This window comes from Phyllobates terribilis, unplaced genomic scaffold (assembly GCF_046119375.1).
Source record: "Phyllobates terribilis strain yellow unplaced genomic scaffold, ASM4611937v1 Scaffold_10__3_contigs__length_209671492, whole genome shotgun sequence".
In the NCBI taxonomy this organism is placed as follows: domain Eukaryota; kingdom Metazoa; phylum Chordata; class Amphibia; order Anura; family Dendrobatidae; genus Phyllobates; species Phyllobates terribilis.
This window is the reverse complement of record NW_027362770.1, coordinates 31812831-31884919: the sequence shown is the minus strand read 5'-3', so window position 1 is coordinate 31884919 and position 72089 is coordinate 31812831.

Below are 72089 nucleotides of genomic sequence, written 5' to 3'. Positions count from 1 at the left end.
ATGAGAAAATTGTAAAATATCTATTTTTTTTATAAAGATTGTGATATGAAGAAACAAAAACATTGGTAAGAATTTTTATAAAACACATTTAACACATAAGTCTGATTTTAACAATAGGTTAGTTTCTGATAATACATTCCCATTACATAGTGCAAAAGTAGTAAAAAAAAACGGACATCACTCGGACCAATGTTACTCAATGGGGTTGTGCAGATGAGCAATTTTTTTACTGACCGAATCTGCATGTGAAAAAAATCACAGCCTGCACTATTTTCTTCATATTAGACTCACCCAAATATGTCTACCGATCAGGAATAAAATCCAGCTTCGAAAATCCCATAAAATGAAGAAATTTATTTAAACATGTTAAAAAAATATGATAGATATAAGCATAATCGTCACAGCCCTGGGTGGGGAGAGTACTGGGCAGACGCATTTCAGACCGGACAGACTGAAACGCGTCTGCCCAGTTCTCTCCCCACCCAGGGCTGTGACGATTATGCTTATATCTATCATATTTTTTAAACATGATTAATGGGATTTCTGAGGCAGGATTTTTTTCCTGATCAATTGCTTTTCCTGCGTCTCTGCTGGTTTTCCGTGCATTGGTATCCTCCATGGGTGAGCTGACTTATTTTTTTATTTCACATTCAAGTCTACGGGTGCTAAAAAAATCTAATGCCATATGGAGAAACAGAATAGCATCTGATTTTTATGAATATTGTACATTGTAATTCTGTAATAAAGGAAACTGTAAATGGTCATGTAAATGAATAATACCCGTAACTGCTGCTGTAAAAAAAACAGATTGTATACGGACAGCACATGGATGACAAGTGAGAAAAAAATTGTCCCACTTTTCTGAATGATTTTTTAGATGCTCGTGTGAACCTACCCAAAGAGTAACAGAAGATGACATTACAAATACATGTCATTAGTAAATTATATGATTTGATACTGTAATTTCCCTCAGGATCAATAAATTGTATCGCTTCATACCGATTTCCCTCAATATTGCAAGGAGTAAAATATGGTGACGTATTTTTTTCTCTGGGAGATACCAACTGTGAGGGTGGCAAATTCTCTATAGCGCTAGATAGAGCATTGTGTTTAGATTTGGAATAATTTGGTGTAGACTACTGAAATTGTCTGATTCACTGCTTTGTAGAGTTACTGAGTCAAAGAATACCATAGGAGAAGCTAATTGCCTATTTTTCTGAAAAATTTGCCAAATGTATTTAATGTATCCCAGAAAGCACCAAAATTAGCAAAACAGAAATAAGAAGGTTCAGTTCCCATGACTTAACATTGCACTTCAAATAGGGGTGAAAAAAGCCCATGCTGGGCTTCATCAGATCCGGAGGTCCCGGCTTAGAGTGATAGTCTTGGGGTTTTCACCGTGAGCAGCAGTAATAATAAAATGATGGTAAGAAGTGGAGGGGCTGGAGAGATGAGCATAAGAGCGGAGGAGCTGGAAAGATGAGCATAAGAGTGGAGGGGCTGGAGAGATGATCCTAAGAGCGGAGGGGCTAGAGAGATGAGCAGTATATGCAGAGGAGCTGGAGAGATGAGCATAAGAGCGAAGGAGCTGGAGAGATGAGCATAAAATCGGAGGGGCTGGAGAGATGATCCTAAGAGCGGAGGGGCTAGAGAGATGAGCATAAGAGCGGAGGGGCTGGAGAGATGAACATAAGAGTGGAGGGGCTGGAGACATGAGCATAAGAGCGGAGTGGCTGGAGAGATGAGCATAAGAGTGAAGGGGCTGGAGAGATGAGCATAAGAGCGGAGGGGCTGGAGAGATGAGCATAAGAGCGGAGGGGCTGGAGAGATGAGCATAAGAGCGGAGGGGCTGGAGAGATGAGCATAAGAGCGGAGGGGCTGGAGAGATGAACATAAGAGCGGAGGGGCTAGAGAGATGAGTATAAGAGCAGAGGGGCTGGAGAGATGGACATAAGAGCGGAGGGGCTGGAGAGATGAACATAAGAGCGGAGGGGCTAGAGAGATGAGTATAAGAGCAGAGGGGCTGGAGAGATGAGTATAAGAGCGGAGGGGCTGGAGAGATGAGCATAAGAGTGGAGGGGCTGGAGAGATGAGCATAAGAGCGGAGGGGCTGGAGAGATGAGCATAAGAGTGGAGGGGCTGGAGAGATGAACATAAGAGTGGAGGGGCTAGAGAGATGAGCATAAGAGCGGAGGAGCTGGAGAGATGAACATAAGAGCGGAGGGGCTAGAGAGATGAGTATAAGAGCGGAGGGGCTGGAGAGATGAACATAAGAGCGGAGGGGCTAGAGAGATGAGTATAAGAGCAGAGGGGCTGGAGAGATGAGCATAAGAGTGGAGGGGCTGGAGAGATGAACATAAGAGCGGAGGGGCTAGAGAGATGAGCATAAGAGTGGAGGGGCTGGAGAGATGAACATAAGAGCGGAGGGGCTAGAGAGATGAGCATAAGAGCGGAGGAGCTGGAGAGATGAACATAAGAGCGGAGGGGCTAGAGAGATGAGTATAAGAGCGGAGGGGCTGGAGAGATGAACATAAGAGCGGAGGGGCTAGAGAGATGAGTATAAGAGCTCACCTGGCCTGCTCACCTCATGCACGTCACTGACAGCGTGGGAAAATTCTCCTGCACTCAGCGCTTCAGCGTGAGAATTTTCCCACGCTGTCAGTGACGTGCATGAGGTGAGCTGAGTTCATTGGACATGATCTCACCTCATTCACGTCACTGACACCGTGGGAAAATTCTCACGCTGAAGCGCTGAGTGCAGGAGAATTCTCCCACGCTGTCAGTGACGTGCATGAGGTGAGCCGAGTTCATTGGACATGAACTCGGCTCATCGGGATGCCGTCACAGAGAGACACTGAGGAGCGCAAGCATGCCTGCGCTTCTCAGTGTCTGCGGGATGACAGGATGGATTGCAGCTTTCTGCAGCGGTCCAGCCTGTCATCTCGATGTAGCAGAGCTGAAGCTGTCCTGGGAACCATGGAAAGGTAAGGATGAGGTTGCTTTATTATTTTTCTTTTATTGCAGGAGATCGTTGGCTTCAGCTGGAATGGGCGTGACGGTAAGTATGGTTTAATTTAGAGCAATAAAGAATTGTGTGTTTATTTCAATTAAAGGACTTTTTTCTGGGTGTTGTGTTTTTTTTAAATACTTTACTAGAAATTCATGGTGGTCATGTCTAATATTGGCGTGACCCCATGAATTTTGGGCTTAGGGCCAGCTGATAATGCCAAGCTGGCGTTAACCCCTTTATTACCCAGTGAGCCACCGCACCAGGGCCCTGGATGAGTTGGGTACAGCGCCAGAAGATGGCGCTTCTATGAACGCGCCATTTTCCGGGGCGGCTGCGGACTGCAATTTGCAGCGGGTGGGGCCCAGAAAGCTTGGGCCTCCCTGCGCTGCGGATTCCAGCCCCCAGCTGCCTAGTTGTACCTGGCTGGACACAAAAATAGGGCGAAGCCCCACGTATTTTTTTTTTAAATTATTTCATGAAATTCATGAAACAATTAAGAAAAAAAGGGCTTCCCTATATTGTTGTGTCCAACCAGGTACAAATAGGCAGCTGGTGGTTGGGGGCAGCCCGTTCCTGCCTGCTGTACCTGGCTGGACACAAATATAGTGCGAAGCCCCACGTCAATTTTTTTTAAATTATTTCATGAATTTCCTGAAATAATTTTAAAAAATTTGACGTGGGGCTTCGCACTATATTTGTGTCCAGCCAGGTACAGCAGGCAGGAATGGGCTGCGCCCAACCACCAGCTGCCTATTTGTACCTGGCCGGACACAACAATATAGGGAAGCCCTTTTTTTCTTTATTATTTCATGAATTTCATGAAATAATTAAAAAAAAATACGTGGGGCTTCTCCCTATTTGTGTGTCCTGCCAGGTACAACTAGGCAGCTGGGGGATGGAATCTGCAGCACAGGGAGGCCCAAGCTTTCTGCCCCCCCCCGGTGCAAATTGCAGTCCGCAGCCACCCCGGAAAATGGCGAGTTCATAGAAGCTGGATGCTGTACCTGGCTGGCATACAAAAATATGGCAAAGCCCACGTCAAAATTTTTGGGAAAAATTAATTAAAAAATAAATAATAATTTAGGGACTGCATCTTTATTAACTCCTCAAATGTCATTTAGTGTTAAAATAAAGGATTTATTTAAAAAAAAATTGGCGTGGGATTCCCCGTAATTTTAGTCTCTAGCGGAGGTTAAGCAGACGGCTGGGGCAGATGTTTGAAGCCTGGGAAGTGGGTAATACCCACGGAGCTTCCCAGACTACTAATATCAGCCCCCAGCTGAATACCTAGCCTTTACCAGCTATTAAAATGGGGGACCCCCCCAAAAAAATGACGTGGGGTACCCCCTATTTAATAGCTAGCAAAGGCTAGGCAGACAGCTGGGGGCTGATATTAATAGCCCAGGAAGGGTGCCATGAATATTGGCCCCCTCCCAGGCTAGAAACACCAGCCGTCAGCCGCCCCAGAAATGGCGCATCCATAGGATGCGCCAACTCTGGCACTTAGCCTCGCTCTTCCACACTGCCCTGGTGCGGTGGCAGGGGGTAATATGGTTGGGGTTCATGTCAGCGCCAGCTGCCATGAAGCCCAGGTTAGTAATGATGGGCGTCTATAAGACACCCCCATTACTAACCTACAAAGTGTTAAAAAGAAAAAACACACTACACCCAGAAAAAAATAATTTATTTGAAATTAAACACACAATTTTATTTAATTCTTAGTTTACTTAAAAAAAATAGTTACCTGTCCACATTCCTGCGCTGATCTCCCATGCACAGCTGTCACATCTGGAGATGGTGACAGCTGTGCATGGCTGCTGTAAGCTCACGCTGCCGGGAACACGTCCGCTCCCGGCAGCGGGAGCCACTGACTGAGGTCACCGGAGTGCATTCAGGCAGCGCAGCTCCGGAGACCTCCTTTATGGCACTGCTGTACCGTGGGAATTTCTCACGATACAGCAGGGCCGTAAAGGAGCTAACCAGAGCAGCGCTGCCTGAACTCCGGCGAACCCGCTTATGCAATGACAGGGCTGCTTTACGGCCCCATCATTCTAGCGGCGGCAGTGGTTCAGAGCGGTCACATTCTATGTGGCTGCTCTAAACTGGAGATCATCGTGGGACACTCGTGGACTACTACGGAGGGGTAAGGATAAGGTTGTGGTTTATTATTTTATATTTTATTACAGGAGATCGATGGCTTCAGGGAATTAGGTGTCTAGGTGAGTATAGGTGTAGTTTTTTATTTTTTACTTTATTTTAGGTGGCGATCAGCGGGGACAGGTAATGTATAAACTAATTTATTGTAGGTAACCACTGGCCACCAATGACATGTATTTAAAATTTATTGGGGACACAGTAGGGCAATTTAAATAGCAGGATCAGGCTGATGGGAACTACTGCTCCCATTGAGCTGATCCTGCTGGCACGAGTGGACGGGGGACAGACATAGGCCGATGGGAGTAGTAGTGTCACATCGGCCTATGTCTGCCTGCACGCACACACCCGCACACATCGCACAGACACCGCACACACCCGCAGACACACGCACAGACACCCCGCACACACCAATCATGATGGGTCTAATCGTCTGGGAGGTGAGGCTGACCTGTGCGGCCGTGGGAAAGTTCATGTGAGTTCATGCAATGCAGTCAAGCATGATCTCACATGAACCCTCTGAGGGCACCGCGGCTACTTCAAATGAACAGCTGATCGGCATCACCTGATACCTCAGCTGTTCATTTGAAATAACCGGCGGGAAAGCACAGCACAGAACGGGAAAGCCGGCGGTGAAGTCTTTTCACTGCCGGCTTCCCCGCCCGGGTCCTTCGCTCCCCGCTCCTTGGTGCTGCGCTCCCCGCCCGGTCCTAACTTACGATCGGGATGGGAGGTGGCGAGGGGAGCGGAGGATCGGGGTGGGAGGCTGCGGGGAAGCAGTATGGGGCTGTGCGATTGTTTAAAAGTCGGCGGCTTTTTCCGCCCGCCGGCATTTAAACGATCAGGAGAATTCTCCCACGCTGGGATGGCATTCTGATGACAGGCTGGATCTCAGCTGAGCGCTGCCATCCAGCTTGTCATCCTTCAGAGACACTGCAGAGCGCAGGCATTATGGGAACTTCCGATTCCGGTATTCGATATTGTAAAAGTATCGGAATTAAGTATCGGAATTCCGATACCGCAAATATCGGCCGATACCCGATATTTCAGTATCGGAATGCTCAACACTACTGACAACCTGACAGGATACCCGACAACACGCTGGCAGGCCCGTATCTGCTCTTCACAGCTGGTCCTGATGCATTGCTGCAATAGTACAATGCTCACGTAGTTGTGACTCACAAGTGACTCTAACACAATAAAGCACAGCTCTGTATATAGATTACGCTCCTCTCTATAATGCAGCACTGCTGCATCGCACTTCATTGCTGACCTGAGATTTTACCTTCCTTCCCTGTGCAGGTAGAGAGTAACCATCATCATTTTTAAAGGCACAGTGACCTGCAAATGAAACATTTTTATTAGCTTGACTACCCTTGAACAGCAAACATAACTTTGCCATAATACATATGATCAAAATAATTCAGTCTAATTTCAATGGTGGAACAGTAAGGATGTGTACTATGCCTACTTAGGTTTTTTGGACTTTTTGAATCAAGTCTGTTTAAATAATTTTTTTAAAGACTCCGTGTATTCATTTTAATTGTAAAATCACTTAGCTGTTCATAGTTACATAGTTAATACGGTTGAGAAAGGACTCACAGCCAAAGGATAGGAAAGGACACCAGAATGCCTGATTCAGTCTACCCCAAGAGAGCAAATCTTTTCCTCCATATGCCAGTTGTCGATCAACTGGCTCAAACATTCAGAAAATAACTTTACACATTGACAAACTGAAATATGTTAATTTTTTCTAAAAAATCATCTATACACTTTTTGAAAACAACAACAGTTCCCGCTATGACTAGGTCCTTAGTTAGACAATTCCACAGATTATTAGTTCTTATTGTAAAGACGGTTTGGCTCTTCTGGAGATTGAACCTTCTTGTCTCTAGGCAAAGGGAGTACCCCCTTTGCCTTTTGAAGTGGTTTTACATGAAACAGCTTTTGGCCATAATTTTGTGTGGGCCATTTATGTATTAATACAAGGCTAATAATCTCTTCTCAAGTTTTATTCAATTGAATTCTTTTAATTTTTCTTTACAACAAATATCCTCCAAATGTTCAGTCTTTTGAACATTTTTTTCTCCTTCAGGTTTTGACCCTTATAAGACTTTGGACATATGAGTACGTCCAAGGTAGCATCCCTCTCTTTGGCGAGAGCTCCGGCAATGAGCCTGAACCTTTCCAGGGACATGACAGCTGATCTGATCAGTTGTCATGTGCCCCTAACAGCCGCAGGTCGAATCCCAATCCACCCGAGGCTGTTAAACTCCGACAGCGGCATTTAATATGCACGTTTAGGAGAAGCATCATCCTGAAGCCCTGCTATGTGTAATACAAGTGATCAGGAGATTGCAGCTTCTAGTCTCCCGTGGTGACTATTTAAGCAAGTGAAAAGTAAAAAAAAAATATCTTTAAAAATAATATAAAATGTAAAAAATCTAAAAGTTTAAATCACCCCTCTTTTGCCACATTCAATATAACACAATTCAAAATCAATCAAAAATACATACAGTATGTTTGGTATTGTCGCATTCAGAATCGTCCAATCTATCAATATAAAAAAATAATTAATCCAATTATTAAACTGCATAACAAGAAAAATGCCAGAATTAGTTTTTTTGGTCGCTGCAACATTGCATTAAAATGCAATAACGGGTGATCTACTCCAAAATAGTATCAATAAAAATGTCAGCTTAGCGTGCAAAAAGTAGGCTCTCACCCAGCCCCAGATCATGAAAAATGAAGATGCTACGGGTCTCAAAAAATGGCGCCATTTTTTTTTTTTACAAACTTTTTTTGTTTTACAACACTTAAATAAAAAAGAACCTATACATGCTTTGTATCTACAAACTCATAATGACCTGGGGAATCATAATGGCAGGTCAGTTTTAGCGTTTAGTGAACATGGTAAAAAAAAACAATTGTGGAATTGCACTTTTTTTGCAATTTCATTGCACTTGAATTTTTTTCCCGTTTTCTAGTACACAATATGGTAAAACCAATGGTGTCGTTCAAAAGTGCAACTCGTCTTGCAAAAAAACAAGCCCTCACATGGGCATATTGACAGGAAAAAAAATGTTATGGGTCTGGGAAAAAGGGGATCAAAAAATTAAAACACAAAAATGGAAAAACCCAAGGAAGTAAAGGGGTTTAAAAATGCCTCTTTGGGAACAAAAACTCTTTCAAAATGATGCAAAAACTATTCAAAATCATTTAAAGAAATGCTTCTGGAAGCGATGACATTTTTACAAAAACTCCACAAAAGAAGGTGCATTTTCTGAAGCCGTTTCCATAAGAAAAGTCATTTTTGAGCACCTCAAAAAAACTTAATGTGCACAAACCATGCCTGTTTAGATGATCATATACATACTTGTGCTGTCCATGTAAAAAACAGAAAGTGCACTGACCAATGTAATTCAATTGGTCTGTTCAGATAAAGATTATTACAAGAACAGAGTATTCATGTCATAAATAGTAGCATGTACTTTTCTCCTCAATATATCACCAATTTAATTCTAAGTATATGCATAAAAAGTAATAACATCCGTATTGCATTAGATACATTGTCATTATTAATATGCATAAGTAATGGACACACAGATGACACAATACAGACCACAAAACAGATAAAAATCATCAACATTTTTTTAATGAAAAGTGCGGCGCGATTTGTCATACGCTCATCTGAACCCAGTCTTTTGGCCAGACTAAATCAGTTTAAGTTAATTAATGTGGGAAAATTGCCATCGGGTCCTAGGCATAAGAGTTTGGGAATCCGAGACTTTTTTCATAATATTCTTCTTGATAGTCATTAAACATTCACAATGCTGTAGGGTTCAGAGCAACAATTTACTACTACTCCTACGTTGTTCAAGATTTGGACAAACCGTTCACTGCTGCTTTGCCATCTTTTAAGTGCAGCTTATACCTGAAACACTGTTCAGTGGTCAGTTTCAGGAAAAATAAATCTTCTACATCATGTAGGGACATCAGTCTAAGACGTTAGAGGGTATCAATAACTAAACGTGTTGACTCTGGATGACAGTTTTCATAAAAAATCCCCACTTGACTACAGCTTAAAGACCAGCATTAACTTAAGATCTGTAAAAGATATGTAATGTAATAAAATTGTTACTCATCTTTTTTCTCTTTAATAATTGTAATCAAAGGTGGACATGTTCTTTAAAAATTAGGCCACTTTAAAATCATTTTTTGTCAGTCTTTGATGTTCAAAACTGTACATGCAAAGTTTCTTTTTAAGCGTTCCAGTAATTCTTTGCAAGTTTAGTTTTTTTGTTGTGCCAGATGGCAGTGGGCATGAGTATCACACCAAAAAGTACCTCTTTCAACTGCTTCCTAGCATTTACATTTTTCCATTTAGTTTTTCTTTTAATGCAACTTTTATGTATTTGTTCTCTTACTATAGACTTTGTATTCCCACAGTGCCTGTGCTGAGTTTAATTTTCGCCTTGGTTACTCCAGATGTCAGGTTTGTATCTCAGTGCAGGGTTGAGGAAAAAAAAAGATTTTTTTTATATTTTTTTTAAATTTAGGCACTATATAGTCTTAATGAAATTCACACATGACATTAGTAAAATGTTAATTCTAGATTTTATTCTTTTCCACAAAATGTTAAAAAGAAAAGAATATTGAGTTTACTACAGTGTGTGCAAAATTATTAGGCAAGGGAGTATTTTGACTATATATATATTGTGAGGTAGTGACCGGGATCGTATATGAGGGACGTTATATATCGCCCAGAATGTGCACAGAGACATATTAAATCCATTGGAGTGCATTGCAGTCACAGATACAGCTGCGGCTGCAATGCAGGAATGAAGGTGAGCATTGACCTGGTCAGGTTATCTGGCTAAGGCAGATTAGTAAAACCCGGCAGGGCCTTCATTTCTTGGGGGAGACTACAGGAAGGCAGTGGGGCGGCCTCCTCCCTCCAACCCGGGTTTTCCAGTGGCTCTTGCCACAGGTCCTTTAAAAACCCTGCACTAAGGATTAGTGTTGTTCAGTGTTGGGACCTGCTAGGAGCATAGCAGGAAAGGTGGGCAGGACTGTGTATAGCAGAACCCATGCCTGGGAAGGCTCTGAGGGGCCGGTCGCTGCCGTTGCCCACGACGACCATTGTGTATGGACTTCTGTTAACCCGGCTGCGAATCGGAGGACTTTCTGTTAACCCGTGAGCTGGGTCACTGCCTCTGTTACTGCACGGTGTGAATACCGTCGCCTTACAATATATACAGTACAGACCTAAAGTTTGGACACACCTCATTTAAAGATTTTTCTCCATTTTCATGGCTATAAAAATTGTACATTCACACTGAAGGCATCAAAACTATGAATTAACACATGTGGAATTATATACTTAACAAAAAAGTGTGAAACAGCTGAAAATATGTCTTATATTCTAGGTTCTTCAAAGTAGCCACCTTTTGCTTTGATGACTGCTTTGCACACTCTTGGCATTCTCTTGATAAGCTTCAAGAGGTAGTCACCGGAAATGGTTTTCACTTCACAGGTGTGCCCTCTCAGGTTTAATAAGTGGGATTTCTTGCCTTATAAATGGGGTTGGGACCATCAGTTGTGTTGTGCAGAAGTCAGGTTGATACACAGCTGATAGTCCTACTGAATAGACTGTTAGAATTTGTATTATGGCAAGAAAAAAGCAGCTAAGTAAAGAAAAACGAGTGGCCATCATTACCTTAAGAAATGAAGGTCAGTCAGTCCGAAAAATTGGGCAAACTTTGAAAGTGTCCCCAAGTGCAGTTGCAAAAACCATCAAGCGATACAAAGAAACTGGCTCACATGAGGACCGCCCCAGGAAAGGAAGACCAAGAGTCACATCTGCTTCTGAGGATAAGTTTATCCGAGTCACCAGCCTCAGAAATCGCAGGTTAACAGAAGCTCAGATTAGAGACCAGGTCAATGCCACACAGAGTTCTAGCAGCAGACACATCTCTTCAACAACTGTTAAGAGGAGACTTTGTGCAGCAGGCCTTCATGGTAGAATAGCTGCTAGGAAACCACTGCTAAGGACAGGCAACAAGCAGAATAGACTTGTTTGGGCTAAAGAACACAAGGAATGAACATAAGACCAGTGGAAATCTGTGCTTTGGTCTGATGAGTCCAAATTTGAGATCTTTGGTTCTAACCACTGTGTCTTTGTGCGATGCAGAAAAGGTGAACGGATGGACTCTACATGCCTGGTTCCCACCATGAAGCATGTAGGAGGAGGTGTGATGGTGTGGAGGTGCTTTGCTGGTGACACTGTTGGGGATTTATTCAAAATTGAAGGCATACTGAACCAGCAGGGCTACCACAGCATCTTTCAGCGGCTTGCTATTCCATCCGGTTAGCGTTTAGTTGGACCATCATTTATTTTTCATCAGGACAATGACCCCAAACACATCTCCAGGCTGTGTAAGGGCTATCTGACCAACAAGGAGAGTGATGGGGTGCTTCGCCAGATGACCTGGCCTCCACAGTCACCAGACCTGAACCCAATCGAGATGGTTTGGGGTGAGCTGGACCGCAGAGTGAAGGCAAAAGGGCCAACAAGTGTTAAGCATCTCTGGGAACTCCTTCAAGATTGTTGGAAGACCATTTCTGATGACTACTTCTTGAAGCTCATCAAGAGAATGCCAAGAGTGTGCAAAGCAGTCATCAAAGCAAAAGGTGGCTACTTTGAAGAACCTAGAATATAAGACATATTTTCAGTTGTTTCACAGTTTTTTGTTAAGTATATAATTCCACATGTGTTAATTCATAGTTTTGATGCCTTCAGTGTGAATGTACAATTTTCATAGTCATGAAAATACAGAAAAATCCTTAAATGAGAAGGTGTGTCCAAACTTTTGGTCTGTACTGTATATATATATATATATATATACTGCTCAAAAAAATAAAGGGAACACTCAAATAACACATCCTAGATCTGAATGAATGAAATATTCTCATTGAATACTTTGTTCTGTACAAAGTTGAATGTGCTGACAACAAAATCACACAAAAATCATCAATGGAAATCAAATTTATTAACCAATGGAGGCCTGGATTTGGAATCACCCCCCAAAATTAAAATGGAAAAACACACTACAGGCTGATCCAATTTTGATGTAATGTCCTTAAAACAAGTCAAAATGAGTATTGTGTGTGGCCTCCACGTGCTTGTATGACCTCCCCACAATGCCTGGGCATGCTCCTGATGAGGTTGCGGATGGTCTCCTGTGGGATCTCCTCCCAGACCTGGACTAAAGCATCCGCCAACTCCTGGACAGTCTGTAGTGCAACGTGACGTTGGTGGATGGAGCGAGACATGATGTCCCAGATGTGCTCAATCGGATTCAGGTCTGGGGAACAGGCGGGCCAGTCCATAGCTTCAATGCCTTCATCTTGCAGGAACTGCTGACACACTCCAGCCACATGAGGTCTGGCATTGTCCTGCATTTGGAGGAACCCAGGGTCAACCGCATCAGCATATGGTCTCACAAGGGTTCTGAGGATCTCATCTCAGTACCTAATGGCAGTCAGGTGACCTTTGGTGAGCACATGGAGGGCTGGCTGCCCTCCAAAGAAATGCCGCCCCACACCATTACTGACCCACTGCCAAACCGGTCATGCTGAAGGATGTTGCAGGCAGCAGATCGCTCTCCACGGCATCTCCACACTCTGTCACGTCTGTCACGTGTGCTCAGTGTGAACCTACTTTCATCTGTGAAGAGCACAGGGCGCCAGTGGCGACTTTGCCAATCCTGGTGTTCTGTGGCAAATGCTAAGTGTCCTGCATGATATTGGGCTATGAGCACAACCCCCATCTGTGGACGTCTGGCCCTCATACCACCCTCACGGAGTCGGTTTCTAACAGTTTGTGCAGACACATGCACATTTGTGGCATCCTGGAGTTCATTTTGCAGGGCTCTGGCAGTTCCTCCTTCCTCCGGTCCTGCTGCTGGGTTCTTGCCCTCCTATGGCTCCCTCCACGTCTCCTGGTATCTGCTCCATGCTCTGGACACTGTGCTGACAGACACAGCTACCCTTCTTGCCACAGCTCGCACTGATGTGCCATCCTGGATGAACTGCACTACCTGAGCAACTTCTGTGGGTTGTACTGTAGACACCGCCTCATGCTACTGTACCTCTAGGGGTGAGAGCGATGGCAAAATGAAAAAGTGACCAAAACAACAGCCCAAAATAATGAGAACAGAGAAATGGTCTGTGGTTACCACCTGCAGAACCACTCCTTTATAGGGGATATCTTGCTAATTGCCTATAATTTCTACCAGTTGTGTGTTCCATTTGCACAACAGCAGAAGAAATTGATTCACTATCAGTGTTGCTTCATAACTGGACAGGTAGATTTCATAGAAGTATTATTGACTTGCAGTTACATTGTGTTTTTTAAGTGTTCCCTTTATTTTTTTGAGCAGTGTATATATATATATATATTGTAAAATGGCCACCCAACATGTCCTTGAGGGGAGATATGTATCACTAAGGTTGGCAACTTCAGTGATGTAAAACCAGAAAAGCATGCTCCAGCAGTAGTGCTGAGAGGTAAGTAGTGAAAGTAGTGCTGAGAGGGTTAATTAGGTGTATCAGAGCTGTTTTTTTTGAGCAGCCATAAGAGATGGGGGGAATTTGCTTCTCACATATCCCCACCCCCAGGGCTTGTGTATAAAATGGAGACCAAGGGTCTCATTTAGTGTCTGTGGAGACCTCCATAGTGCTTGTGTCAAAAAGACACTGACCGTAACTGTGAGCGGGTGAGCCCGACAATATTGTATTGGACTGTTTATTTTATGTTTTTGTTACCCTGTGCCGGACAAGGCTTTCTTTTGTTTATTTCTGAAAGTGCGGTTTATGCAGCATAATAAACCTGCCTTGGACATTTTAAAGCGACAGTGTCCCGTGCCTACCTCTAATGCGGCTAAGTGAGCACTGAACCCTACAATTGGCTCTACAAGCATGGGCACGAATCCCAAAGAGCAGTGTGACTGCTATAAGAAACTGTTTATGTTCTGGGTGAAGGCTGCCAGCCAGCCAGGGACGTCCGGCAGCATGGAGGAGCTGATTAAGCATCTGGTGCAGGCTAACCTCCAGCAGCACCAACAGCTGAAGTGGCTACAGCAGCAGCAAGCGCAGCAGATGCAGTGGCAACAGCAGCAGATGCAGCAACTACAGCACAAGCAGCAGATGGAGCTCCTGGCTGAGGTGATCCGTGGCAGGGCAACCGCCCCACCCCCTACTACAGGTGATGACTCTCACGTGAGGAAGACGGTAAGGAGAGCATTGCAAAAGATGACCCCGGGTGATGATGTCGAGGCGTTCCTGATGGTCTTTGAGAGGGTGGCGGAACTTGAGAAATTGCCTCCGGAGCAGTGGGCGGAGGTGCTGGCACCATATTTAACAGGGGAGCCGCAGAAGGCCTAATATGACCTGGCCTTGCCGGACGCAAAGGAGTATGCCAAGTTGAAAAATGATATTTTGGCGCGCTTGGGAGTGACGCTGACTATCAAGGCGCAATGAGTGCACCACTGGGCCTATTGCAATGACAAACCTCCCCGGTCCCAGATATTTGATCTCCTACACCTGGTCCAAAAGTGGTTACAACCTGAATCTTCCTCCCCAGCACAAATGGTTGAGAAAGTTGTCGTGGAGAGGCTCATACACTCCCTTCTGAGGTTGGTGCAATCCAGGGTTGCCCAAGGAGATCCCTGCAATTCCGATGACTTGGTGGGGTAGGTGGAAAGGTACCAGGCGGTTGAGAGTTCCTTGGGGGAAACAAGGGGTCATAGCGTCTCCATACTGGGGTTCCCAAAAGGGGCGGACACCCAAAAGAGGGGAGTTAGAGCCACACCTGGGTGGCATCCTAGAGCTCAGGTGGGGTCTGAGTTGCTGCCCAAGGTTCCGCCCCATAACGTAGTATGTTGGAGGTGTCATACCCCAGGTAACATAGCCGCCCGGTGCCCCATGATAACTGAACCAATGAACTGCAGCGCAGGACAGCGTTGCTCATATTTTGCATATCCTGCCTGCAGTGCTGTCCCTCAACTAGGCGAGGGACCGCAGGCATGCCTCGTGTACATGATTGGTATGCAATTGACTTCTCTGTTAGACTCTGGGAGTTTAGTAACCTTAGTGAGAGCCACAGTTCCTCATCATCTGATTTCGGGGAAAAAGGTCAGCGTCCGTTGTATCCATGGGAATGCTAAGGACTACCCTGTCGCCCGAGTGGTCATAGACACAAACTGTGGTGCCAAGTCCCACGAGGTTGGCGTATTCAAGGACCTGTTGCATCCGGTAATAATAGGGCGGGACTTTGCCCTGTTTTGGGACTTGTGGGAGAATGGGAGGAAGCAGGGTTGTCAGGGCAACAGGCAACAACCACGTCACCCCTGAGGAAACCTCATCACAGGCCGCAGCCGACGGGTTTCCTTTTTGTGTGCTGGTTGGGGATGAGGATGAGGCTAACATCCAAGAACTGGAGGTGTCTGGGGGAAACTTTGGAACTGCCCAGCTCAGGGACTTAACTCTAAAAGGAGCATTGAATAATGTAACGGTTCTTAATGGTGTTGCTCAAGAGCCAGGGGCTGACACCCGATATCCGCACTTTGCTATAAATGGGAAGTTTCTATATTGGGTCACCAAGTTCAGAGGGGAAGTAATCGAGCAGTTACTAGTGACAGGGCCGCACAGATGCAGGGTTTTAGATATGGCCCATGCACATGTCCTGGGTGGACATCTGGGAGTAGAAAAACCCCAGAAAAGGATCCTCCAGAGGTTCTACTGGCCCAGGTGTCACCGAGAGATAGTGAATTATTGCAGGTTGTTTTCCACCTGTCAACTGACCTCCCCGGTGGCTCACTTCCGTAGCCCTTTAGTGCCTCTACCTGTCATTGACATCCCGTTTGAACGCATCGCAATGGATCTAGTGGGACCCATGGTCAAGTCCGCCAGAGGACATCAGTACATCCTGGTGGTACTGGATAATGCTATGCGGTATCCGGAGGCCATGCCCCTACGAAACTCCTCCTCTAAGTGTATAGCCCGGGAGTTGGTCCATATATTTTCCAGGATGGGGTTTCCTAAAGAGATTCTAACAGACCAAGGAACTCTGTTTATGTCAAAGGTGATGAGGGAGTTGTGCAAGATCCTGCAAATCACACAACTAAGGACCTCAGTTTAGCACCCGCAGACAGATGGCTTGGTGGAGCGGTTCAATAAAACCTTGAAGGCCATGTTGAAGAAGGTCATATAGAAAGACGGCCGGGACTGGAACTGCCTACTGCTGTACCTTCTGTTCCCCATCAGAGAAGTCCCACAGGCCTCTACTGGATTCCCCCCTTTCGAGCTGTTGTATGGCTGACACCCCCATGGACTCCTGGATGTAGCAAAGGAGATCCGGGAGGCTGAGTCTACACCCTACAGGAGTGTATATAATAACAGGAGAAACAGAGTACGTATAGGCATAAAAACAGTATAGCTTTATTAAATACCATATATAAAAAAAAAACAAAACGGCCACCAAGGGTGGCAATATGAAGTAGATAATAGGTTACAAAATGCAGCACATAGTAGTGTGTATACAGAATATATATACTTTGAGAAAAATTTCCTCAAGGAGAAAGAGGAAGGAAAGGCAAGCACAAAAAGTACAAAAATAGCACACACCATACATATGCACAGGTCCGCACAGATGAATATACAATGTCAATACAGATACAAATATCGCTTACCAATTACAATTATAGATAGGAGTAATGGACAGGCCAAGGGCCAGGAGAAATAGAGGTACCAGGTGGCCCCAATAGAGCCTTGACGCGCGTTTCGCCCCTTAGCTGAGGGCTTTCTCAAGAGGCATAGATGTGTAGGAGATCAGGACCTTTTTAAGGTCTGATACCCGGTCACGTGACCGCATCGTAGGTCACGTGACTGGAAATCAGGAAGTGATCAGTACCAAGCGGCGCATGCGCCGGACGCCCGAGTATTGTCGGCGCGGGCAGCGTCCGTCACCCGGCAACGCGCATAGCGGAAGCACATAGTATGTGCCCCGGAAGCGCGTGGCTAGGAACAAGACGGCCGTGCCCGGGCCGAGAACAGCGTACCTCCGGCGCATGCGCACCGCAAACTGAACACCAAAGCAGAGAGTTGCCACTAACAGAAGGAAAACACACCACGGGAGATGGACAGGGATCGGGATAGAGGGGACATCATTCATCTCACATATAATATAGTAAGGTACAACATGAAATAATTAGTAAAATGTAAAAGTTGTAAGAAAACAGACAATAGTGTCAAACATATAGCGGATATCCAAGTGTCCAATATGTAACATCAGTCCCATAAGATCCAGTCTAGTCAACGCGTGGGTCACAGGATGTTTTCCTTTGTATGTTGTATCTTGGCAACACAAGAAGAGAAAACAAAGAAATAGAGGAGATAAAAAATAAAGTAAATAAGATGAAAAACACACACCAAAATAAAAACAAATTACAAGAGTTAAAAACAAGGGGATCAAGGGCCACAAAAATAAAACATAGTAGCATAACATCTAAGGCGGAGAACGATCCGTGGAGGAAAAATCATCTCACAAAAAAGGAGCGAAGCTAAGTGTCTCGTTAAGGCCTAGGGGAGAGAAGGTTTTCAGACGTATGATCCATTTTGTTTCTTTTTGGCCAAGGATCTTAGTCCAATCACCACCACGGGAGCCAAGGTGTAGAACATCAATTCCACGCACCTTCAAAGATTTTGGGTCACAATTGTGTTTTTGTTGAAAGTGACGTGGGATAGTTTTTAGTTCCCGTGGATCGGCCACCGTTTTTGCCGCGCCAATGTCGCGCACATGCTCCCGTATCCTCACCCGTAGCTCTCTCGTGGTAAGTCCGATATAGATTAAATTACAAGCACAAGTTGCGTAGTAGATTACATTAGTTGAAGCACAACATATAAAATAACGGATTTGATAGTCACGGGAGCCATCGGATGAGGAAAAGGAGACAGAGCGCACGGCATTGGCGCAGGCCAGACAGCGTCCGCAGGGCAAAAACCCGAGTCTTGGTCCACGGGACACGAACGGGTTGGTTGGTGGGGGAATGTAATGACTCCGTGTCAACATGTCACCGAGGTTATTGGCTTTCCTGGGTGTCATGAGTGGATACTCCCCCACAAATTCGCGTAGGGAGGGCTCCGCACCAAGAACGCTCCAATGTTTGGAGAGGATCCGCCGCATCTCCCCCCACTCATGATTGAAGGTGGAAATGTAGCGGATCCTCCCCGTATCTCTCTTCCTACCACAAGGAGTTGAGTATAATAATTGAGGTCTTAGGGTTCAAATATTCCCTTTGATGTTGAGGAGGAAACATTTAAGAATAATTGGGAAACCCTGGCCAACAATTGTTCCCTAGGTTTTCTTAAACTCTTGAAGGAACATAGTGAAACCTCCCTCAAAGAAACAGAAATAGAATTAGAAAATTTGCAGACCCTAGTGCAAAAGGACCTGACAACAGAGGAACTTAGGCGGCTCAATGAGGACATAGATTTAGAACTACAGAAATGGGTGAAAGAGATCTGTGCCAACAAATCCAAGAAATTTGCACGTGATGTCAAGGATAAACAACTGGGATATTTATACAAATGGAGACTCCCACCCAACCGGGGTAGACAGGACATGAAGCGTACCCCTTCTCACTCTAGGTCCTCATCGGCCGCCTCTTCTACTACTGTGGGCGAGAGGAAACTCAGTGGAAATACCATATCTGGGTCCCTCTCTATCCCCCAGACCTCGTCAGGTATCCAGACGAGACCCAGTCATAGGAGAAGGCGACATGTGCCATTTCAGGTTGGTAACGTGTGGGGGGGGCCCCGCATCATCAACTTATCCACACATGTGCTAACTAGAGCACAGGTGGAGGTCCTTGAGTTGGGTTTGTCATTTGCACCTACCAATTCATTTGACTTTTTTACTGCACTCAAGGACCTCCACCTCTTTGCTCGCAAGCTAATTTTGCAAAAATTGCATTCCAGGCCCGGTGGTGACGATGGCCCGATGGCGGTGGCGGAGAGGGAGGCGGTACAGACTTTGGAAGCACTTCTACTGGAGCAGGAGAACTCACAAAGAGGTGGGTCATTAGAAAAAATGAGATCCAGATCTGCAAGGTTGCCCCTCCTGTCGATAAGCCCAGCTGTCGATATTTTTGTGCGGCTTGTGACAGAAGACTTGAAATGTCTATCTACTCGCAGAAAATTCGACAACTTGACATATTCACAGCGGCAAGCGATTAGCCAACTTCAGTCTTTAACAGACGTCGTAATAAAACCAGCCGACAAGGGGGGCAACATTGTAATCTGGCCCTGCTCACAGTACGAAAAAGAAGCCCTGAAACAATTACGGGATAGTAACACGTACTCCAAATTATCATTTAATCCTACCGCCTCCTTCTCCTCCACCCTCCAAGGCATTCTAGCCCGGGCGTGTGAAATGGATATTATTGATAAAAAAAACGGTGGAGGCGCTAACGGTACGCTTCCCTCGTACAGCTACATTTTATTTACTTCCTAAAATCCACAAGGACCCCCTCTACCCACCGGGACGTCCGATTGTGTCTGGTATAGGTGGACTGGTGGGCCCCATCTGCACCTTCATTGATAATCACCTTCGCCCACTAGTGGAGACCTTACCTTCCTATATTAAAGACACATCGGAGGTCCTGAGACGGGTCGACGGGGTCCTTGTGGATAATCAGACCTTATTAGTCACGGCGAATGTTGAAAGCCTCTACACATGTATCCAACATGAATTGGGCCTGGAGGCAGTGCGCCTCTTCCTCCGGGGTTCCGACCTGGACGGCCCCTCTGGTGATTTCTTGCTCGAGCTCCTGCGCTTTGTCCTGCATCATAATTATTTTTTATTCAAGGACACTGTTTATCTTCAGCGACGTGGCACGGCCATGGGAGCGGCCTGTGCACCCTCATATGCCAAACTCTTCCTGGGAGCTTGGGAAAGAGACATTTTTGGCGATGGGGGTGTCCAGGGTAGCGACCTGGCCGTGACATGGCTGAGATATATAGATGATATTTTTCTTCTGTGGCGGGGCTCAGTGCAGGAGCTGGAGGCATTTATGAGCAGGTTAAATCAAAATGAATGGGGAATTAGGCTTACATACACCTATCATCAATCCAAAATGTCCTTTTTGGATATTTATTTGGAAATTGATGGAGGTGGTTATATACAGACAAATGTCTTTCGTAAATTGACATCTACAAATTCCCTTATTCATGCTTCTTCTGCTCATTCCACTTCTACCATTGGTCCCGTCCCGTTGGGACAATTCCTGAGAAAGAGGCGCATATGCTCAACTGATTCTCAATTTGAGATTCAGTCAGCTGATCTTACTCGACGATTCCAGGAACGAGGATACAGCAACAGATGCATCCGCCGTGGCTATAGGAGGGTGAGGGTTACTCCTCGTAATCAATTATTATACTCAACTCCTTGTGGTAGGAAGAGAGATACGGGGAGGATCCGCTACATTTCCACCTTCAATCATGAGTGGGGGGAGATGCGGCGGATCCTCTCCAAACATTGGAGCGTTCTTGGTGCGGAGCCCTCCCTACGCGAATTTGTGGGGGAGTATCCACTCATGACACCCAGGAAAGCCAATAACCTCGGTGACATGTTGACACGGAGTCATTACATTCCCCCACCAACCAACCCGTTCGTGTCCCGTGGACCAAGACTCGGGTTTTTGCCCTGCGGACGCTGTCTGGCCTGCGCCAATGCCGTGCGCTCTGTCTCCTTTTCCTCATCCGATGGCTCCCGTGACTATCAAATCCGTTATTTTATATCCTGTGCTTCAACTAATGTAATCTACTACGCAACTTGTGCTTGTAATTTAATCTATATCGGACTTACCACGAGAGAGCTACGGGTGAGGATACGGGAGCATGTGCGCGACTTTGGCGCGGCAAAAACGGTGGCCGATCCACGGGAACTAAAAACTATCCCACGTCACTTTCAACAAAAACACAATTGTGACCCAAAATCTTTGAAGGTGCGTGGAATTGATGTTCTACACCTTGGCTCCCGTTGTGGTGATTGGACTAAGATCCTTGGCCAAAAAGAAACAAAATGGATCATATGTCTGAAAACCATGTCTCCCCTAGGCCTTAACGAGACACTTAGCTTCGCTCCTTTTCTGTGAGATGAGTTTTCCTCCACGGATCGTTCTCCGCCTTAGATGTTATGCTACTATGTTTTATTTTTGTGGCCCTTGATCCCCTTGTTTTTAACTCTTGTAATTTGTTTTTATTTTGGTGTGTGTTTTTCATCTTATTTACTTTATTTTTTATCTCCTCTATTTCTTTGTTTTCTCTTCTTGTGTTGCCAAGATACAACATACAAAGGAAAACATCCTGTGACCCACGCGTTGACTAGACTGGATCTTATGGGACTGATGTTACATATTGGACACTTGGATATCCGCTATATGTTTGACACTATTGTCTGTTTTCTTACAACTTTTACATTTTACTAATTATTTCATGTTGTACCTTAATATATTATATGTGAGATGAATGATGTCCCCTCTATCCCGATCCCTGTCCATCTCCCGTGGTGTGTTTTCCTTCTGTTAGTGGCAACTCTCTGCTTTGGTGTTCAGTTTGCGGTGCGCATGCGCTGGAGGTACGCTGTTCTCGGCCCGGGCACGGCCGTCTTGTTCCTAGCCACGCGCTTCCGGGGCACATACTATGTGCTTCCGCTATGCGCGTTGCCGGGTGACGGACGCTGCCCGCGCCGACAATACTCGGCGTCTGGCGCATGCGCCGCTTGGTACTGATCACTTCCTGATTTCCGGTCACGTGACCTACGATGCGGTCACGTGACCGGGTATCAGACCTTAAAAAGGTCCTGATCTCCTACACATCTATGCCTCTTGAGAAAGCCCTCAGCTAAGGGGCGAAACGCGCATCGAGGCTCTATTGGGGCCACCTGGTACCTCTATTTCTCCTGGCCCTTGGCCTGTCCATTACTCCTATCTATAATTGTAATTGGTAAGCGATATTTGTATCTGTATTGACATTGTATATTCATCTGTACATCTGTGCGGACCTGTGCATATGTATGGTGTGTGCTATTTTTGTACTTTTTGTGCTTGCCTTTCCTTCCTCTTTCTCCTTGAGGAAATTTTTCTCAAAGTATATATATTCTGTATACACACTACTATGTGCTGCATTTTGTAACCTATTATCCACTTCATACTGCCACCCTTGGTGGCCGTTTTTTTTTTTTTTTTTATATTTGGTATTTAATAAAGCTATACTGTTTTTATGCCTATACGTACTCTGTTTCTCCTGTTATTATATCTAATGTTGAGTAGGCTTGTGGTAATTACTAGCCATGTATTTTCTAATTGGCGTCTTGCCACGATTATATAAAAAATGAAGGCCCTTCTGTGCATACCCTACAGGAGTGTAATTGAACATGTGGCACAGATGCAAGAGAGGATTGCAGAAGTAATGCCCATTGTGAAAGAACACCTCCTCAAAGCGCAAGAGACACAGTTGAGGGTGTATAATAGGTCGGCGAGGGTGAGACACTTGAACCCTGGAGATTGGGCACTTGTGCTGGTGCCTACAGCGGAGAGCAAATTCCTGGCCAAGTGGCAGGGTCCCTTTGAAGTAGTGGAAAAGGTTGGTGATGTCAATTAAAAAAACACTAACCAGGGAGGAGAAAGCCCTAGCAGGTGTACCACGTCAAGTCAACTTAATCTTGTCATGGCGAGATAGGGAGCCCGTGAAAGCTCCGTGTTTGGTGGTGAAGTCTGAAGCCAATGTGGAAGAGGTCAAGGTGGCTGAGTCGCTCTCACGTGCCCAAAAGCAACAGTGCCGAGAGTTGCCGCAGCGGAACAGGGATCTGTTCTCTGAACTATCAGGTTGTACCCAGATCATGGAGCATGAGTTCCTTACAGAACCTCATGTCCGGGTAAACCTGAAGCCGTATCGGATTCCCAAAGCCCACCGAGAGGTAATCTCGAAAGAAGTAAAGCGGATGCTAGGTCTGGGAGTCATTGAAGAATCCAAGAGTGGCTGGTCCAGTCCCATAGTGCTAGTGCCGAAACCAGATGGAGAATGACAGTTTTGCATCGACTATAGGAAACTGAATGAGGTCTCTAAATTCGATTCATACCCAATGCCCAGGGTAGATGAACTAATTGAAAGGCTAGGGCCAGCCAGGTACATTACCACTCTTGACCTCACAAAAGGGTACTGGCAGATCCCTATCGCCCAAGATGCCAAGGAGATGCCTTTTCAACTCCAGATGGAAGTTTTCAGTACACCAAGATGCCATTTGGGTTGCAAGGAGCTCCAGATTAGTGTTGAGCCACCCCCGTAGTGTTCGGTTCGGTTCGTCAAACACCCGTATATTCGCCGAACTGTTCGTCGAACTGTTCGTCGAACACCTTCGAACACCGTTAAAACCAATGGCAGGCAAACAAAAACAGATAGAAACACATAGAAAACACCTTCAAAGGTGTCCAAAAGCTGACAAACTGCTCAGAAGACATAACTAACACATGGAAAAGTGACAAGTACATATAGTCATACGAAAATAAAAGAGGTGGAGGAGTAAAAGGAGGGGGAGACACAGATATAGGCATGTCATGCCCTTCTAAAATCCAAAAAGTGAGAAGCCGACACGGCCAGTCCGCTCCTGCCCGTGCCACCTCCGTGTCGCCGGGTTTGTGCCAGAGCCGCGGTGAACCCTGACGGCCAGCCCCCCTCTCCCAATACTGGTGCCTGTCCGCTGGTGGGTCGAGCGAGCCCCCCTGTGGTGGAGGCAGCTCTAAGCTTTTTAATTTAAATTGTCTCTCTAATTTGAATGAATACACTTTAAATCCATTTACAAGGATCTATTGGAGGGCAAGTCTCATGCCAGCAGCCGCGGTAATTCCAGCTCCAGTAGCGTCCACTAAAGCTGCTGCAGTTAAAAAGCTTTTATAAGGATCGAGCTCGGCTGTCCACCGCAAGGCATCCTACTGCCAGTCCCAGCCACTATGCCTTGGGGTGCCTCCTGATGCTCTTCACTAAGTATCCCATGGTCCCGAAGCATTTCCTTTGAAAAAATTAAGTGTCTAAACTACAGGTGGTGTAGCTTGCTTAACAGCCGGGATAATCCGCTGACTAGCAGACACTGCTACTTGGCACAAAGTATTTCCTGGGCTAGATGCAGTTAAAAATTTGTAATTAGATACTCTCGTTGGATGCTGAGAAAGCATTCCATAGAGTCTCCTGGCACGCCATATATGATTCTCTTAAAAAGCTTGGGGTAGGGGTCTAGGGGACCCTTTTATAGCCAAAATCACGGCCCTGTATCGCAATACGTCACCTAGGCTGAAGATAAATGGAACTGTAGCACCCTGAGGGCTCGGTTGCTACAGACGTATTGCACCTCACCCAGAGGTGTGATATCTCACTCTCAGGTAAGGATGGAGTGTGGATCAGGACCCGACACCTGCATGCATTACACCACATTGCCGTGGGGCAGGGCGACCAATATGCCCCTGAGATGGGCACGACAGTCCCTGTCCCTGGCTGGAGTGGGGGGAGGGAACACTGAGGAAGGGGAACCGTGTAGTGCAGGAGCAGGGAGGAAGCAGTTCCTGGGTGCATTGAGAAGGGAGTATAAAAGGTGGGCACCATCTTAGTTCAGTGCAGAGAAGTCTGAGCAGAAGTGGCAGGGAGCAGGGGCTCTGCATGAGCTCTGCTCCGGAGGCGGGCCTAGTAACAGAGGCCCAGGCCTGGAAGAGGGAGAAGGAAGGAAGAGGAGCGGAGAAGGCTCCAGGAACGAGGAATGAAGGGATCCCAGGGGTGCGGACGGGCGAGTCGCCACCGCACGCCCGAATCCACCTGCGTGGAGGGGTCAGGCCAAAGGGGGAGACCGGTCCCCGAACTAGTGGAGGCAGGAAACGACCCTCAGCTAGAAACCGGAGGCTCTGACATTTTATGTGGCGCAGCCCCTCGCTACACCCGCTAGGAAGGCACCACATAGGGTCAGGGAAACTGGCGCCAAGTTTACCAAGAGGAGGCCCGAGGCAGCCGGACAGAAGTGTTGGTAAGAAAGGCCAGACAAAGGACACACAAAGGGGGTCCTGTGAAGTGCTCCAAAGTTATCTGGGAGTTGTCTGAGCCCCTCACCTGGTGAGCACAGTACGACGTGGGCAGCCGTTACCTGCAGACGTGGTCTGGATAATAAGAACTGTGAGTAAAGGCCCTGGACTGCATCACTGACTCCGTGTCGTTACTGCTGCTGCCCTGCACCATCACCCCCATCCTCCGCATACACTGCCCTGAGGCTATACTCCTCCCGTGGGGAGTTATGCTACGCTCTGCTGCACCCACAACACCAGCCTCAGCGGTCTGCCCTGTAGCGGCGGTTCACTCTGACCGCAATCCACGGGTGGCGTAGTCGGACATTTAAACATCAAAACCACATAAATAGTTCCGCCACTAGTTTGACCGCCCTGAGCCACGGAACCGGGTCGCCGCCACGAAGACTACAACCACCAGCATCCACCAAAAAGGGTCCGGCTCCGGGTGTCCCAAGGCCCAGGGGGTGCGTCAGAACATTTTCATCACCTTTCACAATCACCAATGGGACAAGGCAGGGATGTCCTCTGTCCCCTCTCTTATACATCCTAGTGACGGAGCACCTGCTCTCATCAATTCGCCATAACCCCAATATTAGGTGGATTGAGGTGGGAGGCACCGAGTACAAGTGCTCTCTATTTGCTGATGATGTCCTAGTATATATCACTCAATCACATATATCCATCCCTGCTGTTATGGCTGAAATTGATCACTTTGTTACATGGTAAAATTTTAAAATCAATGCAGCGAAGTCTGAGGCCCTCGATGTCTCCCTCCCCAAATCCATATAGGATTCCATCCAGTCCAACTTTCCCTTTGCCTGGCCCTCACAGGGTATCAAATACTTAGGAATTCCTATTCATAGAGACCTCTCCCATCTATGTTATCTTAATTTTGGGCCCTTTATTGAACAATTCCATACAGACCACGGTTGGCAAGTTAGAACTGTAAGATTCACTACGTGAACCACTGGTGTTTTGTGGAAAAGCACATGTACACTGCGTTCCAAATTATTATGCAAAAAGTGTTTAGGAGTGATAAGGGAAGAATTTGTTTGTTTGTCAGTTAAACTCATTGATGGTGATGTGTGTCAGGGCTCTTTATATCACTGTAAGCAATTGCAGACACCTGTGCTAATTAGTTTGGCAGGTGTGTCCAATGAAAGGCAAGACTACTTAAGAAGGCTCTCTCACATTATTAAGCAGCCTACATTTTCTGCCAAAATGGGAAAGAAAAAGGATTTGTCGGCTGCTGAGAAGCAACAAATTGTGGAGTGTTTAGGTCAAGGCATGACTACAATCAACATTGTGCGATGATCAGGATGAAGTGTCTTGGCAATCAAGAAGTATGTAGCTGATTCACAGTACACACGTGTGCGTGCTGATAAGGGCAAATTGAGGACTCTTTCCTACAGGCAATTACGTCAGGTTAAAAGAGCAGCGGCAAGAAAGCCTTGTCATAGCAGCAGACAAGTTTTTGAAGCTGCTGGTGCCTCCAACGTCCCCCGAACAACAAGATGCAGGGTCCTTCAGAGGTTTGCAGCTGTGCATACGCCATCCTGTCGACCTCCTCTATCCACTTCACACAAGCAGAAACGGCTCCAGTGGGCCAAACATTACATGAAGACTGATTTCAAAACTGTTTTGTTCACGGATGAGTGCCGTGCAGCGCTCGATGGTCCAGATGGATGGAGTGGAGGATGGCTGGTTGATGGACACCCCACGCAAACACGGCTACAGCGCCAACAAGGAGGAGGTGGAGTAATGTTTTGGGCTGGAATCATGGGGAGAGAGATTGTCGGCCCCTTTAGGATCCCTGAAGGCGCTAAAGATGAGCTCCATAATGTATGTGGATTTTCTCAAACAGCACTTCCTGCCATGGTTCAAGAAGAAGAACCGTGTATTTCACAGCAAGATCATTTTTCTGCATGATAATGCACCATCTCATGCTGCACATAAAACATCTGCATCTCTGGCTGATATGGGCATAAAAGGGGACAAACTTATGGTGTGACCCCCATGCTCCCCTGACCTCTACCCCATTCAGAACCTTTGGAGCATCATTAAAAGGAGTGTCTATGATGGCGGGAGGCAGTTCACATCTAAGCAACAGCTCTGGGAGGGTATTCTGTCCTCATGCAAAACAATTGAAGCAGAAACCATCCAAAACCTGACAAATTCAATGGACGAGAGAGTTCAGAAGCTCCTTTCGAACAAGGGGTCCTATGTGAAAATGTAACATCACCTACAATAAAGTTTTGAGTTGAAAACTGTTTGATTTCAGTTTCTAACAACCTGCTAATGCTTATAATTTCAAAAATGACCATTTTTTTGGTCTTTATTAAAATGAAAAGGTTTATCGAAAAGTTTGGGGGATCTAAGAGTGTGGCAACCCAGTAGTCATGATTACTTCGAATTCTGACAATATGAGGGTCATGCTGCAGGTAGTGCAGCAAGAAGGCACTTATTTGTCTTGCGCATCTCGGAGCCCCAAAATTATTTTCCGGGCTAGATGCAGCTAAAAATTATTTTTAATTTTAAATCTGGTGGAGCTTATTATAGATGGCCTAATAGGATCAGTGCTGCACACTGCTACAAAGCCCAAATTATTTTCCAGTCAAGATACAGATAAACATGATTAGTAATTTGAAAGCTTAAAACGGTTGGTAGGGTGATTTTAACCAATCATCAAGCTTTTACTCTCCCCAGGATGACACAGGGGTAGAAAAGTCGTTTTGGATCCATGATTTGTTCATCTTTATGAACGTGAGTCTGTCTACATTATCAGTGGAGAGCCGTGTGCGCTTATCTGTCAGCACACCACCAGCAGCGCTGAACACACGTTCAGACAGAACGCTGGCTGCGGGGCATGACAAGATCTCCAAGGCGTAAGTGGCTAGCTCCGGCCATTTATCCAGATTGGAAGCCCAAAAAGAGCAAGGGTCCAGTGACACAGTCGTGGCTTCAATGTTTACTTGGAGATACTCCTGTACCATCGTCTCTAGGCGTTGACTATGTGTCAGACTTCTTGTCTCCTGTGGCCTTGCAAAGGATGGGCTAAAAAAGTGGTGAAATGATTCCGCAAAATTGATGTTACCAGCAGATACTGTGGTTCTGTTACGGTTTGAGTGCTGAACACTTGACGGTCCCACGGTTGGCAAGTTGGAACTGTGAGATTCACTACGTGCACCACTGGTATTTTGTGGAAAAGCACATGTAAGATTCTGCAACAGTCTCTGCTGATACTCCTGCATGCGTGCATCCCTTTCTATGGCAGGAATAATTTCTGCATATTTACTTTTGTACCGGGGATCTAACAGTGTGGCAACCCAGTAGTCAGGATTATTTCTAATTCTCACAATTCGAGGGTCATGTTGCAGGTAGTGCAGCAAGAAGGCACTCATGTGTGTTGCGCATCCAGGAGCACCAAGTCCCTGTTGTGTTGGTGGCGAGGTAACAATCATGCTTCCTTCCTCTGTCCTCTCCCCCCAACCTCGCACAACAGAAATGTGATCAAGGTCTCCCTCATCTGATGAGTCTTCCATCAGTTCGTCCTCCACTTCTTCCTGGGCTCCTGCACCTTCCTCACTAGTTTGGCTGCTACCATGCGCCCTGGTAAAACCATCTCCCCCACCCTCACATGCCTGCCGCCTTGGTGCTGCCGACTGTCTGGACCTTGCAGATCTTAGCCCTTCCGCATACAACTCCTCCTCCTCTACTTCCTCCACCTCCTCTTGTGCCACCACCTGACTCCGAATTCTGTTTAACATGTGCTCCAGCATGTAAATCACTGGAATAGTCATGCTGATAATGGCATCGTCAGCACTAAACATCTTCGTCGCCATTTCAAAACTGTGCAGAAGGGTGCATAGGTCCCTGATCTGAGACCACTCCTCCAGCGTGATTTGCCCCACCTCTGAATCTCGTTGGCCCAGGCTATACGTCAGAACGTATTGCACCAGGGCTTGTCGGTGCTGCCACAGTCGCTGCAACATGTGCAGAGTTGAATTCCACCGGGTAGGCACATCGCATTTTAGCCGGTGAAGTGGCAGGCCCAACGACTTCTGTAGAGATGTAAGTCGCTGAGCTGCGGGATGCGAACGGCGGAAGTGAGCACACAGCGACCGTGCCCTCTGCAGAAGGCCATCTAGTCTGGGATAGTGGGCTAAAAATTGCTGGACAACCAGGTTCAACACGTGAGCCATGCAAGGCACGTGTGTGACATTGCCCCGGTGAAGGGCCGCACCCAGGTTTGCAGCATTGTCGCACACGGCCTTCCCTGGTTTCAGGTCCAGTGGAGACAACCATTCATGAAATTGGTTCTCCAGAGCTGACCACAACTCCTCAGCTGTGTGACTCACATTTCCCAGACATTTCAAAGTAAAAACCGCCTGATGACGTTGAGCCCTACTGCCAGCATAGTAAGGAGGTGTGCAGGATCCCTTCTGCGCAGTTAGAAAGCTTGTGGCATGACCAGACAGGCTTTGGGTGCAGGTGGAAGACCGAGAGGAGGTTGAGGAGGCAGAAGCAGTGGAGGAACTTTGACATAAAGAGGATTGACGCACAACTCGTGGGGACGGCAAGACTTGGACAGCAGCCCCTTGTCCTGCTGTCACCATAGTTACCCAGTGCCCAGTCAGCAACATGTAACGCCCCTGTCCATGCCTACTCGTCCAAGTGTCTGTGGTGAAATGCACCCTGTCACACACAGAGTTTCTCAAAGAAGCAGTGATGTTGTGTGCGACATGCTGGTGGAGCGCAGGCACACCTTTGTTTGAGAAGTAGTGCCGACTGGGCATCTGGTACTGGGGCACTGCGACGGACATAAGGTCTCGAAAATCCTCTTTGTCCACCAGGAGGAAAGGCAGCATTTCTGTAGCCAAGAGCTTGCAGATGGTGAAATTCAACCTCTTAGCCTTCTCATGGCTAGGAGGAAATGGTCTTTTACTTGTCCACATCTGAGGGACCGAGGGCTGGCTATTGTGCTTAGACGGGGTTGATAAGGGTGTCCCCGGCAAACTGCCGGTCTGTGAGGAAGATGCAGGCGGACATGTTAGGTTGCCTTGATCCAAAGGTGGTGCTATCGATGTCGGACAGCGCTCAACACCAGCTGGTGTTACCACCTCCAAAGAAAATGATGACCTGCCAATCACGCTGGCTGTTGCGGGTAAAGAGGTGGCAGGTCTGCGCCCCAAAACAGGTGTGACTGCTGTCCCCCCAGTCACAGAGGATGAAGAGGCCGCGGATGCACAAGATATGGCAGACGGTGGTTGGCCCGGCCGGCTAGGCCGCATTGTAGCACACTGAGCTTCCCACTGCAACTTATGCTTCATGTCCATGTGCCGGTTCATGCATGAAGTACTCAAACTATGTATTTTTTGGCCTCTACTTAGCTTTTGCTGACAAATGTTACAGATAACACGAGTTGGGTCATCTTTATCGATCTGAAAAAATGCCCAGGCTATGCAAGGCTTAGCACCCATGCGACCTGAAGAGCCACCACGACTTGTGGTGAGAGGCAGAGTTGTGTTTGAGGATGCAGTTGTTGACGTGCTTCCAGTACTACGTCTCTGTCCAGGAAGGCGCAACCTGACCTCGTCGTCACTAGCATCTTCCTCCACCTCCTCTGCTGACCTCATCTCTTGGCTAACTGTGGGTTGACAGTAAGTGGGATCTCCAACCTCATCATCATCACCCTGTGTGTTATCACACCCGTCGTCCTCAGAGCCAACCTGTTCCTGCCCTGACAAAAAACTAAAGTTGTCGCTCCAATCAGGTATTTGAGTCTTATCATCGTCTTCCTCATTGTCTCCACCAACAGGAGTTACAGTTTGGGAATGAGGGTCTACATTATGGTCAGAACCTTCTGCGTCTGGTCCTGGATCCGACTCATAAAGATTCTGGGCATCAGTGCAGATCATTTCCTCGTCTGGATTCACAGAAGCGCTGGAGTCGACCTCTGATTCCCAGGCTATAGTATGAGTAAACAGCTCTGCAGACTCAACCATCTGTTCTACCTCATACTCAGACGGGCAGCTGGAGATTTGGGAGCTGTGAGGAAGCAAGTGCGATTTGGGTGACACCTTTGAGGACTGGAGTATTTGTGATGTTGAAGTTGATGTGGAGGAGAGCCCACTTAAAGGAGCACTTGATATCCGTTGAAGCACCTGCTGTTTTTGTGCCTCATCTGGAATTTGTAGCGATTGGCGTGGCCGTAAGAAAGGGATCTTATCACATTGTCCGCTAAAAGAAGTAGACATTTTAGTTTGGCTGGAAGATGGTCTTTCTTCTGCAGATGTTACTGTTGCTTTAACACCTACCCCACGGACACAACCTTTTTTCCCCTTCCCAACACGCCTATTCCCCTTTCCACCAGCAGCAGGCCTTTTTCCACTCATTTTGGTGGTTAACTAATTCACAACTCTGGAGTTGTTTGCACAAAAAAACAATGGATGGTAACCGAGCAGAGCTGAGTGGCCAAACTGTGGTATTAGGCCAAAACTATTGGCTGGGTTAGATGCAGAAAAAAATTATATTCAATTTGCAACCTGATGGAGGTCAGTATAGATGGACTAATACAACAAGTCCCACACACAGCTAGAAGCCCAATATTTTTTCAGAGGTAGATGCAGAAAAAAATATATTCAGTTTGCAACCTGATGGACTAATACAACAAGTCCCACACACAGCTAGAAGCCCAATATTTTTTCAGAGGTAGATGCAGAAAAAAATATATTCAGTTTGCAACCTGATGGAGGTCAGTATAGATGGACTAATACAACAAGTCCCACACACAGCTAGAAGCCCAATATTTTTTCAGAGGTAGATGCAGAAAAAAATATATTCAGTTTGCAACCTGATGGAGGTCAGTATAGATGGACTAATACAACAAGTCCCACACACAGCTAGAAGCCCAAATATTTTTTCAGAGGTACTGTAGATGCAGATAAAAATTATTTTGAATTTGCAACCTGATGGAGGTCAGTATAGATGGACTAATAGAGAAAGTCCGACACACTGCTAGAAGGCCAAATATTTTTTCAGAGGTACTGTAGATGCAGATAAAAATTATTTTTAATTTGCAACCTGATGGAGGTCAGTATAGATGGACTAATAGAGAAAGTCCGACACACTACTAGAAGGCCAAATATTTTTCCAGAGCTAGATGCAGAAAAAAATTATATTCAGTTTGCAACCTGATGGAGGTCAGTATAGATGGACTAATACAACAAGTCCCACACACAGCTAGAAGCCCAAATATTTTTTCAGAGGTACTGTAGATGCAGATAAAAATTATTTTGAATTTGCAACCTGATGGAGGTCAGTATAGATGGACTAATAGAGAAAGTCCGACACACTACTAGAAGGCCAAATATTTTTTCAGAGCTAGATGCAGAAAAAAATTAGATTCAGTTTGCAACCTGATGGAGGTCAGTATAGATGGACTAATACAACAAGTCCCACACACAGCTAGAAGCCCAATATTTTTTCAGAGGTAGATGCAGAAAAAAATATATTCAGTTTGCAACCTGATGGAGGTCAGTATAGATGGACTAATACAACAAGTCCCACACACAGCTAGAAGCCCAATATTTTTTCAGAGGTAGATGCAGAAAAAAATATATTCAGTTTGCAACCTGATGGAGGTCAGTATAGATGGACTAATACAACAAGTCCCACACACAGCTAGAAGCCCAAATATTTTTTCAGAGGTACTGTAGATGCAGATAAAAATTATTTTTAATTTGCAACCTGATGGAGGTCAGTATAGATGGACTAATAGAGAAAGTCCGACACACTGCTAGAAGGCCAAATATTTTTTCAGAGCTAGATGCAGAAAAAAATTAGATTCAGTTTGCAACCTGATGGAGGTCAGTATAGATGGACTAATAGAATGATGCTATGCCCAAAAGATTTTACTTCACTAGGTGCAGTAAAAAAATTGGTATTCTATACACAGGTGGTATATCTTGCAACACAGATAGGCTACTCCACTGACTAACACTCTGCAATAGGCCAAAAAGGTTTAGCTTTGCTAGATTTAGCCAAATGCTGTGAAAAAAACTTGCACAGCACTGGCACAGACCTGCCTGGCAAAAACTGATAGGAACTGATGTAACCTAGTCCTGAAAAGGACTCCAATTACAATTAGTCTTTACTCCCACAACCTATCTATTTAAGAGCACAGACCTGCCTGATAAAAGTCGTAGGAAATGCTGTAACCTAGTCCTTAAAAGGACTGCAATCACAACTATTCCCTACTCCCAAGCTATCTGTATATTTGTGCGAAAATTGGCTTGAAATTAACAAGGTATAGCGCACACAGCAACAGCGCTGCCGTCTAACACGCAGCTGCAGCAGTGAGAAAATGGTGGCGACGGGGAAAATGGCTTGGTCTTATAGGGCAAGGACATGTGACATACACTGCCAATGACACATGCCCTTGCTTGTGTGAAAAAAAGCACTTCGCTCCGTGTGTGCGCTGCTGATAGGCTGACAGATTGCACCTCCCCCCTGCAAATGCGGGAAAGAGAAAAAAAAATGGAGATCTTTATTGTTCCTGCAGAGATCCATCCCCTGCCCCTCCCCCCACCCCGCTGTACACTCAAACTGCGTATTAACATTAATTTTCATCATTACTGAGAAAAAATCCAGTTATGATTTTGGTGCACGAACAGTTATCGAACATAACCTCGAACAGCCGAATTTTTCTCAAATTGTTCGTGTTCGCCGAACGGCTCGAACACCGCCCAAAACAGCTCGAATTTGAGATTGGCGAACAGTTCGAGTAGAACAATGCTCATCTCTACTCCAGATACCTTCCAGAGAGCCATGGTCCGGACACTAGCTCCCTACAAGAAGTATGCAGTGGCCTACCTGGATGATATCGTGATCTACAGCCAGGATTGGGGAAGCCATCTGAGGAAAGTCCAGGCAATATTCAATGCTCTGCGGAAGGCGGGGTTTTCAATGAACCCGAAGAAATGTGCCATGGGCATGGATGAAGCCAGATATTTGGGCTATGTCATAGGCAGAGGCGTGATAAAGCCCCCAAAAAATAAAATTGAAGCGATCCAGGGTTGGCCACAACCTCTCTCAAAAAAACAGGTCAGAGCCTTCCTGGGTATCGTGGGCTACTGCCGCCGGTTCATCCCTAACTTCGCCATGATAGCCGCCCCTCTGACAGACCTCCTTAAATGGACAAAGTCGGCTATGGCTTAATGGTCTCCAGAAGCTGAGACGGCTTTCCAGGATCTGAAGCAGGCTCTGTGTAAACAGCCAGTGCTGGTGGCGCCGGATTTCTCAAAGGAGTTTGTGGTCCAGACGGACGCGTCAGATGTTGGACTGGGGGCTGTCCTATCACAAGAGGTTAACGGAAGCTGACATCTTGTGAGAAGAATTACTCCATAATGGAGAAGGAATGTTTGGTCATCAAGTGGATGTTGGACACCCTGAAATACTATCTCTTAGGCAGGAAGTTCAGGCTGGTGTCAGACCATGCCCCACTAAGGTGGATGAGAGAGAAGAAGGGGAAGAATGCCCATGTGACGAGGTGTCTCCTAGCCCTCCAGGAATTTAGCTTCCATGTAGAGCAAAGACCTGGGAAACTGCATGGCTATGCTGACGCATTGTCGAGGGTCCACTGTATGTTAACAGAAGGTGCCAAACCCCCTGGCTTTGGGCACAGGGGGAGGGGTATGTAAAATGCCACCGGACATGTCCTTGAGGGGAGATATGTATCGCTGAGGTTGGCAACTTCAGTTATGTAAAACCAGAAAAGCATGCTCCAGCACAAGTAGTGCTTCGAGGGTTAATTAGGTGTATCAGGGATGTTTTTTTTGAGCAGTCATAAGAGATGGGGGAGATTGGCTGCTCACATATCCCTAACCCCACAGCGTGTGTATAAAATGGAGACGAAGTGTCTCGTTCAGTGTCTGTGGCTGGAGGTGTGGAGACCTCCAGAGTGTTGGTGCCAAAAAGACAGTGACCGTGACCGTGAGCGGGTGAGCCCGCCATATTGTATTGGACTGTTTATTTTCTGTTTTTGTTACACTGTGCCGGACAAGGTTTTCTTTTGTTTACTTCTGAAAGTGCGGTTTATGCAGCATAATAATAAATCTGCCTTGGACATTTTAAAGCGACAGTGTCCCGTGCCTACCTCTAACGCGGCTAAGTGAGTACCGAACCCTGCAATATATATATATATATATTTATATATATATAAATATACAGTACAGACCAAAAGTTTGGACACACCTTCTCATTCGAAGATTTTTCTGTATTTTCATGACTTTGAAAATTGTACATTCACACTGAAGGCATCAAAACTATGAATTAACACATGTGGAATTATATACTTAACATAAACGTATGAAACAACTGAAAATTTGTCTTATATTCTAGGTTCTTCAAAGTAGCCACCTTTTGCTTTGATGACTGCTTTGCATACTCTTGGCATTCTCTTGATGTGCTTCAAGAGGTAGTCACCGGAAATGGTTTTCACTTCACAGGTGTGCCCTGTCAGGTTTAATAAGTGGGATTTCTTGCCTTAAAAATGGGATTGGAACCATCAGTTGTGTTGTGCAGAAGTCAGGTGGATACACAGCTGATAGTCCTACTGAATAGATTGTTAGCTGCTTTTTTCTTGCCATAATACAAATTCTAAGTAAAGAAAAATGAGTAGCCATCATTACTTTAAGAAATGAAGGTCAGTCAGTCCGAAAAATTGGGCAAACTTTGAATGTGTCCCCAAGTGTAGTTGCAAAAACCATCAAGCGCTACAAAAAAACTGGCTCACATGAGGACCGCCCCAGGAAAGGAAGAACAAGAGTCACCTCTGCTTCTGAGGATAAGTTTATCCGAGTCACCAGCCTCAGAAATTGCAGGTTAACAGCAGCTCAGATTAGAGACCAGGTCAATGCCACAAAGAGTTCTAGCAGCAGACACATCTCTACAACAACTGTTAAGAGGAGACTTTGAGCAGCAGGCCTTCATGGTAAAATAGCTGCTAGGAAACCACTGCTAAGGACAGGCAACAAGCAGAAGAGACTTGTTTGGGCTAAAGAACACAAGGAATGGACATTAGACCAGTGGAAATCTGTGCTTTGGTCTGATGAGTCCAAATTTGAGATCATTGGTTCCAACCACCTTGTCTTTGTGCGACGCAGAAAAGGTGAACGGATGCACCCTACATGCCTGGTTCCCACCGTGAAGCATTGAGGAGGAGGTATGATGGTGTGGGGGTGCTTTGCTGGTGACACTGTTGGGGATTTATTCAAAATTGAAGGCATACTGAACCAGCATGGCTACCACAGCATCTTGCAGCGGCATGCTATTCCATCCGGTTTGCGTTTAGTTGGACCATCATTTATTTTTCAACAGGACAATGACCCCAAACACACCTCCAGGCTGTGTAAGGGCTATTTGACCAAGAAAGAGAGTGATGGGGTGCTACGCCATATGACCTGGCCTCCACAGTCACCAGACCTGAACCCAATCGAGATGGTCTGGGGTGAGCTGGACCGCAGAGTGAAGGCAAAAGGTCCAACAAATGCTAAGCATCTCTGGGAACTCCTTCAAGATAGTTCGAAGACTATTTCCGGTGACTACCTCTTGAAGCTCATCTAGAGAATGCCAAGAGTGTGCAAAGCAGTCATCAAAACAAAAGGTGGCTACTTTGAAGAACCTAAAATGTAAGACATATTTTCAGTTGTTTCACACTTTTTTGTTAAGTATATAATTCCACATGTGTTAATTCATAGTTTTGATGCCTTCAGTGTGAATTTACATTTTTCAAAGTCATGAAAATATAGAAAACATATATATATATATATATATATATATATATATATATATATAGTGAAGGTAATAATCATTTGATCCCTTGCTGTTTTTGTAAGTTTGCCCATTGACATGAACATAGAAAAAACTGACGGCACTTCCAATACAAGAAATATGTGTGAACAGTTGATTTCTAGGGGAAGCTACCTCCATATACAATAAAGTAGCACTCTGTAACGCTGAGTAATTAATTATGAAGTATGAAATATGAATAGCATTACTGCTGTGGAATATAGAAATAAATGAGAGATCTTTGGTTCTAACCACTGTGTCTTTGTGCGATGCAGAAAAGGTGAACGGATGGACTCTACATGCCTGGTTCCCACCATGAAGCATGTAGGAGGAGGTGTGATGGTGTGGAGGTGCTTTGCTGGTGACACTGTTGGGGATTTATTCAAAATTGAAGGCATACTGAACCAGCAGGGCTACCACAGCATCTTGCAGCGGCTTGCTATTCCATCCGGTTAGCGTTTAGTTGGACCATCATTTATTTTTCATCAGGACAATGACCCCAAACACACCTCCAGGCTGTGTAAGGGCTATTTGACCAACAAGGAGAGTGATGGGGTGCTACGCCAGATGACCTGGCCTCCTGTCACGCTGTCTCTGTATACTGGAGGTAGGGGGCCTAAGCTGACCCTAAGCTGGGGCCCTGACTAATCCCTCAACCTGGAGGTACTGTTAAAGGTACAGAGGTCCAGGCCGCCAGCGTAACCCCTACCTCCTGAAGATCCCTGCACCTCAGTAATCTAGTCCTGAGAAGGACCCCGATCACAACCAAAGGGAACAAGAAATAATATGCCCAAACACAGTATTTAGACGAACGAGACAGTACAAGGGAAAAACCAAAACCACCTTGCATACAAACAACTTCTCAACTACAACAGAGGGAAAACCAAAGGGAAAGGAGATAAATGATAAAGCGAGGAAAGGGAAAAAACACTTCCAAGTACACTTATCTCAGCAACTCCAAACACCACGATCCGCTCTGTCAGTCTGAATGAAATGCTTTCACCGACAACTCCCAGACAGACCAGCAGGTATATGAAGGAGTCTCACTACAGAAGTATTGATTGCAGCTGGAGGCTGGACCTCATCTAGCCCAGAGAGAGAGAGAGAATTAACTCCCTCACTGCCGAGAAACACAAAGCACCAACAAGTCAGCTGCGAGAAGTCAGGCTGTGTACTCGTGACGATCTTCGTGGCAACACACCCGTGACAGTACCCCCCCTTCTACGAGGGGCCTCCGGACCCTCAGGGCCAGGTTTATCCGGGTGAGTCGTGTGGAAGGCCCGAACTAATCGGTCTGCGTTAATATCCGACGCAGGAACCCACATCCTCTCCTCAGGACCATACCCCTTCCAATGAACCAAGTACTGAAGGGACCGGCGATTAAAGCGTGAATCAATGACCCTCGATACCTGGAACTCCAAGTTACCATTGACAACCACTGGAGGGGGAGGTAAAAGTGACGGTACCACCGGCGCCACATACCTCTTAAGCAATGATCTGTGAAACACGTTGTGAATTTTAAACGTAGGGGGGAGGTCAAGACGGAATGCCACCGGATTAATAATAGAACTGATTCTGTACGGCCCGATGAACCTGGGACCCAGTTTCCAGGAGGGAACCTTAAGTTTTATATTCCTGGTAGACAACCATACCCGATCGTTCACACTTAGGTCCGGACCAGACACTCTCCTCCTATCAGCCATACGTTTGTATCGGTTCCCCATAGTATTCAGATTCTTCAGCACCCCTCTCCATACTGAAGCGAGTGATGAGGAAAATCGTTCCTCCTCAGGAACCCCCGAAGAGCCCCCCCCACTGAAAGTACAAAACTGGGGGTGAAAACCATATGCCCCAAAAAACGGGGACTTACCAGTGGACTCGCTCCGCCTATTATTAAGAGCAAACTCTGCCAGAGGTAAGAAAGAAGCCCAGTCCTCCTGGTTCTCTGACACAAAACACCGGAGATATGTCTCCAAGCTCTGGTTCATACGTTCCGTCTGACCATTGGTCTGAGGATGAAAAGCCGATGAGAATGACAACTGCATCCCCCGCCGTGCACAAAACGCCTTCCAGAACTTAGACACAAACTGAGACCCCCGATCAGACACCACCTCGGAGGGTACCCCGTGAAGCCTCACAATCTCCCCAATGAACACCTGCGCAAGAGTTTTAGCATTAGGGAGAGCCGGAAGAGCGATAAAATGTGCCATCTTGCTGAACCTGTCCACTACAACGAGTATGACCGTTTTACCCGAAGACGGAGGGAGGTCCGTAATAAAGTCCATAGACAGATGAGTCCAAGGACGCTCCGGGATCTTCAAAGGTAAGAGGGCCCCAGACGGATGGGTATGTGAGGTCTTAGAGCGCGCACAAACCCCACAGGACGCGACAAAAGTTACCACCTCCTTATGTAAATTAGGCCACCAAAACCGACGCGAGAGGAGATCCACAGTTGCTTTACTCCCCGGGTGTCCTGCAAAAACTGAGTTATGGTGTGCCTCGATCACCTTTTGTCGCAACTGATCTGGAACAAACAATCTCCCTGGAGGTCCAACAGGGGCGTCCCCCTGAGCCTCCAATACCTCCTCCTCCAGCTCAGAGCATACTGCCGAAACCACCACCCCCTCCTGAAGGATAGGAATCGGGTCGTCCGTATTCCCGGCCCCCGGGAAACTACGAGATAAGGCATCCGCCTTTACATTTTTTGACCCAGGACGATATGTAACGACAAAATTAAACCTGGTAAAAAACAATGACCACCTAGCTTGTCTGGGATTCAGACGTTTCGCGGACTCCAGATATAGCAGGTTCTTGTGATCGGTGATGACGGTGACCGGATGAACTGCCCCCTCCAGAAAATGGCGCCACTCCTCAAAAGCTAACTTAATGGCCAAGAGTTCCCTATTGCCGACATCGTAATTCCTCTCAGCGGACGACAATTTTTTAGAGAAAAAGGCGCACGGATGCCACTTACCAGGGGACGAACCTTGTGACAATACTGCTCCCACCCCTACCTCGGAAGCGTCTACCTCTACAATGAATGGCAGAGACGCATCAGGTTGAATGAGTATGGGCGCCGAGGCAAAGCATTTTTTCAAAGAGGAGAATGCTTGACAAGCCTTGTCAGACCACCTAGAAAAATCCGTCCCCTTTTTAGTCATGTCAGTGAGAGGCTTAACCATGGACGAGAAATTACGAATGAACTTCCGGTAATAATTAGCAAACCCCAGGAAACGTTGTAGTGCCTTAAGATTCTCTGGCCGATCCCACTCAAGAACTGCCCGCACTTTCCCAGGGTCCATACGAAAACCGGACGCTGAAACCAGGAAGCCTAAAAACTGGAGTTCCTGTACGGCGAACACACACTTTTCCCACTTGGCATACAGTTTATTATCCCGCAAGATCTGTAACACCTGCCTAACGTGCTCCTGATGAGACACCAGATCCGGCGAGTAAATTAGGATATCATCCAGATATATGACAACAAACTGTCCCACCAAGCGGCGAAAAATGTCATTAACAAAGTGTTGGAACACCGCCGGGGCATTAGTCAGACCGAATGGCATGACAAGGTTCTCATAATGCCCCTCCGGAGTGTTAAACGCCGTCTTCCACTCATCCCCCTCCTTCATCCTAATCAGATTGTACGCCCCCCTGAGATCCAACTTAGAAAACCATTTGGCGCCCACGATCTGATTAAAGAGATCGGGAATAAGTGGGAGCGGATACGGATCTCGGACCGTAATCCGATTAAGTTCACGGAAATCCAGGCAAGGGCGTAGGCCTCCATCTTTCTTCTTAACAAAGAAGAACCCCGCAGCCACCGGTGAAGATGAAGATCTAATATGCCCCTTAGCCAGACTTTCTGAGATATAATCCTTCATGGCCTGCCTCTCAGGACCAGAAAGGTTATACAACCTAGCTTTAGGTAACTTGGCCTCTGGGAGCAGTTTTACAGAACAGTCATACACGCGATGAGGAGGTAGTTCCTGACACCCTTTCTCCGAGAATACATCCTCAAAGTCCGCCAGAAATGGAGGTAAGACCCAAGGAGTAACCGCACCAATGACCGTGTTCATGCAGTTTTTATTACAGAATTTACTCCATTGGCTTATCTCCCTGGTTTGCCAATTAATAACCGGGTTATGCTTAGCTAACCAAGGAAGGCCCAACACAATAGGAGTGGGAAGACCCTCCAACACGTAGCAAGACAACAGTTCTTTATGTATTGCCCCCACTTGAAGTTTTACGTCATGCACAACTTGCAAAAAACTTCCCTGCCCGAGAGGCCTGGCATCGATCGAGAATATGGGGATGGGTTTAGCCAACTCACTCAACCGCATACCTTGAACCCGGGCAAACCGAGCATCAACCAGATTAGCCCCGGCCCCACTATCCAGAAGAACAGATATCCTCTCAGTTCTCGTACCCACCACCACCTCCGCCGGTACAAGAAACTGAGACGAACCTAGGGACGAAATACCTACTCCCAGATTGCCGTCCACCACACAACCTGGGATCAACAGTTTTCCGACGACTCTTCACTCTGCAAGGGACGGGATGGACACCCCCCAATAAAATGTCCCTTTCTCCCGCAGAAGAAACACCTTCCTGCCTTATGGCGCACCACCGGTCCCCTCCCCCGAAATGATGTCCCTCCTAATTGCATAGGCTCCTCTGGACTGACCAGGGGAACCACCATATGAGGGGACCTTGTAGGAGGTGGAGTCATCACAGGGGGTAGAGTTATCCCGCACCTCTCCCGAAGCCGTCTGTCCACGCGAATAGCGAGGGCCATAGCGGCTTCCAGAGACACGGGAGAGTCATACTGTGCCAACACATCCTGTAATTTGTCGGATAAACCATGACAAAACTGGCTCCTAAGAGCCGGGTCATTCCACTGGGTGTCCGTGGCCCACCTACGGAACTCCGAACAGAATTCCTCCGCCGGACGATCTCCCTGCTGGATCCTACGCAACTTAGACTCAGCAAGGGAGATCCGATCTGGGTCATCATATACGAGTCCCAGGGCAGCGAAAAACCTATCCACTGTCTGGAGAGCCGGGGAACCCGGGGGAAGAGAGAACGCCCAAGATTGTGGGTCCCCTTGTAGGAGCGAGATGACAATTCCCACCCTTTGTTCTTCACTCCCCGATGACCGAGGCCGCAGCCGAAAGTACAATTTACATGCCTCCCGGAAAACAAAAAACTTGTCCCGCCCCCCAGTGAACCTATCAGGGAGAGCTACTTTAGGTTCTGGTCCGGCTTGCTCCTGAGGATGCCAAACCTTGGACCTAACGTCCGCCAGCTCCATGGACAAACTCTGCAATTGCCGAGCTAGACCGGCTACTGGATCCATAGTAGCTGGAGAAAAACTAAGTGGGTCGGTGAAAATGTCACGCTGTCTCTGTATACTGGAGGTAGGGGGCCTAAGCTGACCCTAAGCTGGGGCCCTGACTAATCCCTCAACCTGGAGGTACTGTTAAAGGTACAGAGGTCCAGGCCGCCAGCGTAACCCCTACCTCCTGAAGATCCCTGCACCTCAGTAATCTAGTCCTGAGAAGGACCCCGATCACAACCAAAGGGAACAAGAAATAATATGCCCAAACACAGTATTTAGACGAACGAGACAGTACAAGGGAAAAACCAAAACCACCTTGCATACAAACAACTTCTCAACTACAACAGAGGGAAAACCAAAGGGAAAGGAGATAAATGATAAAGCGAGGAAAGGGAAAAAACACTTCCAAGTACACTTATCTCAGCAACTCCAAACACCACGATCCGCTCTGTCAGTCTGAATGAAATGCTTTCACCGACACCTCCCAGACAGACCAGCAGGTATATGAAGGAGTCTCACTACAGAAGTATTGATTGCAGCTGGGCGAGGCTGGACCTCATCTAGCCCAGAGAGAGAGAGAGAATTAACTCCCTCACTGCCGAGAAACACAAAGCACCAACAAGTCAGCTGCGAGAAGTCAGGCTGTGTACTCGTGACGATCTTCGTGGCAACACACCCGTGACATCTCCACAGTCACCAGACCTGAACCCAATCGAGATGGTTTGGGGTGTGCTGGACCGCAGAGTGAAGGCAAAAGGGCCAACAAGTGCTAAGCATCTCTGGGAACTCCTTCAAGATTGTTGGAAGACCATTTCTGATGACTACTTCTTGAAGCTCATCAAGAGAATGCCAAGAGTGTGCAAAGCAGTCATCAAAGCAAAAGGTGGCTACTTTGAAGAACCTAGAATATAAGACATATTTTCAGTTGTTTCACAGTTTTTTGTTAAGTATATAATTCCACATGTGTTAATTCATAGTTTTGATGCCTTCAGTGTGAATGTACAATTTTCATAGTCATGAAAATACAGAAAAATCCTTAAATGAGAAGGTGTGTCCAAACTTTTGGTCTGTACTGTATATATATATATATATATATATATATATATATATATAATATATATATATACTGCTCAAAAAATAAAGGGAACACTCAAATAACACATCCTAGATCTGAATGAATGAAATATTCTCATTGAATACTTTGTTCTGTACAAAGTTGAATGTGCTGACAACAAAATCACACAAAAATCATCAATGGAAATCAAATTTATTAACCAATGGAGGCCTGGATTTGGAATCACCCCCCAAAATTAAAGTGGAAAAACACACTACAGGCTGATCCAACTTTGATGTAATGTCCTTAAAACAAGTCAAAATGAGTATTGTGTGTGGCCTCCACGTGCCTGTATGACCTCCCCACAATGCCTGGGCATGCTCCTGATGAGGTTGCGGATGGTCTCCTGTGGGATCTCCTCCCAGACCTGGACTAAAGCATCCGCCAACTCCTGGACAGTCTGTAGTGCAACGTGACGTTGGTGGATGGAGCGAGACATGATGTCCCAGATGTGCTCAATCGGATTCAGGTCTGGGGAACAGGCGGGCCAGTCCATAGCTTCAATGCCTTCATCTTGCAGGAACTGCTGACACACTCCAGCCACATGAGGTCTGGCATTGTCCTGCATTTGGAGGAACCCAGGGTCAACCGCATCAGCATATGGTCTCACAAGGGTTCTGAGGATCTCATCTCAGTACCTAATGGCAGTCAGGTGACCTCTGGTGAGCACATGGAGGGCTGGCTGCCCTCCAAAGAAATGCCACCCCACACCATTACTGACCCACTGCCAAACCGGTCATGCTGAAGGATGTTGCAGGCAGCAGATCGCTCTCCACGGCATCTCCACACTCTGTCACGTCTGTCACGTGTGCTCAGTGTGAACCTACTTTCATCTGTGAAGAGCACAGGGCGCCAGTGGCGACTTTGCCAATCCTGGTGTTCTGTGGCAAATGCTAAGTGTCCTGCATGATATTGGGCTATGAGCACAACCCCCATCTGTGGACGTCTGGCCCTCATACCACCCTCACGGAGTCGGTTTCTAACAGTTTGTGCAGACACATGCACATTTGTGGCATCCTGGAGTTCATTTTGCAGGGCTCTGGCAGTTCCTCCTTCCTCCGGTCCTGCTGCTGGGTTCTTGCCCTCCTATGGCTCCCTCCACGTCTCCTGGTATCTGCTCCATGCTCTGGACACTGTGCTGACAGACACAGCTACCCTTCTTGCCACAGCTCGCACTGATGTGCCATCCTGGATGAACTGCACTACCTGAGCAACTTCTGTGGGTTGTACTGTAGACACCGCCTCATGCTACTGTACCTCTAGGGGTGAGAGCGATGGCAAAATGAAAAAGTGACCAAAACAACAGCCCAAAATAATGAGAACAGAGAAATGGTCTGTGGTTACCACCTGCAGAACCACTCCTTTATAGGGGATATCTTGCTAATTGCCTATAATTTCTACCAGTTGTGTGTTCCATTTGCACAACAGCAGGAGAAATTGATTCACTATTAGTGTTGAGCATTCCGATACTGTAATATCGGGTATCGGCCGATATTCGCAGTATCGGAATTCCGATACTTAATTCCGATACTTTTACAATATCGAATACCGGAATCGGAAGTTCCCATAATGCCTGCGCTCTGCAGTGTCTGTGAAGGATGACAAGCTGGATGGCAGCGCGATCCAGCCTGTCATCAGAATGCCATCCCAGCGGGGGAGAATTCTCCTGATTGTTTAAAAGCCGGCGCGCGGTAAAAAGCCGCCGGCTTTTAAACAATCACACAGCCCCATACTGCTTCCCCACAGCCTCCCACCCCGATCCTCCGCTCCCCTCGCCACCTCCCATCCCGATCGTAAGTTAGGACCGGGCAGGGAGCGCAGCACCAAGGAGCGAAGGACCCGGGCGGGGAAGCCGGCAGTGAAAAGACTTCACCGCCGGCTTTCCCGTTCTGTGCTGCGCTTTCCCGCCGGTTATTTCAAATGAACAGCTGAGGTATCAGGTGATGCCGATCAGCTGTTCATTTGAAGTAGCCGCGGTGCCCTCAGAGGGTTCATGTGAGTTCATGCTTGACTGCATGAACTCACATGAACTTTCCCACGACCGCACAGGTCAGCCTCACCTCCCAGACCATCAGACCGGTCATGATTAGTGTGTGTGCGGGGTGTCTGTGCGGGGTGTCTGTGTGCGGGGTGTCTGTGTGCGGGGTGTCTGTGTGCGGGGTGTCTGTGCGATGTTTGTGCGGGTGTCTGTGCGGGTGTCTGTGCGTGCAGGCAGACATAGGCCGATGTGACACTACTACTCCCATCGGCCTATGTCTGTCCCCCGTCCACTCGTGCCAGCAGGATCAGCTCGATGGGAGCAGTAGTTCCCATCAGTCTGATCCTGCTATTTAAATTGCCCTACTGTGCCCCAATAAATGTTAAATACATGTCATTGGTGGCCAGTGGTTACCTACAATAAATTAGTTCATACATTACCTGTCCCCGCCGATCGCCACCTAAAATAAAGTAAAAAATAAAAAACTACACCTATACTCACCTAGACACCTAATTCCCCGAAGCCATCGATCTCCTGTAATAAAATATAAAATAATAAACCACAACCTTATCCTTACCCCTCCGGAGTAGTCCACGAGTGTCCCACGAAGATCTCCAGTTCAGAGCAGCCACATAGAATGTGACCGCTCTAAACCACTGCCGCCGCTAGAATGACGGGGCCGTAAAGCAGCCCCGTCATTGCATAAGCGGGTTCACCGGAGTTCAGGCAGCGCTGCTCCGGTTAGCTGCTTTACGGCCCTGCTGTATCGTGAGAAATTCCCACGGTACAGCACTGCCGTAAAGGAGGTCTCCGGAGCTGCGCTGCCTGAATGCACTCCGGTGACCTCAGTCAGTGGCTCCCGCTGCCGGGAGCGGACGTGTTCCCGGCAGTGTGAGCTTACAGCAGCCATGCACAGCTGTCACCATCTCCAGATGTGACAGCTGTGCATGGGAGATCAGCACAGGAACGTGGACAGGTAACTATTATTTTTAGTGAACTAAGAATTAAATAAAATGGTGTGTTTTATTTCAAATAAATTATTTTTTTCTGGGTGTAGTGTGTTTTTTCTTTTTAACACTTTGTAGGTTAGTAATGGGGGTGTCTTATAGACGCCCATCATTACTAACCTGGGCTTCATGGCAGCTGGCGCTGACATGAACCCCACCACTATTACCCCCTGCCACCGCACCAGGGCAGCGTGGAAGAGCGAGGCTAAGTGCCAGAATTGGCGCATCCTACGGATGCGCCATTTCTGGGGCGGCTGACGGCTGGTGTTTCTAGCCTGGGAGGGGGCCATTATTCATGGCACCCTTCCTGGGCTATTAATATCAGCCCCCAGCTGTCTGCCTAGCCTTTGCTAGCTATTAAAATAGGGGGGACCCCACGTCATTTTTTTGGGGGGGGTCCCCCATTTTAATAGCTAGTAAAGGCTAGGTATTCAGCTGGGGGCTGATATTAGTAGCCTGGGAAGCTCCGTGGGTTTTACCCCCTTCCCAGGCTTCAAACATCTGCCCCAGCCGTCTGCTTAACCTCCGCTAGAGACTAAAATTATGGGGGATCCCACGCCATTTTTTTTTTAAATAAATCCTTTATTTTAACACTAAATGACATTTGAGGAGTTAATAAAGATGCAGTCCCTAAATTATTATTTATTTTTTAATTAATTTTTCCCAAAACTTTTGACGTGGGCTTCGCCATATTTTTGTATGCCAGCCAGGTACAGCATCCAGCTTCTATGAACTCGCCATTTTCCGGGGCGGCTGCGGACTGCAATTTTCAGCGGGGGGGGGGGAGGGGGGCAGAAAGCTTGGGCCTCCCTGCGCTGCGGATTCCAGCCCCCAGCTGCCTAGTTGTACCTGGCTGGACACAAAAATAGGGAGAAGCTCCACTTTTTTTTTTTTTTTCATTATTTCATGAAATTCATGGAATAATTAAGAAAAAAAGGGCTTCCCTATATTGTTGTGTCCGGCTAGGTACAAATAGGCAGCTGGTGGTTGGGGGCAGCCCGTTCCTGCCTGCTGTACCTGGCTGGACACAAATATAGTGCAAAGCCCCACGTCAATTTTTTTTAATTATTTCAGGAAATTCATGAAATAATTAAAAAAAAATTGACGTGGGGCTTCGCTCTATATTTGTGTCCAGCCAGGTACAGCAGGCAGGAACGGGCTGCCCCCAACCACCAGCTGCCTATTTGTACCTAGCCGGACACAACAATATAGGGAAGCCCTTTTTTTCTTAATTATTCCATGAATTTCATGAAATAATTAAAAAAAAAAAATGCGTGGGGCTTCGCCCTATTTTTGTGTCCAGCCAGGTACAACAAGGCAGCTGGGGGCTGGAATCCGCAGCGCAGGGAGGCCCAAGCTTTCTGGGCCCCACCCGCTGCAAATTGCAGTCCGCAGCCGCCCCGGAAAATGGCGCGTTCATAGAAGCGCCATCTTCTGGCGCTGTACCCAACTCATCCAGGGCCCTGGTGCGGTGGCTCACTGGGTAATAAAGGGGTTAAGGCCAGCTTGGCATTATCAGCTGGCCCTAAGCCCGAAATTCATGGGGTCACGCCAATATTAGACATGACCGCCATGAATTTCTAGTAAAGTATTTAAAAAAAACACAAACACCCAGAAAAAAGTCCTTTAATTGAAATAAAGACACAATTCTTTATTGTTCTAAATTAAACCATACTTACCGTCACGCCCATTCCAGCTGAAGCCAACGATCTCCTGCAATAAAAGTAAAATAATAAAGCAACATCATCCTTACCTTTCCATGGCTCCCACGACAGCTTCAGCTCTGCTTCATCGAGATGACAGCCTGGATCGCAGCAGAAAGTTGCCATCCAGCCTGTCATCCCGCAGACACTGAGAAGCGCAGGCATGCTTGCGCTCCTCAGTGTCAGGCTGTGACGGCATCCCGATAAGCCGAGTCTCTCACGCTCACCGCATGCGCAGGAGAATTTTCCCACGCTGTCAGTGACGTGCATGAGGTGAGCTGAGTTCATTGGACATGACCTCGGCTCATCTGGATGCCGTCACAGCCAGACACTGAGGAGCGCAAGCATGCCTGCGCTTCTCAGTGTCTGCGGGATGATAGGCTGGATGGCAGCGTTCTGCTGCGGTCCAGCCTGTCATCTCGATGTAGCAGAGCTGAAGCTGTCGTGGGAACCATGGAAAGGTAAGGATGAGGTTGCTTTATTATTTTTCTTTTATTTCAGGAGATCGTTGGCTTCAGCTGGAATGGGCGTGATGGTAGGTATGGTTTAATTTAGAACAATAAAGAATTGTGTGTTTATTTCAATTAAAGGACTTTTTTCTGGGTGTTTGTGTTTTTTTTAAATACTTTACTAGAAATTCATGGTGGTCATGTCTAATATTGGCGTGACCCCATGAATTTCGGGCTTAGGGCCAGCTGATAATGCCAAGCTGGCCTTAACCCCTTTATTACCCAGTGAGCCACCGCACCAGGGCCCTGGATGAGTTGGGTACAGCGCCAGAAGATGGCGCTTCTATGAACGCGCCATTTTCCGGGGCGGCTGCGGACTGCAATTTGCAGCGGGGGTGGCCCAGAAAACTTGGGCCTCCCTGCGCTGCAGATTCCAGCCCCCAGCTGCCTAGTTGTACCTGGCTGGACACAAAAATAGGGCGAAGCTCCACGTATTTTTTTTTTAAATTCATGAAATTCATGGAATAATTAAGAAAAAAAGGGCTTCCCTATATTGTTGTGTCCGGCTAGGTACAAATAGGCAGCTGGTGGTTGGGGGCAGCCCGTTCCTGCCTGCTGTACCTGACTGGACACAAATATAGGGCTAAGCCCCACATCAATTTTTTTTAATTATTTCATGAATTTCCTGAAATGATTTTAAAAAAATTGACGTGGGGCTTCGCACTATATTTGTGTCCAGCCAGGTACAGCAGGCAGGAACGGGCTGCCCCCAACCACCAGCTGCCTATTTGTACCTGGTTGGACACAACAATATAGGGAAGCCCTTTTTTTCTTAATTATTTCATGAATTTCATGAAATAATTAAAAAAAAAAATGCGTGGGGCTTCGCCCTATTTTTGTGCCCAGCCAGGTACAACTAGGCAGCTGGGGGCTGGAATCCGCAGCGCAGGGAGACCCAAGCTTTCTGGGCCACCCCCGCTGCAAATTGCAGTCCGCAGCCGCCCCGGAAAATGGCGCGTTCATAGAAGCGCCATCTTCTGGCGCTGTACCCAACTCATCCAGGGCCCTGGTGCGGTGGCTCACTGGGTAATAAAGGGGTTAAGGCCAGCTTGGCATTATCAGCTGGCCCTAAGCCCCAAATTCATGGGGTCACGCCAATATTAGACATGACCACCATGAATTTCTAGTAAAGTATTTAAAAAAACACAACACCCAGAATAAAGTCCTTTAATTGAAATAAACACACAATTCTTTATTGTTCTAAATTAAACCATACATACCATCACGCCCATTCCAGCTGAAGCCAACGATCTCCTGCAATAAAAGTAAAATAATAAAGCAACCTCATCCTTACCTTTCCATGGTTCCCACGACAGCTCCAGCTCTGCTACATCGAGATGACAGGCTGGACCGCAGCAGAACGCTGCCATTCAGCCTGTCATCCCGCAGACACTGAGAAGCGCAGGCATGCTTCCACTCCTCAGTGTCTGGCTGTGACGGCATAAAGATGAGCCGAGGTCATGTCCAATGAACTCAGCTCACCTCATGCACGTCACTGACAGCGTGGGAAAATTCTCCTGCACTCAGCACTTCAGCGTGAGAATTTTCCCACGCTGTCAGTGAAGTGCATGAGGTGCGCCGAGTTCATTGGACATGAGCTCACCTCATGTACGTCACTGACAGCGTGGGAAAATTCTCCTGCACTCAGCACTTCAGCGTGAGAATTTTCCCACGCTGTCAGTGACGTGCATGAGGTGAGCTGAGTTCATTGGACATGAGCTTACCTCATGCACGTCACTGACAGCGTGGGAAAATTCTCCTGCACTCAGCGCTTCAGCGTGAGAATTTTCCCACGCTGTCAGTGACGTGCATGAGGTGAGCTGAGTTCATTGGACATGAACTCGGCTCATCTGGATGACGTCACAGAGAGACACTGAGGAGCGCAAGCATGCCTGCGCTTCTCAGTGTCTGCGGGATGACAGGCTGGATGGCAGCGTTCTGCTGCGGTCCAGCCTGTCATCTCGATGTAGCAGAGCTGAAGCTGTCGTGGGAACCATGGAAAGGTAAGGATGAGGTTGCTTTATTATTTTTCTTTTATTGCAGGAGATCGTTGGCTTCAGCTGGAATGGGCGTGACGGTAAGTATGGTTTAATTTAGAACAATAAAGGATTGTGTCTTTATTTCAATTAAAGGACTTTTTTCTGGGTGTTTGTGTTTTCTTTTAACTTTGACTATGGGGTTAGTAATGGGGGTGTCTTATAGACGCCTCTCCATTACTAACCTGGGCTTGATGTCAGCTGGCATTATAAGCTGACATCAACCCCAGCCCTATTACCCCACTGCCACCACTACAGGGCAGTGGGAAGAGCGAGGCTAAGTGCCAGAATTGGCGCATCCTATGGATGCGCCATTTCTGGGGCGGCTGACGGCTGGTGTTTCTAGCCTGGGAGGGGGCCAATATTCATGGCACCCTTCCTGGGCTATTAAAATCAGCCCCCAGCTGTCTGCCTAGCCTTTGCTAGCTATTAAATTAGGGGGGACCCCACGTTATTTTTTTGGGGGGGTCCCCCATTTTAATAGCTAATAAAAGCTAGGTATTCAGCTGGGGGCTGATATTAGTAGCCTGGGAAGCTCCGTGGATATTACCCCCTTCCCAGGCTTCAAACATCTGCCCCAGCTGTCTGCTTAACCTCCGCTAGAGCCTAAAATTAAGGGGAACCCCACGCCAATTTTTTTTTTAAATAAATCCTTTATTTTAACAGTAAATGACAAGTACAGTAATCAACACTGTCACTGTACTTCATATATATGTGACTGACATGTTTCTATCTATCTAATCTATGTGTGATTCTCTATTCTTTCTATTCTAAATTGTCGGGTACAGATGCTGAATTGCCGGCCGGCTTTTTTAAAGAGACGGTGCATGAAAACACTATAATTTTTTAAATAAATCCTTTACACTAAATGACAAGTACAGTAAGCAACACTGTCACTGTACTTCATATATATGTGACTGACATGTTTCTATCTATCTAATCTATGTGTGAAGCTCTATTCTGTCTGTTATAAATTGTCGGGTACCGCTGCTGAATTGCCGGCCGGCTTTTTTAAAGAGACGGTGCACGAAAACACTAATATTTTTTAAAATAAATCCTTTACACTAAATGACAAGTACAGTAAGCAACACTGTCACTGTACTTCTTATATATGTGACTGACATGTTTCTATCTACCTAATCTATGTGTGAAGCTCTATTCTTTCTGTTGTAAATTGTCGGGTACCGGTGAATGCCGCTGATGAATTGCCGGCTTTTCATGTCATTCTACATTATTCTTAGTTGTTTTACTTCATGTAGAATTAACCTACAAGGAAAGAAAGGGTTTATTTTCATTCCGATATTTGTGTCCCATTGACTTGCATTGGTTTCCGGTATCGGAATCGGCGATATCCGATACTTTTTGGGTATCGGCCCGATCCAATCCGATACGATATTTCCTGATATCGGAAGGTATCGCTCAACACTATTCACTATCAGTGTTGCTTCATAACTGGACAGGTAGATTTCATAGAAGTATTATTGACTTGCAGTTACATTGTGTTTTTTAAGTGTTCCCTTTATTTTTTTGAGCAGTGTATATATATATATATATATATATTGTAAAATGGCCACCCAACATGTCCTTGAGGGGAGATATGTATCACTAAGGTTGGCAACTTCAGTGATGTAAAACCAGAAAAGCATGCTCCAGCAGTAGTGCTGAGAGGTAAGTAGTGAAAGTAGTGCTGAGAGGGTTAATTGGGTGTATCAGAGCTGTTTTTTTTGAGCAGCCATAAGAGATGGGGGGAATTTGCTTCTCACATATCCCCACCCCCAGGGCTTGTGTATAAAATGGAGACCAGGTGTCTCATTTAGTGTCTGTGGAGACCTCCATAGTGTTTGTGTCAAAAAGACACTGACCGTAACTGTGAGCGGGTGATCCCGACAATATTGTATTGGACTGTTTATTTTATGTTTTTGTTACCCTGTGCCGGACAAGGCTTTCTTTTGTTTATTTCTGAAAGTGCGGTTTATGCAGCATAATAAACCTGCCTTGGACATTTTAAAGCGACAGTGTCCCGTGCCTACCTCTAATGCGGCTAAGTGAGCACTGAACCCTACAATTGGCTCTACAAGCACGGGCACGAATCCCAAAGAGCAGTGTGACTGCTATAAGAAACTGTTTATGTTCTGGGTGAAGGCTGCCAGCCAGCCAGGGACGTCCGGCAGCATGGAGGAGCTGATTAAGCATCTGGTGCAGGCTAACCTCCAGCAGCACCAACAGCTGAAGTGGCTACAGCAGCAGCAAGCGCAGCAGATGCAGTGGCAACAGCAGCAGATGCAGCAACTAAAGCACAAGCAGCAGATGGAGCTCCTGGCTGAGGTGATCCGTGGCAGGGCAACCGCCCTACCCCCTACTACAGGTGATGACTCTCACGTGAGGAAGACGGTAAGGAGAGCATTGCAAAAGATGACCCCGGGTGATGATGTCGAGGCGTTCCTGATGGTCTTTGAGAGGGTGGCGGAACTTGAGAAATTGCCTCCGGAGCAGTGGGCAGAGGTGCTGGCACCATATTTAACAGGGGAGCCGCAGAAGGCCTAATATGACCTGGCCTTGCCGGACGCAAAGGAGTATGCCAAGTTGAAAAATGATATTTTGGCGCGCTTGGGAGTGACGCTGACTATCAAGGCGCAATGAGTGCACCACTGGGCCTATTGCAATGACAAACCTCCCCGGTCCCAGATATTTGATCTCCTACACCTGGTCCAAAAGTGGTTACAACCTGAATCTTCCTCCCCAGCACAAATGGTTGAGAAAGTTGTCGTGGAGAGGTTCATACACTCCCTTCTGAGGTTGGTGCAATCCAGGGTTGCCCAAGGAGATCCCTGCAATGCCGATGACTTGGTGGGGTAGGTGGAAAGGTACCAGGCTGTTGAGAGTTCCTTGGGGGAAAAAAGGGGTCATAGCATCTCCATACTGGGGTTCCCAAAAGGGGCGGACACCCAAAAGAGGGGAGTTAGAGCCACACCTGGGTGGCGTCCTAGAGCTCAGGTGGGGTCTGAGTTGCTGCCCAAGGTTCCGCTCCATAACGTAGTATGTTGGAAGTGTCATACCCCAGGTAACATAGCCGCCCGGTGCCCCATGATAACTGAACCAATGAACTGCAGCGCAGGACAGCGTTGCTCATATTTTTCATATCCTGCCTGCAGTGCTGTCCCTCAACTAGGCGAGGGACCGCAGGCATGCCTCGTGTACGTGATTGGTATGCAATTGACTTCTCTGTTAGACTCTGGGAGTTTAGTAACCTTAGTGAGAGCCACAGTTCCTCATCATCTGATTTCGGGGAAAAAGGTCAGCGTCCGTTGTATCCATGGGAATGCTAAGGACTACCCTGTCGCCCGAGTGGTCATAGACACAAACTGTGGTGCCAAGTTCCACGAGGTTGGCGTATTCAAGGACCTGTTGCATCCGGTAATAATAGGGCGGGACTTTGCCCTGTTTTGAGACTTGTGGGAGAATGGGAGGAAGCAGGGTTGTCAGGGCAACAGGCAACAACCACGTCACCCCTGAGGAAACCTCATCACAGGCCGCAGCCGACGGGTTTCCTTTTTGTGTGCTGGTTGGGGATGAGGATGAGGCTAACATCCAAGAACTGGAGGTGTCTGGGGGAAACTTTGGAACTGCCCAGCTCAGGGACTTAACTCTAAAAGGGGCATTGAATAATGTAACGGTTCTTAATGGTGTTGCTCAAGAGCCAGGGGCTGACACCCGATATCCGCACTTTGCTATAAATGGGAAGTTACTATATCGGGTCACCAAGTTCAGAGGGGAAGTAATCGAGCAGTTACTAGTGACAGGGCTGCACAGATGCAGGGTTTTAGATATGGCCCATGCACATGTCCTGGGTGGACATCTGGGAGTAGAAAAACCCCAGAAAAGGATCCTCCAGAGGTTCTACTGGCCCAGGTGTCACCGAGAGATAGTGAATTATTGCAGGTTGTCTTCCACCTGTCAACTGACCTCCCCGGTGGCTCACTTCCGTAGCCCTTTAGTGCCTCTACCTGTCATTGACATCCCGTTTGAACGCATCGCAATGGATCTAGTGGGACCCATGGTCAAGTCCGCCAGAGGACATCAGTACATCCTGGTGGTACTGGATAATGCTATGCGGTATCCGGAGGCCATGCCCCTACGAAACTCCTCCTCTAAGTGTATAGCCCAGGAGTTGGTCCATATATTTTCCAGGATGGGGTTTCCTAAAGAGATTCTAACAGACCAAGGAACTCTGTTTATGTCAAAGGTGATGAGGGAGTTGTGCAAGATCCTGCAAATCACACAACTAAGGACCTCAGTTTACCACCCGCAGACAGATGGCTTGGTGGAGCGGTTCAATAAAACCTTGAAGGCCATGTTGAAGAAGGTCATATAGAAAGACGGCCGGGACTGGAACTGCCTACTGCTGTACCTTCTGTTCCCCATCAGAGAAGTCCCACAGGCCTCTACTGGATTCCCCCCTTTCGAGCTGTTGTATGGCCGACACCCCCATGGACTCCTGGATGTAGCAAAGGAGACCCGGGAGGCTGAGTCTACACCCTACAGGAGTGTAATTGAACATGTGGCGGCACAGATGCAAGAGAGGATTGCAGAAGTAATGCCCATTGTGAAAGAACACCTCCTCAAAGCGCAAGAAACACAGTTGAGGGTGTACAATAGGTCGGCGAGGGTGAGACACTTGAACCCTGGAGATTGGGTACTTATGCTGTTGCCTACAGCGGAGAGCAAATTCCTGGCCAAGTGGCAGGGTCCCTTTGAAGTAGTGGAAAAGGTTGGTGATGTCAATTAAAAAAACACCAACCAGGGAGGAGAAAGCCCTAGCAGGTGTACCACGTCAAGCCAACTTAATCTTGTCATGGCGAGATAGGGAGCCCGTGAAAGCTCCATGTTTGGTGGTGAAGTCTGAAGCCAATGTGGAAGAGGTCAAGGTGGCTGAGTCGCTCTCACGTGCCCAAAAGCAACAGTGCTGAGAGTTGCCGCAGCGGAACAGGGATCTGTTCTCTGAACTACCAGGTTGTACCCAGATCATGGAGCATGAGTTCCTTACAGAACCTCATGTCCGGGTAAACCTGAAGCCGTATCGGATTCCCAAAGCCCACCGAGAGGTAATCTCGAAAGAAGTAAAGCGGATGCTAGGTCTGGGAGTCATTGAAGAATCCAAGAGTGGCTGGTCCTGTCCCATAGTGCTAGTGCCGAAACCAGATGGAGAATGACAGTTTTGCATCGACTATAGGAAACTGAATGAGGTCTCTAAATTCGATTCATACCCAATGCCCAGGGTAGATGAACTAATTGAAAGGCTAGGGCCAGCCAGGTACATTACCACTCTTGACCTCACAAAAGGGTACTGGCAGATCCCTATCGCCCAAGATGCCAAAGAGATGCCTTTTCAACTCCAGATGGAAGTTTTCAGTACACCAAGATGCCATTTGGGTTGCAAGGAGCTCCAGATACCTTCCAGAGAGCCATGGTCCGGACCCTAGCTCCCTACAAGAAGTATGCAGTGGCCTACCTGGATGATATCGTGATCTACAGCCAGGATTGGGGAAGCCATCTGAGGAAAGTCCAGGCAATATTCAATGCTCTGCGGAAGGCGGGGTTTTCAATGAACCCGAAGAAATGTGCCATGGGCATGGATGAAGCCAGATATTTGGGCTATGTCATAGGCAGAGGCGTGATAAAGCCCCCAAAAAATAAAATTGAAGCGATCCAGGGTTGGCCACAACCTCTCTCAAAAAAACAGGTCAGAGCCTTCCTGGGTATCGTGGGCTACTGCCGCCGGTTCATCCCTAACTTCGCCATGATAGCCGCCCCTCTGACAGACCTCCTTAAATGGACAAAGTCGGCTATGGCTTAATGGTCTCCAGAAGCTGAGACGGCTTTCCAGGATCTGAAGCAGGCTCTGTGTAAACAGCCAGTGCTGGTGGCGCCGGATTTCTCAAAGGAGTTTGTGGTCCAGACGGACGCGTCAGATGTTGGACTGGGGGCTGTCCTATCACAAGAGGTGAACGGAAGCTGACATCTTGTGAGAAGAATTACTCCATAATGGAGAAGGAATGTTTGGTCATCAAGTGGATGTTGGACACCCTGAAATACTATCTCTTAGGCAGGAAGTTCAGGCTGGTGTCAGACCATGCCCCACTAAGGTGGATGAGAGAGAAGAAGGGGAAGAATGCCCATGTGACGAGGTGTCTCCTAGCCCTCCAGGAATTTAGCTTCCATGTAGAGCAAAGACCTGGGAAACTGCATGGCAATGCTGACGCATTGTCGAGGGTCCACTGTATGTTAACAGAAGGTGCCAAACCCCCTGACTTTGGGCACAGGGGGAGGGGTATGTAAAATGCCACCGGACATGTCCTTGAGGGGAGATATGTATCGCTGAGGTTGGCAACTTCAGTTATGTAAAACCAGAAAAGCATGCTCCAGCACAAGTAGTGCTTCGAGGGTTAATTAGGTGTATCAGGGCTGTTTTTTTTGAGCAGTCATAAGAGTTGGGGGAGATTGGCTGCTCACATATCCCTAACCCCACAGCGTGTGTATAAAATGGAGACGAAGTGTCTCATTCAGTGTCTGTGGCTGGAGGTGTGGAGACCTCCAGAGTGTTGGTGCCAAAAAGACAGTGACCATGACCGTGAGCGGGTGAGCCCGCCATATTGTATTGGACTGTTTATTTTCTGTTTTTGTTACACTGTGCCGGACAAGGTTTCCTTTTGTTTACTTCTGAAAGTGCGGTTTATGCAGCATAATAATAAATCTGCCTTGGATATTTTAAAGCGACAGTGTCCCGTGCCTACCTCTAACACGGCTAAGTGAGTACCGAACCCTGCAATATATATATCTATATATATATAGATATATATATTTATATATATATAAATATACAGTACAGACCAAAAGTTTGGACACACCTTCTCATTCGAAGATTTTTCTGTATTTTCATGACTTTGAAAATTGTACATTCACACTGAATGCATCAAAACTATGAATTAACACATGTGGAATTATATACTTAACATAAACGTATGAAACAACTGAAAATTTGTCTTATATTCTAGGTTCTTCAAAGTAGCCACCTTTTGCTTTGATGACTGCTTTGCATACTCTTGGCATTCTCTTGATGAGCTTCAAGAGGTAGTCACCGGAAATGGTTTTCACTTCACAGGTGTGCCCTGTCAGGTTTAATAAGTGGGATTTCTTGCCTTATAAATGGGATTGGGACCATCAGTTGTGTTGTGCAGAAGTCAGGTGGATACACAGCTGATAGTCCTACTGAATAGATTGTTAGCTGCTTTTTTCTTGCCATAATACAAATTCTAAGTAAAGAAAAATGAGTAGCCATCATTACTTTAAGAAATGAAGGTCAGTCAGTCCGAAAAATTGGGCAAACTTTGAATGTGTCCCCAAGTGTAGTTGCAAAAACCATCAAGCGCTACAAAAAAACTGGCTCACATGAGGACCGCCCCAGGAAAGGAAGAACAAGAGTCACCTCTGCTTCTGAGGATAAGTTTATCCGAGTCACCAGCCTCAGAAATTTCAGGTTAACAGCAGCTCAGATTAGAGACCAGGTCAATGCCACAAAGAGTTCTAGCAGCAGACACATCTCTACAACAACTGTTAAGAGGAGACTTTGAGCAGCAGGCCTTCATGGTAAAATAGCTGCTAGGAAACCACTGCTAAGGACAGGCAACAAGCAGAAGAGACTTGTTTGGGCTAAAGAACACAAGGAATGGACATTAGACCAGTGGAAATCTGTGCTTTGGTCTGATGAGTCCAAATTTGAGATCATTGGTACCAACCACCTTGTCTTTGTGCGACGCAGAAAAGGTGAACGGATGCACCCTACATGCCTGGTTCCCACCGTGAAGCTTGGAGGAGGAGGTGTGATGGTGTGGGGGTGCTTTGCTGGTGACACTGTTGGGGATTTATTCAAAATTGAAGGCATACTGAACCAGCATGGCTACCACAGCATCTTGCAGCGGCATGCTATTCCATCCGGTTTGCGTTTAGTTGGACCATCATTTATTTTTCAACAGGACAATGACCCCAAACACACCTCCAGGCTGTGTAAGGGCTATTTGACCAAGAGAGAGAGTGATGGGGTGCTGCGCCATATGACCTGGCCTCCACAGTCATCAGACCTGAACCCAATCGAGATGGTCTGGGGTGAGCTGGACCGCAGAGTGAAGGCAAAAGGTCCAACAAATGCTAAGCATCTCTGGGAACTCCTTCAAGATATTTCGAAGACTATTTCCGGTGACTACCTCTTGAAGCTCATCAAGAGAATGCCAAGAGTGTGCAATACAGTCATCAAAACAAAAGGTGGCTACTTTGAAGAACCTAAAATGTAAGACATATTTTCAGTTGTTTCACACTTTTTTGTTAAGTATATAATTCCACATGTGTTAATTCATAGTTTTGATGCCTTCAGTGTGAATTTACATTTTTCAAAGTCGTGAAAATATAGAAAACATATATATATATATATATATATATATATATATATATATAGTGAAGGTAATAATCATTTGATCCCTTGCTGTTTTTGTAAGTTTGCCCATTGACATGAACATAGAAAAAACTGACGGCACTTCCAATACAAGAAATATGTGTGAACAGTTGATTTCTAGGGGAAGCTACCTCCATATACAATAAAGTAGCACTCTGTAACGCTGAGTAATTAATTATGAAGTATGAAATATGAATAGCATTACTGCTGTGGAATATAGAAATAAATGAGAAATCTTAGTGCATAAATTGGCCAATTCATGTGTACCTGACAGCTGCGATAAGGCGTTTCTCAATGTCAGGACCCTACCAATGTGAATACCTCTCTAAGGGACATCCGTCTGCTTATGTGTAGGAAAGTAAGATCCTACTGCAATTAAAACCACCTGCGGCATCAGGGTGGAGTCAGTCAAAGCTGAGATATAGAAATAGAAAAAAATGACGGCACTTCCAATACAAGAAATAGGTGTGAACAGGTGCTTACTAGGGGGAGCTACCCCCATATACAATTAACAAACAAAGTAGCACTCTGTAACGCTTACTATATAAATTATGAGGTAATTTCATACTTCATAAATATATACTAAGCGTTACAGAGTGCACCTTTGTTTGTTCATTGACATGAACAGTCTAGAATTTTAAGGGTAGGTTAATTTTAATATTGAGAGATAGAATATCCAAAAAAGATCAAGAAAATCACATTGTATAAATTAGATAAATTTATTTGCATTTTGCAGTGAGAAATAAGTATTTGATCCTCTATAAACCATTATAAGTTCTGACTCCTACAGACCAGTTAGATGCTCCTACTCAACTCGTCACCTGCATTAAAGACAGCTGTCTTACATAGTCACCTGTATAAAAGACTCCTGTCCACAGACTCAATTAATCAGTCAGATTCTTACCTCTACAACATGGGCATGACCAAAGAGCTTTCTAAGGATGTCAGGGACAAGATCATAGACCTGCACAAAGCTGGAATGGGCTACAAAACCATAAGTAAGACGCTTGGTGAGAAAGAGACAATTGTAGGACAATAGTAAGAAAATGGAAGAAATGCAAAATGACTGTCAATCGACATCAATCTGTGGCACCATGCAAAATCTCACCTCGTGGGGTATCCTTGATCATGAGGAAGGTGAGAGATTAGCCTAAAACTGCACGGGGGGAATTTTTTAATAATCTCAAGGCAGCTGGGACCACAGTCACCAAGAAAACCACTGGTAACACATTACACCTTAAAGGTTTAAAATTCTGCAGTGCACGCAAGGTCCCCCCTGCTCAAGAAGGCACATGTGCAGGCCCATCTGAAGTTTGCCAATGAATACCTGGATGATTCTGTGAATTATTGGGAGAAGTTGCTGTGGTCAGATGAGACAAAAATTGAGCTCTTTGGCATTAACTCAACTTGCCGTGTTTGGAGGAAGAGAAATGCTGCCTATGACCCAAAGAAAACTATCTCCACTGTGGAGCATGGAGGTGGAAACATTATGTTTTGGGGGTGTTTCTCTCCTAAGGGCACAGGACTACTTCACCGCATCAATGGGAGAATGGATGGAACCATGTACCGTAAAATCCTAAGAGACAACCTCCTTCCATCCGCTAGGACATTAAAAATGGGTCGTTGCTGGGTCTTCCAGCAAGATAATGACCCAAAACATACAGCCAAGGCAACAAAAAAGTAACTCAAAAAGAAGCACATTATGGTCATGGAGTGGCCTAGCCAGTCTCCAGACTTTAATCCCATAGAAAACTTGTAGAGGGAGTTAAAGCTCCGAGTTGCCAAGGGACAGCCTCAAAATCTGAATGATTTAGAGATGATCTGCAAAGAGCAGTGGATCAAAATTCCTCCTGACATGTGCGCAACCCTCATCAACTACAAAAAAAGTCTAACTGCTGTGCTTGCCAACAAGGGTTTTGCCACCAAGTATTAAGTGTTGTTTGCCAGAGAAATCAAATACTTACTTCTCACTGCATAATGCAAATAAATTTATCTAATTTATATAATGTGATTTTCTTGATTTTTTTTTTATATTCTATCTCTCAATGTTAAAATTAACCCACCCTTAAAATTATAGACTGTTCATGTCTTTGTCAGTGGGCAAACTTACAAAAACAGCAAGGGATCAAATAATTATTTCCTTTATTGTGTATATATATATACATAGGTTGAAAAGAAGACCTAGGTCCTTCAAGTTCAACCTTTCTCAACCAATTACATCAATTATGTCATAATTTTTTTGCAGATTTTCCAAAACCAAGCTGTATAAACTTGAATGCTTATTGGATGAAGCAGATCAGGTGATGTGTATTTGTGTAATATGAAGGGTGAGTCCTAAGGAGACAACACCCTTTATCAGGCAAGATGGGCCAAGAAAACATTTGACTGACTCTGAAAAGTCAAAACTTGTTAAGTCTTATAGAAGGATGCAACACTCAATAAAATTGCTAAGATATCTGGGTGCGATCACAGAACCATCAGTTTTGCTGCAAGTAGTCAACAGGGTCCCACAAACCGTGTTGAGAAAGAAAGACGCACATTAACTGCCAAAGATTTGAGAAGAATAAAATGTGAAGAAACCAAGAACCCATTATCCTCCAGTGCTGTCATATTCCAGAAATGCAATCTTTTTAGAGTACTAAGAAGTTCAAAGTGCCTATTTTTAGAGGAAAATAAACCAAAGATGGGGGATTATAACAGATATGCTCATTGGTTATCCCCGCTGCTTTCCAGGACAGGGTTCCAGAGTTGGAATGTTCTCCCCATGACTGTGTGTTTTCTTCCAGTTTCTCCAATTCCAGCCTGTACTCCAAAAACAACTAATAGGTCAAGTGCAGAGATAAGCAAATCGATTTGATGTTAATAAAATTGGTGTAGAATTTTATGAAATTTGGAAGTTCAGATGAATTTGAACTAGTTGAGATTTGATTCGCGTGAATCAACAACAAAAATATCCACTGCCATTTTACAAACTGCAGAAGATTTCATCAGTCACAGTAGACTCATAAGACCTCAGTCACACTTGTGTAAGTTTTCCAATATTGCCTTGCAGCTACCACATCACAAATCACATCACATCACGCACATTCAGCATTTAGTTACATGTGTCTGGAGCCATTTCCGGCCGTAGCAATGTGCAGTGGAAAGGCAGCTCTGCTACCTGGCAAATAACTTAAAAAAAAAAAAGGAGGGTGCGTTACTTGCATGGCACGCAGGCACCCTCTGTGTGCAGAGCTACCTCTAGTGCCCAATCTGCCAGGAGGGGACATCGGAGCTAACGCTGCAGGACAAGATGAGAGCTGGCCTGTGTTGTGTTCACTGCCCATCATATTTAAGGTACCTCTGAAGATAAAGTTAACAGCTGCACTCCCCATCTGAGCTTTTGCTCTGCTGAGATAAGTAGGAGGGAATTTAACAAATGAGAGATTAAACATGGCCGGTTAGAGTGTGTCCATTTTCCTATGTGTATATTTTTCTGTGCATTTTTTCTGTGTGTATGAGCACATGTGTATTTTCCTATGTGTATGAACATGTGTCTGTGCATTTGCGTGTGTGTCTTTTCAAGGTGTATGTATTTTTCTAAGTATATATGAGCACATGTGTATTTTTCTATGTGTATATCTTTCTGTACACTTTCCTATATATACAGTACAGACCAAAAGTTTGGACACACCTTCTCATATAAAGATTTTTCTGTATTTTCATGACTATGAAAATTGTACATTCACACTGAAGGCATCAAAACTATGAATTAACACATGTGGAATTATATACTTAACAAAAAAGTGTGAAACAACTGAAAATATGTCTTATATTCTAGGTTCTTCAAAGTAGCCACCTTTTGCTTTGATGACTGCTTTGCATACTCTTGGCATTCTCTTGATGAGCTTCAAGAGGTAGTCACCGGAAATGGTTTTCACTTCACAGGTGTGCCCTGTCAAGTTTAATAAGTGGGATTTCTTGCCTTATAAATGGGGTTGGGACCATCAGTTGTGTTGTGCAGAAGTCAGGTGGATACACAGCTGATAGTCCTACTGACTAGACTGTTAGAATTTGTATTATGGCAAGGAAAAAGCAGCTAAGTAAAGAAAAACGAGTGGCCATCATTACTTTAAGAAATGAAGGTCAGTCAGTGCGAAAAATTGGGAAAAGTTTGAAAGTGTCCCCAAGTGTAGTTGCAAAAACCATCAAGCGCTACAAAGAAATTGGCTCACATGAGGACCGCCCCAGGAAAGGAAGACCAAGAGTCACCTCTGCTTCTGAGGATACGTTTATCCGAGTCGAGTCACCAGCCACAGAAATCGCAGGTTAACAGCAGCTCAGTTTAGAGACCAAGTCAATGCCACACAGAGTTCTAGCAGCAGACACATCTCTTCAACAACTGTTAAGAGGAGACTTTGTGCAGCAGGCCTTCATGCTAAAATAGCTGCTAGAAAACCACTGCTAAGGACAGGCAACAAGCAGAAGAGACTTGTTTGGGCTAAAGAACACAAGGAATGGACATTAGACCAGTGGAAATCTGTGCTTTGGTCTGATGAGTCCAAATTTGAGATCTTTGGTTCCAACCACCGTGTCTTTGAGCGACGCAGAAAAGGGGAACGGATGGACTATACATGCCTGGTTCCCACCTTGAAGCATGGAGGAGGAGGTGTGATGGTGTGGGGGTGCTTTGCTGGTGACACTGTTGGGGATTTATTCAAAATTGAAGGCATACTGAGCCAGCATGGCTACCACAGCATCTTGCAGTGGCATGCTATTCCATCCGGTTTGCGTTTAGCTGGACCATCATTTATTTTTCAACAGGACAATGACCCCAAACACACCTCCAGGCTGTGTAAGGGCTATTTGACCAAGAAAGAGAGTGATGGGGTGCTACGCCAGATGACCTGGCCTCCACAGTCACCAGACCTGAACACAATCGAGATGGTTTGGGGTGAGCTGGACCGCAGAGTGAAGGCAAAAGGGCCAACAAGTGCTAAGCATCTCTGGGAACTCCTTCAAGATTGTTGGAAGACCATTTCCAGTGACTGCCACTTGAAGCTCATCAAGAGAATGTCAAGAGTGTGCAAAGCAGTCATCAAAGCAAAAGGTGGCTACTTTGAAGAACCTAGAATATAAGACATATTTTCAGTTGTTTCACAGTTTTTTGTTAAGTATATAATTCCACATGTGTTAATTCTTAGTTTTGATGCCTTCAGTGTGAATGTACAATTTTCATAGTCATGAAAATACAGAAAAATCTTTAAATGAGAAGGTGTGTCCAAACTTTTGGTCTGTACTGTATGTGAGCATGAGTGTGTATTTTCCTATGTGAATGATTGCGTGTGTGTATTTTTCTATGGGTATATCGTTCTGTGTCTTTACCTGTGCATGCATTTTCCTATGTATATGAGCATATGTTTCTATTTTCCTATGTGTGCATGGGTGTGTATATTTCCCTATGTGTGTATTTTTCTGTGTGTATGAGTGTGTGTGTATTTTTCTTTGTGGACAAAAGATAAGGCTGAAAATAGCGGCACTCACCTCTGGTTATTTAAAACAGCAACTTTATTGGGGTAACATGTGCGAGATGTGTATAAAATACACTATTCATGTATTTTTCTTTGTGTATGTGTGTGTGTGTGTGTGTGTATTTTCCTATCTGTGTATCTTCTTATATTTGTATAAGTACACGTGTATTTTCCTGTGTGTATGAGCGTGTGTGTGTATTTCGTGTGATTGGCCAAAAGTCTAATGTGTATGGGGCCTCACGTGGTTAAAATGATCTAGCAACATGATTCATCAGGCCAGTATAATTTTATTAAGGAGCATGTAACATTTGTGGGCACAGAGAATGTGATCTGGCCAGTGAAGGATGGGGGGCCCGCCAACTCCAGTCCCCTTTTCAAATGAATGTGCTTCTGAGGACGCACATTCAGCTGAAATGTATTGTGGAGCAGAGATCCACTAACTCCCTGCACTGCAATAGCTATAGTGGCCTTCCGGCCTATTTGAAGCCAACAGCTGACCTTGACGTGTCCATTGTGGGCAGTGCATGATTTCACTTTTATGCTCCATATATCACGTGTATAAACATCTGACTTCTGTAATTGCAAACAAAGGTTTCTGTTCCAAATATTAATTTCCTTTTTCCTATTGTATCAAATACTTATTTCATGCAATAAAATGCAATTTAATTATGTAAAAATCATACAATATGATTTTCTGTTTTTAGTTTCTGATTCTGTCTCTCACAGGTGAAGAGTACCTACGATAAAAATTGCAGACCTCTCCATTCTTTGTAGGCGGGAAAACTTGCAATATCGGAAGTGTATCAAATACTTATTTTCCCCACTGTAAATATATACTGTATATACACTGCTCAAAAAAATAAAGGGAACAATTAAACAACAGAATATAACTCCAAGTAAATCAAACTTCTGTCAAATCAAAGTGTCCACTTAGGAAACAACACTGATTGACAATCAATTTCACATGCTGATGTGCAAATGGAATAGACAATAGATGGAAATTATTGGCAATTACCAAGACACCCTCAATAAAGGAGTGGTTCTGCAGGTGGGGACCACAGACCACATCTCAGTACCAATGCTTTCTGGCTGATGTTTTGGTCACTTTTGAATGTTGGTTGTGCTTTCACACTCGTGGTAGCATGAGACGGATTCTACAACCCATATTCAATGAGAATATTTCATTCATTCAGATCTAGGATGTGTTATTTGAGTGTTCCCTTTATTTTTTTGAGCAGTGTATATTGTCCCCAGTGTATCTTGTGCAGTGTATATATGTCGGCTCCGGTGCATGCTGTGTGATGTATATATGTCGGCCCCGGTGTATATGCTGTGCTGTGTATATACGTCAGTCCTGGCTTATGCTGTGCGGTGTATATACGTCTGCCCCGGCTTATCAAGTACAATGTTGGGTGTAATTCTCAGTGTCTGTGTTTTTCTGTATATATACACTGCACAGTACCAGTTCTCCTGTCCTTTATATTGGGTGTAATTCTCAGCATCTGTATTAAGACCACATTCACACCTGAGTATCTGGTCAGTATTTGTAAGCCAAAACCAGGAGTGGAACAACCAGAGGAAATGTATAATTGAAACTCGTCCCCACTTCTGTATTTATCACCCACTCCAGGTTTTGGCTTACAAATACTGATGTAAAATACTGACCAAATACTGAATGTGTGACCCGAAAGTGGCCTTATATGTATATATACACTGCACAATACCACTTCTCCTGTCCTGGTGTCGAGGATGCAACATTGGGCTTTGCAATTGTCAGTATTGGTTAAATCTTTTCTATATTCCTATGGCCAAATAAAAATAAATATTGGAAAACCATTTTAAATGGGTTACTCCAAGTAATCCCCCCTCCTTGAGAGAGGGGATAACTTTACAATTGCTGGGGATCTGACCGCTGGAACCCCTATGGTACCGAAAACCGGAGCTCAGAAGGGCATCATGTAAATGGAGCTATGGTTGATTATACACAATGCAGCGCCATTCACATGTGGCTTTTCAAATAACTCCTTTAAGAGAATGATGAGGGGCATGACCAAGTAAAGCAAAATTCACTGATCGTGGGTGGGAAGTGTTATAGTATGTGGGCTGTTGGGGTTTATGTGGCAGGGCTGCTTTTTTTTTGTCCCAGTCTGGCCCTGGATGAACGCAAGAATGTTCTTATTGGGTCTAAAGGGCACAGACACTTTGTGAGATGATCCATAAACACTGAATTCAAGCTAGAGTATACTGTGGAAACTGTAAAACATGGAGGTGCAAGCATAATGGTTTGGGGATGTTTCTCATACTATGATGTTCGTCCCATTAATTGCATACCAGCACGATGGACCAGTTTGAATATATCAAGATACTGGAAGAGGTCATATGTTGCCTTGTGCTGAAGAATAAATGTCATTAAAATAGGTGTTTCAGCAGGACAATGACCCAAATCACACCATCAAGTGGGCAATATCATGGATCCAGACCATCAAGATTGATGTTATGAAGTGGCCAGTCAAGTCCCCAGACCTCAATGAGATTGAGAATTTGTGGAGTGACATAAAGAATGGTGTTTTTGATGCAAAACCTAAGAATGCAAAAGAACTGTGGCAAGTAATTCAGTCAGTTTGGGCTGGAATATCAGTTTGTAGGCGTCAGATATTAGTTGACTCCATGCCACACAGATGTAAAGCAATTCCCAGTGCCTTTGGGAATATGGAAATAAATGCTATTATGAGGATTGAGATTTTTTTCAGTTGTTTTAAACACACTGCTATTATTTTGCACATAACTGTATGTATCTGTGGTTTTGAGCCTCAATAGGGAAAGAGATTGCTGTGAATAGTAACAATCTCTGCCCAATTTTGTGAAATTTGTTGGAGCAAAATAACCAACAGGAAAAAAAATAATATAAAATGCCCATTTGGAAGAAATGGGGAACGTTTTTACATCAATGGCCAACAGACATACAGGTAGATAATGCTTTCATTACAGTTCATAAAGTGATGTGAAAAAAAAAGGGGAGAAACTCTGACAGCGTAACAAGTGGTGGAGTCGCCAATGCAACCAGGAGATCCTGGAAGCTTCGGTTGCAAAGAAGTTCTACATATAAGGTTTCTTTATAAATCTTAAGAGTTATCAGACCTTCTACTATTTTACCTGTATCTCCTATCAGTACATTTAAAATTCTAGTCATATAAGCAGCTACAAACATAACTTGAAGTAACTTTTAAGGAAGTTTCCCACCACTTCCAGGCTATGGCATGAGTAAGACCCCACCAGTTTTTAGATAATAGAGACCATGAGCAGGGCCGGCTCCAGGTTTTTCTGGGCCCCGGGCGAAAGAGTCTCAGTGGGCCCCTTTAACACATACCAAGATTCATGATGCAGAGATACGGCGGAGAAATATATATATATATATATATATATATATATATATATATATATATATATAGTACAATGCAAAGATTTCACTTCTTACATTACATGAGTGATATCTATTGTAAATTCCACAATAGCTCAGAAACCGGTGAATCGCTCCACACAGAATACTGGCCCCCATATAAGGCTCCATACGGAATACTGGCCCCCATATAAGGCCCCATACGGAATACTGGCCCCCATACGGAATACTGGCCCCCATATAAGGCTCCATACGGAATACTGGCCCCCATATAAGGCTCCATACGGAATACTGGCCCCCATATAAGGCTCCATACGGAATACTGGCCCCCATATAAGGCTCCATACGGAATACTGGCCCCCATATAAGGCTCCATACGGAATACTGGCCCCCATATAAGGCCCCATACGGAATACTGGCCCCCATATAAGGCTCCATACGGAATACTGGCCCCCATATAAGGCTCCATACGGAATACTGGCCCCCATATAAGGCTCCATACAGAATACTGGCCCCCATATAACACTCCATACAGCATACTGGTCCCCTTATAAAGCTCCATAGAGGATACTGGCCCCCATATAACGCTCCATACAGGATACTGGTCCCCTTATAAAACTCCATACGGGATACTGGCCCCCATATAACGCTCCATACAGGATACCGGTCCCCTTATAATGCTCCATACGGGATACTGGCCCCCATATAACGCTGCATGCAGGCTGTTACCCCCCACATAATGCCCCATACAGGCTGTCCCCCCCTTATAATGCTCCATGCAGGCTGTTACCCCCCACATAATGCCCCATACAGGCCTCCCTCTTTTAATGCTCCATGTAGGCTGTTACCCCCCACATAATGCACTATGCAGGCCGCCCCCCCTTTATAATGCCCCATGCAGGCTGTTCCCCACCTTATAATGCCCCATGCAGGATGTCACCCCCCCTCTTTATAATGCCCCATGCAGGATGTCCCCCCCCCTCTCTTTATAATGCCCCATGCCTCCATTCATTAAAAAAAAAATCAAATACTCACCTCCCTTCTCCTCACCTGCTACCTGCTGCCCGCTGCTCGGGTCCGAACTCCAGCGTTGTCGGCGTCTTCCCGCTCAGCGCTCCCTGTGACGGCTCAGGGGAGGGATCGGTGTAAAGACGTCACCGCGCCCTCTGACCTGAGACGTCACAGGAAGCGCAGAGCAGGAAGACAGCTGATCTGCGGAGGCACGAGGAGAGGTAAGTATCCGGCTGCCGGGGCCCTGAGCAAGCGGCGGAGAAGGGCGGGCGCTGACATCGCTCTCCTCCGCCCATAGCCCAGCGGGGTGCGCGACCGCCAGTGGGCCCCTCTGCCTGCTCAGGGCCCTGGCATTTGTCCGGGTGCGCCGGGTGCTGACGCCGGCCCTGACCATGAGCTAGCTAAGACACTCCATTATTTCTCAAGGAACTTCAACAAAGCTACATTCACTTAAATCAGTAGAGGTGCTAAAGATCCAAACTCCTATCTCACAGAACGTTTTGGCATATTATAGCGATATGACATACCGGTATCATTCTTTGAGGGATGCAGTATATTCCTTTAATGGAGAGATTAGGACAGTTGAGCCAGATAAGAATTTGAAGCTTGACAAATACTCGAGCAGGCAAGCACAAGCAAGTAAAAATGTTCAAACATATAGAAGCATGTAGCATAGTTTATCAATGGAAAAATGACACAATTTTTGTGCCCATAGGAAAAAGGTTTCATCACAATTTTTTAATGTCCTATATTTATAACTTAAATTGTCACATGAAAAATGGTCTGTAGATGATTTGGAAATGTGGCCACACAATCACTCCATTTTCAAATTTGCAAGTTGTTACTTATTAATGTCCCATATTCTCTGTTATTTGTCATGCACAGGAAGCAAAGACAAAATAACAATATTAATAAAATCATTATATTTTGTGAGAATAGAAATGATTACTTGGCAAATGTCCCAATTTAATTACTATATTTGCGATGTGAACACCTATTCTATGTTTGCTGTTATGATGATGTGATTTTACCTAAGTACCACACATTTCTATTTTCCAGTAAAAAGAACATTTTCCATTTTGTCATAAGTAGAGGTGAATATGACAAAATAACCTATCTCTGCCAGCACAGAATCTTGTTAATTCCGTGTGCATTGCAAATGTTTGCATTCAAGCCGTTGTTTCATCAGGGTTCAGAGGATTTGATTACAGACTTCAGTGGTATAGTACATTTTGAAACTCTCTTGATGTTTCATGCTGGCTGAATCAATGTTGGCAGCTATATTTTTCAAAAGCAGCCAAGGAGAGGAAAACATTATAGAAATTTTAAAGAAAGAAAAATGCCCAAATGCTAGCAATATCATAGAAATTTGAAATCATTCTTCTATAGTTAACACCGGAGCAGGAAATAGCACTGAGACTACATTGTGTACTTTTTATTATATTCTTGCCATCATATAGTTTTAAAATTATTTTCTAGGAAAGATTCAATCAATCCACTGCAAGTCAATTTTGAGTCAAACTTCATGAAATTCACTGGCTTCTACGAATTTTTAAAATTGCAGATTCCATTTTTCACAGATTGCTAAAATAAATGCCCGGCGCTATTTCACACAGTGCATCAGCCAGAGGGTGGGAATCATATGACGCGCCCCTGGGCCTGTGTCGCGCTGCGTTGCGCACGCGGGAGCTTACCCGGAGCCGGATCTGTTTAGGGTTGTAGTCTCGTGGCGGTGACCCGGTCCGTGCCCAGGGAGTCAAACTGGACGGCAGTCTGTTAGCGGTAGAAAATGGTTGATGACTACGCCACCCGTTGAATGCAGCCAGGGGGCTGCTGCTGCAGGGCAGACCGCTGAGGCCGGTGGAAGGATGGTGCAGCGTGATAGTATAACCCCCAACGGGAGGGGTATGGCCTCAGGGCAGCCGACGTGGATGATGGGGGTAGCAGGAACCACTCAGAGACGGTATGGTAGCGTTCAGGGTCTTTACTGGTAACAACGATAGACCCTCCCGGAGTACTTGCTAGCGAACGGGGCCTGGTCAGTCCTTGAGCAGATGGGATCTCCCCTGGCCAGGCGTAGTTGTAGGCCTCCCAAGCTGACTGTACTCTTCTGGCTACCTTGCTAGAAGCTGATGTAAGTAGCCCACGTCCCTGAGTGTACCGTGTGGTGCTCACCCGTATGGCCGGTGACTCGGGGCCTTCTAATGGCTTCCGCTCCACGATGGCGGTGCTGGTCCCACGCGTGTGACCGGGCCTTCGGGCTTCTGGGCCAGGGGACCTGAAATCCCCTGCCTGACGGATTCTGCTGCTGGGTAGAAGTTAGTCCCCACAGCCTCGGACTCCGGGTCCGGTAAAGAATCTTCTTAGTCAGGGCGAGCTCTTTAGCTGCCAGCCCCTGACTCCTTGTGACTCTGCTGCTTCCTATGCTGCTCTTGTCTCTACTCTTCCTGGACTCACTAACCCTGCCTCAGCCCCGGGTTTATACAGGGGAAGTTCTTCCCCTCCCAAGGCTGGGCAGGAGGTGTGGCATGCACAGGATCCCTGACCAAAGGACCTCCCACCTGCTCTCAGACGTAATATCTCTATCACTGTGACAACCAGACCCCTGGGGTGTCACACTCCCCCCTAGTGAAATTTAGTACTCCGGGACTAAACACTTTTTAGAAAAATATAACAAGGTATATCAAAGAACAATAAAATACAATAAGGAAACACAATAAGATGGTCACGGATGTCCGCAACCGGGTGCAGTCTTTGAAGAAAAGCAAAGGTGTCCATTTCACCAACACAGGGAGACGTAA